Source organism: Anomaloglossus baeobatrachus, chromosome 9 (genome assembly GCF_048569485.1).
Source record: "Anomaloglossus baeobatrachus isolate aAnoBae1 chromosome 9, aAnoBae1.hap1, whole genome shotgun sequence".
In the NCBI taxonomy this organism is placed as follows: Eukaryota; Metazoa; Chordata; class Amphibia; order Anura; family Aromobatidae; genus Anomaloglossus; species Anomaloglossus baeobatrachus.
In genome coordinates, this window is record NC_134361.1 from 48,384,297 (window position 1) to 48,444,708 (window position 60,412).

General features: G+C 45.4%; 1 protein-coding gene and 1 pseudogene across 1 annotated transcript; both read left to right on the top strand.

Annotated features, from left to right (window-relative positions):
- The first annotated feature begins 4,843 nt into the window (after positions 1 to 4,843).
- On the top strand, positions 4,844 to 21,533 carry LOC142251812 (vomeronasal type-2 receptor 26-like). Its single transcript, XM_075324861.1, has 5 exons — positions 4,844 to 4,863; positions 5,982 to 6,230; positions 17,318 to 17,441; positions 19,184 to 19,283; positions 20,626 to 21,533. Exons 1-5 carry the CDS (start codon positions 4,844 to 4,846, stop codon positions 21,531 to 21,533), a joined length of 1,401 nt encoding a protein of 466 aa, XP_075180976.1.
- A 10,560-nt stretch (positions 21,534 to 32,093) lies between these two features.
- Positions 32,094 to 56,855, top strand: LOC142251813 (vomeronasal type-2 receptor 26-like; annotated as a pseudogene).
- Positions 56,856 to 60,412: the final 3,557 nt, after the last annotated feature.

A 60,412-nucleotide genomic window follows, 5' to 3' on the forward strand; every position in this document is an offset into this window, starting at 1 on the left:
ATAGGATTAGATCACGTAGTCGTTTAAAGACAGGAGAAGCAATCAAAAGTGAAAAAAACAGCTGAGAGAGAGAGAGAGAATTGAGCATGCAATGAGTAAGTATCTTGTAAGGAATGAGATTGGGACTGAGGAACTTATTGAGGGGAGTGAGTGTGAGAGAGAATATCTAGAACATGATTAAAGTGAGAGATAAGTAGAAGAATGTGGTGCGTTGTTGTTTCTTCCTGAAGACATTTCTCAGAAATTGACAATTGTTGCTAATTCTCAGTTGGGTGATCTGCTCAATGTACTATGTAGACTATTGACTTCTTCCCTGCAGACCATTGAAGTTGAGTAAGATTATTCTTATTGATTTTCTAGTTCATATTTTTACAAAAGGAACATAAATTACCGAATTCCCTACTATTTTAGTTATTGTGTTTGACTTTGTTGCTTCTTTTCTTTTAACACTTCTAATTATGATAATTGTATGCCAGAAATACCTTGGGATCTATCCGACTACAATTCTATTACCGTAATTATAATGTTAGATTATGATCAGTTCTTTGGACGGAGGCAATTTTTTCCTAATTGTATACAATCATTTTTTTTCCCCATAGAATAAATATCTTATTCCGGAGTTATGGTATAAATGTAGCAGCACTGAGACAATATTTTCTACAGCTTCACCATGATATCGTAGTCATTGCTGGTGGTTGTTTTTTTGGGGTAAATGTGGAAAATGAGATTGGAAGACTTTCTGATACAATTTGGTATCTTACATCATTTTTATTGTTCTCCCCCCTTTCTGTAAATGCCTTGTGTTTGTTATACTCTATGTATATAGTTTTAGAAGTACAATCCCTCCTTTGGAGCAAAAGAAAGTTAAGTATGGAAAATATTTTATGGAATGCGATTTTTCTGTTACTATTCTGTGAAGGCGTCTGTCAGACCCCAGTGTTTGGCTGCAGACCTCGGACACCAGATCCACAAAGACCCTTCTACATGAGCGGAGATGTTATTATAGGGGGGCTGTTTGATATACATACTTACTATAAAACAGTAACCTTTAATTTTTCAAGCCCTCCACATCCTCAACCACAGCATATAAGGTTAGCATTGACTGTGTTTTTTTAACTTTACAGTACATACTATATATACTGTATATATAAATATATATATACATACATAGAGTATATCTACTGTATATCTGTAGATATATATACAAAAATATAAGCCCAATACTTTTGTTTTTGCTTCCATTTTTCATGAGCTGAGCTCAAAGATCTAAGACTTTTTCAATGTACACAAATGGCCTTTGTCTCTCAAATATCGTTCTCAAACATGTTAGTGAACACTTTTTCTTTGCCGAGATAATCCATCCACATCACAGGTGTGGCATATCAAGATGCTGATTAGACAGCATAATTATTGCACAGGTGGGCCTTAGGTTGTCCAGAATGATTATTGCACAGGTGTTGTAATGCCTGCCTGGATCCACAGACTCAGATGGCTGTAATGGACAGGTTAGAGGGAAGCCACTCACCAAGCAGGACCCCCAGAACCCTGAAACCCTTTAACCCCTATACAGGGATTTGGAATTACACAGGGCCCTGGAGATCACTACGTGTGGAAGGCTGCAGTCTGAGAGAGTAGTCAGGCAGGGTCAAACCAGGAATTGCGGAACAGGGACAGAATCGGCAGGCAAGGACATAATCAGAAACAAGCAGAGGTCAAAACCGGATCGGTCAGCGAGGTACAAAAACAGCAGGCAGGAGGGTAGTCAAGAAACAAGTGGTAATCAGCACACGAAATCACAGAACAGGACGAAACAGGAGCCATAATTTTCAGAACTATCTTTGGCAGAGGTCAGAAGACAGGAGGGGCATTAAAAAGGGTGTGGTGTCTTCCCATAGGCTGTAGCTGAATGATAGTACTTCAGCTGTGAGACACCCGCCACCTACAGTCAGTCAGTGGCACTGGGTTTCCTGGGGATCTGCAGACCAGTGAATGAGTGGAGCCTGCGCCCACTGGTGCCGCTGGCATCAACTCCTCCCCCATCACCAGCACTATCCACGGCAGGAATACGACGTCGCCTGGCGAACAGAGTAGAAGTCGATGGAGCGGACTCCGGTGGTGACGTAACAGGTATGCCTTAGGTTGTCCAGCATGATTATTGCACAGGTGTGCCTTAGGCTTGCAACAATAAAAGGCCACTTTAAAATGTGCAGTTTTATTACGTAACACATTGCCACAAATGTCGCAAGTTTGAGGAAGCATGCAATTGTCATGCTGACTGCACGAATGTTCACCAGAGCTGTTTACTGTGAATTGAATGTTTATTTCTTTACCATAAGCCATCTCCAAAGGCGTTTCAGAGAATTTGTCAGTACATCCAACCGGCCTCACGACCGAAGACCATGTGTAACCGCACCGGCCTAGGACCTCCACATCCAGCATCTTCACCTCCAAGATCATATGAGACCGGCCACCTGGACAGCTGCTGCAACAATCGGTGCAAAACAAAAGAATTTATGCACGAACTGTCAGAAACCATCTGAGGGAAACTCATCTGCTGCTCGTCCTCCTCATTGGCGTCTCCACCTGACTGTAATTCGCCATCGTAACCAACTTGAGTGGGCTAATGCCCACATTTGCTGGTGTCTGGCAGGTTAGAGAGGTGTTCTCTTCATGGCTGAATCCCAGTTTACCTCTACAGGGCAAATGGCAGACTGGCAAATGGTGGTCACACCAGATACTGACTAGTTTTCTGACACCCCCCCCGCCCTCACCATCAAAGTGGCCTTTGATTGTGGGCATTCTAAGGCACACCTGTGCAATAATTATGTTGTCTAATCAGCATCTTGATCTGTGAGGTGGATGGATTATCTCCGTAAAGGAGAAGTGCTCACTAACACAGATTTAGACAAATTTGTGAACAATATTTTTTTGTACATAGGAAAATTCTCAGATGTTTGATTTCAGCTCCTGAAAAATAGGAGCAAAAAGAAATGTGTTGCATTTATATTTTCGTTCAGTATATATATATATATATACTTTGTGTATATATATATATATATATATATATATATTATATATATATATATATACACACACGCATACATATATATATATATATATATATATATATATATATACTCTTTATATATATATATATATATATATATATATATATATATATACTCTTTATATATATATATATATATATATATATATATAAAATCTGTGCTTCTGCATTTTTATATTTCCATCTTTATTTTTTTTATTTTTTATTTATTTAGAATTAACAATTGTAGTATATAAAAAAAAATGCAATGATAGTCTATAATCCAATATAGAAAGAAGAGACCAGTTCAGCTCACCAAAGTAGATAGGATATCTTAGAAGGTGTGGTGCACGGAAAAATATCAGGCTGGTTCCTGAACAGAAGCAGTCCAGATTAGAGGAAGACAATCATCTTCAGATAGTATTTTAAAAAAATTGCTTTATTCTTCCAAAAGTAAAAACATAGACACCGTCCGGTCTACGTGTTTAAAAAAAAAATGTTCTTAATCATGACCATGACCTTCTTCAGCGCTGCCTTCAATTGGTCCAAAAGTTCAATGTAATACCTTGCATTGATGGTGGCACCCTTTTGAAGGTAGTCCACTAGCAGGACGCCCTCCTTATCCCAGAACACAGACACCATCACCTTAGTGGCTGAGTTTTGCACCCTGAACGTCTTTGGACGAGAAGAACCACTGTGCCTCCACTCTTTGACTGCTTCTTGTTTTAGGGTCATACAAAAAAATCCAGGTCTCATCCAAATTGACCAGACGATTCAGGAAATTCTTATCAGTCTGGAAACACTGACAAATGGACCGGGAAGTTTTCACTCGCATGCTTGTCTGATCTGTTGGGAAACATTTTTGGATCCCCTTTGCAGAAAGCTTCTTCATGTCCAAATGTTCATGAATAATGATACAAACACGTTCACAGTAAATCCCCATGATGTCTTCTATTGCTTTAGCTGAAATTTGTCGATTCTCCGGTATGAGGTTGTGCACAGCATCGACGATCTCCGAAACAACAACCAACGTCCAGGACATTCCTCATCATTGGTGCTGAAGTGGCCTGTTTTAAATTTGGCAACCCTGTTCTTAACTGTAGAATATGAAGAGCATTGATCCCCAATGTCTGCGACATATCACCATGAATATCCTTCTCGGGCTTTCCTTACAGAAACAAAAATTTTATCTCTCCTCTGCTCTCAGTTGTTGTGAATATCGCATTAGACTCCGCCATTTTGTTTTCCCGCGTGCGTAGAACACTGTTGCCATAAGCAACAAACACAAAATTTTGAAAACATATATTAGACACACAAGGCTTTCATGTGATATAACATTCATTACCACAGAAACAAAAAAGATCACAAATCCAAAGACCTATCAGCAGCCCCTCGTATCAGAAGCAGGAGCTCTTAAGGAATTAGATGCGTTTTGCAGATCACAGTGCGATAGCTAAAGGAATTACAGACACTTTACAGTAAAATATTTTTAATTAAGACTGGAAAATTACTTGATTTTTCTTTTAGAAAAAGAAGCAACAATTAACAGAAAATTATGTGCGAAGGTGTGCATAATCTGTAACTACAAAATTTACATGAACCTTTTTTTAATTTAATGCATGTGTAAAGTAGTCATATAACAAGAGTTTTGTGTGGGGGGGTTCTTTTCTCTCCTTTTTGTGCACGGGGGTTAGCGTGGGATTAAAGGGAGAGAGAAAAATTGAACAGAAAGTAAAACAAAAATAACATTTTGTGTATAGGTTCCTAAAATACACTGAAGGGAAAAGGCTTAGCAAAATGCCGTACATTATTGATGGGTATGCAACCGCTTTGATAGAATAAGGAGACAACGCTTTCCGAGAATGATGTATGGTACTTTCCTGTTCGGTCTTCCATCATCTTATTTCACAGCCGGCTGTAGGTTATATCCTAACAATATGCCATCAATGTATTTTTTTATGAAACCTCTTCATCAATCTGTTCTGGGAGTGTGCTTGTTAACCAAGTTACTCGTTCAGCAAAGCAAGATTTCCCATAGGAAATCATTGGAATGCAGACAATGAGACAATTCGTTCCACAACTTGTTAAATGTCCCATCCTGGTGCCCTATTGTGCCAATCCACACACGTACAAACACGTACAAAGACACACAAAGACACACAAACACAACCAAACACAGATTATGCTCACCTTACCTTTCGTTCCCTCGCCGGTCTACTGGAACTTGCAGTTCGCCCATACAAGACGTATATCGGTTAACCAAGGCGACCGATGCTGGACTTTCCGCACTCAGCCTTTGAGTATCGCCTGACAGGGGAAATTCCTCCCTCGTTGTGATGGTTACCGGATACACAACCTGTGGAGGGAGGACCTTCCCCTGTCAGCCGCTACTCAAAGGCAGCGTGCTGGCCAATCAGACAATCAGAAGCAAGCGGCTCCTGCCTTTGACGTCAGCGCCCTCGAGCTGAAGGTCCGGCATCGGTCGCCTTGGTTACCCGATACATGCAAGTTCCAGGACGCCGGTGAGGGAACGGAAGGTAAAGTAAGCATAATATGTGTGTGTGCGTGCGTGCGTGTGTGTGTGTTTGTTTGTGTGTGTTTGTGCGTGCTTGTGTGTGTTTGTGTGGACTGCAAGAGCGGGTTAGAGCGTGGTGAAAGTACGGAACCGGAAGTGTGTGCGTTGAGTATTTTGCTCGTACAGCAAAGCATTGCTCGTAAACCGAGTTACAAATTTACAGAAAGGCTTGCTCGTTAGGCGAAATACTTGCTAACTGGGTTACTCATTAAGCGAGGTTCCACTGTAATTACAAATTGTTACCAAAGTATAAAAATATTGTTTTTGGTTCCACTTCATATTCTTCTCACACATCTTTGCACTAATATATTCTGTTTCATATTTTCAGCATGCTCTTTGAGATTTCTATAACTTCTTAAGCCTGGTATTTGCCGTGGATGAAATCAACAGTAACCCTAAAATATTGCCAAATGTGACCTTAGGTTTTAATGTGTATGACTCCTACGTCGACCTCTTCAGAACTATCCAGGAAGCCGTTATGATCTATTCAGATATCACAAAGCGATATCCAAATTACAATTGTTATAACTATGGAGTCCTCGCTGCCGTCATCGAAGGAATGTCCTCTACATTCACTACGGAGTACGCCAATATATTCGGAATGTATAGGTATCCGCAGGTAAACAAAAAAAACAAACCTTTCCCCAATTCCTTTAATAGAACGTCAAACAAATTCTTCCAACTGTTTTTTTTTTTAACCCTCTCACTACTTTCCAGTTGTATGATAGGATGATATGATAGGAAACCGTTGATATGTTACAACATTATAAACTATATATAATGTAATGACGTGGGCCCCGAGCGTATGGGGGGACCATGCGTTAGGTAGCGGGATTGAGACACACACGAGCAATTTGTCCCTTAAACAATCCCGGTGATTTATTCACATCCTCATAAACCGCACAGTGTAACGGGCCACAGCCACTCTCCCGCAGGACAACAATGTCTCACTGTCTGTTTAAACCGCCGATTGTTCATTCAGTTCATTCTCTGGCATCAGCCAGTATAGTCCCCCCTTTCTGGGGTGTTACCTGTGAAGCCCCACAGGTGTTGTGTCGGTGCATTACCTTCAGGGACTCCACGTAGCTGGATCTTGTCACAGGTAGGAGATCTTCTTCTTGATTGTCGTGACGCCACTCTCAGTATTGCGGTCAGTGGGGACCGCCACTGCAGGTTGAGGGACGCCTGGGGCTGATGGTGAGTGCAGTTAGTTGGAATAGCCTCCTGAGAGTGAGGCAAGCCCCAGGGCCCTGTGTAGGTGCGTAGTACCACAAGGCGCAGAATAACTCCACACAGGCAGAATGTCTTTCAGGGTTTTTACTCACTTCAGGTGGCAGGGTGAGTAACCCGGGCGTAGCTGGGATGAACCAGTGGGAACCAGGTATCCTTCAGGCTGACTTTATGAGGGTGACTACCAACTCGCCTTCCTTAGCCCTTGGTGGTTTGGGGTGACCCCGACTTTGAGTCCCTATGGGGGTCACCCAGGGAAGATGCTGCAGCCTCTCTCCCCTTCGTTCGCCGTGTGCTTGTCGCCTGGGCCAGATCACTCCAGCTTCTTGCCTCCTGTGAGCTATGGGCCCTAACTGTGGCTACATGGCTGCGGCTTTTGTAGTGTTGTGGCGTGGGCTTTGAGAGCCCCACACCGGCAGGTTTAGCAAAAGAAAGCTGGATCTATCTCCGCTTCGGGATCTGCCGCCCGGTTGGGCCTGGTACTCTCTAGCAGTCTCCTTACTTCCCACTCCGTTGCTCTCTCTCTAGCTGAAGATGGATTTCGGGTAGCACTCCTAGTTGACCGTTCTCCCCCGTCAGTAGCCACTGCGCGGGCGCTGTTAGACAGCAACAGCCCCACAGGTCTGCTCCTCACTGAGCCCTATGGAGTTCTGCTCTAACTGACTCACTGCCCCTCCTCTCCTGTTCTTGCCTACGCCACCTAGCAACCAGACTCTCTTACCACACCCCTTGAGAGAAGATGGAGGCTTTTGGCCCCCTCCACTATTCCAGTGAAGGTCAAGGCTTTTCCCCCTCCTGGGATCCCCAGGGGTCCTCTCATGGGTACATGTGTGAGAGCTGATCACTATGCGCCTGTGTACCACACCCCTGTCAGCCTTCTGGATTACCTGTGTTGTACTGTCCCCAGCATGGGTGCAGTACTCAGTGGTGCCTGACCAGGTCAGGGGCGCCACATTCCCCCTTAGTTATCACCAGCACGTCCTCGGGCTGCAAGACAACATTTTAAAATGCATAAAACATTAAAACATGTAAAACATTTTTAAAAGCACCAGGTACCATACATCACCACCCTCCACCCACAAGTCCGTTAACCCACCCAAAACCCTCTCACGTTGGCCGCGGCTTCAGCCACTTCTGGCAGGATGTAGAGGCGGCTTTCATGGGCTGGTGGTCTTCAGGGTATACCTGGCTTGGTGGATCCGCGCCTTCAGCCTCTTCTGGCAGGATGCAGAGGCGGCCTCCACAGTTGGTGCTGACCAGGTACCCTCTTTGTGGTGGAGAGCCAGGCCCCATAAACAGGCATGCTCTCTGGTCGCAGGTGAGCCAAGGCCCTATATACGGACGGGCTCCTCCTGGTTGCAGACGAGCCAAGCCCCTAAACAGGCTGACTCTGGTGGTGGTGGTGCCCTTTTGGTGTAACTATTTACACTGCGAGAGTTTGTGGCTATAGCCAGTTCATAGCCTTAAGGTTTATGGGTTTTCTCACATCAGTTTATGTGGGCACATTCTTGAACTTTAAAACGTTGCAAAACAAACTTTTCAAAACTTTAACTTTCTAACTGCTGAACTTCTTACTTTACTTTTCTCTACTCCTCCATTTCACCAGGGCTTGGGCCTGTAGGGCTGCGGCACCTGTTGCTTTCTTGACCTTTTTCCTCATCTGTAGTTGTCTCATCTGCAGGTTCCTTGTCTCTGCTTTCTCTATCTTCATCTGTTTCCTTTCCTGTATCTGTTTCTCTTTCCTGTAGCATGGGGTGGCTGTAAGGTTTGCTGGTACATAGTGCTACGTCAAGCGCGTACAGTCCTCTTTCGCCTTGATGCATGGTAAACTGTACTGAATCCCCCATCTTTAGGTTTCTGCCAGGGTGTCCTCTGGGCAGATGAGCGCTCACATCTCTTCGGTTGACAAATATCCCTTCCTTCACACCAGGTGCTACAATGAATCCATATCCACTTCTCAAATTGAAATCCTCCACTACTCCTCTGCAAAGGGGTCCTCTGACCTGGGCTTTGGCTCTTCTCAGGAACCTTTTCTCCTGTAGGTCTCTGGCTGTGACTTCTCTCTGCTCTGGAGACTGTGGTGCAGGGGACAGCGTTGTTCTGTTGCGACGCCTGGTCTTGCGGGCTGGGTTCTGCTGGGCTGTTACCTCAATGCCTGCAGGGCCCCAGGTGAGGTTTCTGGGCTGGTCTTCATCAGCAGACGGTGTCAAGTCTTCTTCATCCCAGCGGGAATACGGCAGCATCTCTGGCTCGGGGTATGGATCCACTGCTGGTGGCTCCTGAGTCAGCTCCTCAGTTTCCTGGCCTCCTCTCCCCCTTAGTTCTTCTTGGCACTCCTTTGGTGGCGGTGCTGGGGATGAACTTCCTTCAGCAGGCCCAGGCGGGGGACTCTTTGGCGTGGTTGCTGCAGGGGTTGCCGGAATCCTCTTGGGGGTGTGCGGAGGGAGCATGTACTGGTCCACCAACCATTGTGGAAACTTGACCTCCATGTCAGCCTTCAGCTTCCAGTATTCGGGGTCCTCTCCTATCAGGGACTTCCTAGCAGGGACCTCTTTGGACTGGGGAGCGGTGTCTGCTCTGGCCTTGCAGGCCGGGGTAAATGGTGATGCAATCTCTTTGCGGGCCGCGCCCTGTATGGCGGCGGCCTGGTCTTGGCGGGCCGCGCTCGGCATGGCGGCGGCCTGGTCTTGGCGGGCCGCGCCCTGTTTGGCGGCGGCCTGGTCTTGGCGGGCCGCGCCCTGTATGGCGGCGGCCTGGATCGGCGTCGCAGCCTGTGATGGGATCTGTGCAGGCTGGGCTGGGCGTCGCTGCAGGGACCGGGTCTTGGTGGGCCGAGCAGGGCATCGCTGCGGCGGCCGGGGCTTGGCGGGCCGAGCAGGGCATCGCTGCGGCGGCCGGGGCTTGGCGGGCCGAGCAGGGCATCGCTGCGGCGGCCGGGTCTTGGCGGGCCGAGCAGGGCATCGCTGCGGCGGCCGGGGCTTGGCGGGCCGAGCAGGGCATCGCTGCGGCGGCCGGGGCTTGGCGGGCCGAGCAGGGCATCGCTGCGGCGGCCTGGGCTTGGCGGGCCGCACCTGGCGTGGCTGCGGCCTGGCTCAGCGTCGCCGCGCCGGGCGCCTCTTCAGGGACCGCGGGCGTGGCAGCAGGGGTCGGGGCACTCGCGCCGGCAGGGGCATCACTGACTCACCCATCGGTGGCAGCATCGGGGTCTGAGTCGTCGCCGTCCGGTCTGGCACTCGTCGTGCGGTTCCCCTCTCATAGGCCTGAACCGCGGCAGCCATCTCCAGAAGTTCCATACGTTCTTATCGGATCTGCTCCACGACCCGGGTCTCCAGTCGGTCGCAGAACTGGGCCAGCTCCCGATACCACCAGGCAGCGGAGCCCGGTTCTGGATTTCTGCGGTCAGACGCCATTTCTTCTGCGCCCTCTTCTGCACGACTCTCCAGCTGTGGACTCGCCGTTGCCTCTAATAGCAAGCTGTTCAGTTTCCGCTCTGCCTCTTTCAGCAGCTCCTCTCCCAGCAGCAGGCTTCTGGCTCCCTTTCTGTCCCGACGTCTCTGGACGCTTCCACTCTCATAGCTGGCAAGGTCAGAACTCTGCAGGGGATCTCTGGGTAGCCACACCTCTTCGTGGGCGGTAACTTCTTCCAGCGCGGGCTGCTGTTGTTTTTCAGCGCGCTTTTCATGGTGGCAATATGGCGGCGCTTCCAATTTTTCAAGCGGACCGCCCAGGCACATGGTCACCTGTCTGAACAGGTCTAGTCCTTATCCTGTTCGTGACGCCAGATGTGAAGCCCCACAGGTGTTGTGTCGGTGCATTACCTTCAGGGACTCCACGTAGCTGGATCTTGTCACAGGTAGGAGATCTTCTTCTTGATTGTCGTGACGCCACTCTCAGTATTGCGGTCAGTGGGGACCGCCACTGCAGGTTGAGGGACGCCTGGGGCTGATGGTGAGTGCAGTAGGTCAGGGGCGCCACATTACCTGCCAGTAGGTTTGCAGGCTGTCAGTCCAGGGAGACTCTCACCTCATCCCGGCCCTTGGACACGCTCCAATTAATGGCCCCTGCCGTTGGTCCAGAGCTTCAGTGGATTCTGCAGCTCCCAGGCATTTCAGAGCCCTCACTAGCCCTGTATGCACAGGATCTCCTGCACATGTGCTCCAACCAAGATGGCTCCCACCAGCACACAGAGGTCATGTGACAAACGACAACTCCATTAAATCCCATGAGACACACCTACATATGAAGTATGTGGATGGTCAGTCCCACCCATCACTTCTGACCATGCCATGAACCCAGCCCTGAATGTGTGCAACAATCCTCATGGAACTACAAGTCCCAGAGCAACCTCCAACCTCTTCAGTTTAATATTGCAGGGAACTTCTACAATGCGACCAATTATATATTTTGCCACTAAATATATATATATATATATATATATATATATATATACAGTACAGACTAAAAGTTTGGACACACCTTCTCATTAAAAGAGTTTTCTTTATTTTCATGACTCTGAAATTGTAGATTCGCATTGAAGGCATCAAAACTATGAATTAACAAATGTGGTATGAAATACTTAAAAAAAAGTGTGAAACAACTGAAAATATGTCTTATATTCTAGGTTCTTCTTTTGCTTTGATTACTGCTTTGCACACTCTTGGCATTCTCTAGATGAGCTTCAAGAGGTAGTCACCGGAAGTGGCTTTCACTTCACAGGTGTGCCCTGTCAGGTTTAATAAGTGGGATTTCTTGCCATATAAATGGGGTTGGGACCATCAGTTGTGTTGTGCAGAAGTCTGGTGGATACACAGCTGATTGTCCTACTGAATAGACTGTTAGGCTCTGTGCCCACGTGTGCGTATTGCATGCAGTTATGCTGCGTTCTGCTCCGCAGCATAACTGCATGCGTCCTGCGTCCCCAGCACAATCTATGAAGATTGTGCATAATCCATGCGAACGTTGCGTTTTAGAACACAGCGATTTGCATGCTGCCAAATTGCTGCATTCTAAAAAGCAGCATGTCACTTATTCCGTGCGCTTTGGATGCAGCTCCCGCTCTGTCTATGGTGGGGGCTGCATCCAGAGTTCGTGAAATCGGCTTCACCACTGCATTCATTACGCAGTGTTTCTGCAGCGACTTGAAGCGCATATGTGCTGTCACATCGATGCAGAAATTTCTGCAGGGACACAATGCAACGTGGGCACATAGCCTTAGAATTTGTATTATGGCAAGAAAAAAGCAGCTAAGTAAAGAAAAATGAGTGGCCATCATTACTTTAAGAAATGAAGGTCAGTCAGTCCGAAAAATTGGGAAAACTTTGAAAGTGTCCCCAAGTGCAGTAGCAAAAACCATCAAATGCTACAAAGAAACTGGTTCACATGAGGACCGCCCAGGAAAGGAAGATCAAGAGTCATCTCTGCTGTGGAGGATAAGTTTATCCGAGTAACCAGCCTCAGAAATCGCAGGTTAACAGCAACTCAGACTAGAGACCAGGTCAATGCCACAAAGAGTTCTAGCATTCTAGCAGCAGACACATATCTAGAACAACTGTTAAGAGGAGACTTTGTGCAGCAGGCCTTCATGGTAAAATAGCTGCTAGGAAACCACTGCTAAGGACAGGCAACAAGCAGAAGAGACTTGTTTGGGCTAAAGAACACAAGGAATGGACATTAGACCAGTGTAATTCTGTTCTTGGTCTGATGAGTCCAAATTTGAGATCTTTGGATCCAACCACCATGTCTTTGTGCAACGCAGAAAAGGTGAACGGATGGACTCTACATGCCTGGTTCCCACCGTGAAGCATGGAGGAGGAGGTGTGATAGTGTGCATGCTTTGCTGGTGACACTGTTGGAGATTTATTAAAAATTGAAGGCATACGGAACCAGCATGGCCACCACAGCATCTTGCAGCGGCATGCTATTGCACCCGGTTTGCGTTTAGTTGGACCATCATTATTTTTCAACAGGACAATGACCCCAAACACACCTCCAGGCTGTGTAAGGGCTATTTGACTAAGAAGGAGAGTGATGGGTGCTACGCCAGATGACCTGGCCTCCACTGTCACCAGACCTGAACCCAATCGAGATGGTTTAGGGTGAGCATGACCGCAGAGTGAAGGCAAAAGGGGCAACAAGTGCTAAGCATCTCTGGGAACTCCTTCAAGACTGTTGGAAGACCATTTCCGGTGACTGCCTCTTGAAGCTAATCAAGAGAATGCCAAGAGTGTGCAAAGCAGTAATCAAAGCAAAAGGTGGCTACTTTAAAGAACCTAGAATATAAGTCATATTGTCAGTTGTTTCACACTTTTTTGTTAAGTATTTCATTCCACATGTGTTAACTCATAGTTTTGATTCCTTCAATGTGAATCTACAATTTTCAGAGTCCTGAAAATAATGAAAACTCTTTGAATGAGAAGGTGTGTCCAAACTTTTGGTCTGTACTGTATATATAAATATATATATATGTGAGTTTTTCATACAATGAGAGTTTCACCATTTTTATATTTTATTAGTTCAAACAATTGGAAATACCAAACATGCTCACTTTTTCACTTCTCCGAGTCTGCACCTCCTCTTTCGGCCATCTTTGTCCTCCTACTTCTGAAGCCTGGGTGCATGACGCGTCCTACGTCATGCACACAGGCCGGCAATGAGGTCCTGCGCAGGTGCGCTACAATACTTTGATCTGCCCTACTCAGGGCAGATCAAAGTGCGCCTGCATACCGAGCAAATCGTGAAAATGGAGGTGAGGGAAGAGGGAAACCCTGTATCTATAGGAGGGGAAGAGGGTGACCCTTGATAAAAGCTTCCGTTGTCCCCTGGCTCCGCTGACGTGCCTAGATAGGTTCCACACCTATGCGCCGAGGAGGATACCTGGCCCTGGGTATTCCTGAAATGGACCCTAGGTAATGAACGGAGGGGATGAGCGCTAGTCAACACCAATAAGTCTTAATGAAAACACAGTGGAAAGCAAATAAACAACGTATTCGCAAGATGACTTAGGAAGAGAATCAGCAACATACAGCAACATTCTTCTAGATGATTACAAGCAGACTGCTTACGTTCAGGACAGTATAGAATCTAAACTCTATCACCAGCAACAAAGTAAGGGAAAGGTATATAAAGGCACAGAGGGACAATGATTAGTAGCTGAAGGGAAAAGATCTCTGCAGGTTCTTAAAGGGGAAGGAGTAAACCCTAACATAGAAGACACACAAAATTCCATCCACACCACAGAGGGAAGGATGGAATATCAAAGAGCAGTTTGTGCAGCTAAACCCTGCATCCGGACACCACAGCTTTGTCTGTCAATCATGACACATTCGTAACACATGACCCATGAAGATTATCTTGGTCATCTAATACCCAGCTGTCTGCCCGCTTCGACATCTTATCCAGATTGTTTTGTAGTATTCTACTGTTAAGATCAGTTTTTAATATCCTACATAGTTTGGTGTCATCAACAAAAATCTTACTTTCCATCCCAGTTAAAAGGTCATTAATAAAGAGATTAAGAAAAATTGGTCCTAGCACAGATCCTTCCAGTCCCCACTGCTGACTATAGTCCAATTGCAGAATGAAGTCAGATTTTTAACATACTGAGATAGGAGATAGCAGTTGGTGCTTATAAAGTTCAATGTAGAAGGAAGGGGGTAGGAGAAGGGAGGAGCTATGGCTTTAGCTCCTCCTATTCATCGCTATCTTCTACATAGAATCTTGTCAGCACTAACTGCCATCTCCTATCTGATTAATGTAATAATTTGTCTTGAATACAGATTTGAACCGGGAATTGAAAATTTGGAATATAAACGATCAGTCCTGAGAAATAATCACATTTTTTTTATAAGATATATCACAAAGTTTCTTATTTTCATGAATGCTATTGATTTATGAAATAAAGATTAAAATGATGGTTAGTCTTTAAAATTGAGTAATTATATGATGCATTTGTGCAGGATTCTCTCCAATTTATGTTAGATGACATGAAATATCATGCAACTATGTTTGGATTAAAGGGGGCTTTACACGCAACGACATCGCTAATGAGATATCGTTGGGTCACGGAATTCGTGACGCACCACCGGCCTCGTTAGCGATGTCGTTGCGTGTGAAACGTACGAACGACCGCTAACGATCAAAATTACTCACCTAATCATTGATCGTTGACACGTCGTTCTAATCCCAAATATCGTTGCTGGTGCAGGACGCAGGTTGTTCGTCGTTCTTGAGGCAGCACACATCGCTACGCGTGACACCCCAGGAACGAGGAACATCACCGTACCTGCGTCCTCCGGCAACGAGGCGGGTGTCACTTTCTTTCGGCTGCTCTCTGCCCCTCCGCTTCTATTGGACGGCTGCCATGTGACGTTGCTGTAACGCCGCACAAACCGCCCCCCCTTAGAAACGAGGTCACAGCAACGTCGCTAGGCAGGTAAGTACGTGTGACGAGTCCTAGCGATGTTGTACGCCACGGGCAGAAATTTGCCCGTGACGCACAACCGACAGGGGCTGGTGCTTTCACCAGCGACATCGCTAGCGATGTCGCTGCGTGTAAAGCAGCCTTAAGGGATCCTCCATTTGGCTCAAGCTCTGATACCCTGATACAGTAATAGACCTAAAGGTTCAGTAAAGAATATCGATCTGCAGCTGATTTTGTAGGGAATTGCGCTTCTAATGGATATTTCTTGATTTTTTTTTTCTTAATTAATTGATTTATTCATATCTATAAGCACCCCAGCACTTCTTTTTACCGCCTCCGTGACCTGAAATACCAAACATCTTCAGGTTAGGCAAAGACTTCTGGCTACGACTAGGCCTGGGATGTCTCTGCGCATGTACAGAGACAACCTGGGCCTAGGTGCAGTGGAAGTCCTGGCCTAGATTTTTTCACAAATGTTACGGCGCATGTGTTAGGGATCAGAGGGATAATATTTAAGGAAAAAGTTTTAATCTAAATAATTTTTCTCAATTTTTGTATTTTCTGGTAGTTACATAGATTTCTGAAGAAGGTTAATTTCACAAACACATTGGGAGATGACATTTTCTTTCGTGATGACGACATATCAACTTGGTATTATATTTATAATCCTGTTTACATTCCAATCTACACTATATATTCACAAAAAGTTGGAAATTTGAATGTACACGAATCATTTGGAGAAGGGATTGATATGGATGTAATCATATGGGAGAGCAGCTTTACAGAGGTTGGTCACCATTAATAACTGATGGATATTTTCTGTATATGCTTTTTAGGGCTTAGAATACACAAAACATGTCTTCAGATAGAACACATTGTGACAGAAACAACCAAATCCCAAACCTGGCCAGGCATTCCTGAAAAAACGGATCTGACAAGTGGTTGATATGACTGTGTCATGGTGTGCCCGGATCTGATGGGACCTTTAACGAGTCTGTGACTAGAAAGGCCCAGCGCCTTTATTGTGCGCAGGTCTGTAGCTTGTGTTTAAATGTATTTGCTTTATTTTGGTTCTATAGGGGTTAAAGCCGCTTTCCTATCTGGCTATCCGTTGGAGCCTTAATTTTAGGTGAAGCTCTTTGTGACTATTCCCCTTTACTATAAATAGCCATGTGTCCTAGAATCACATCATTCTTATGCCCGCCGCTTTGGAAGGAGACCGTCTCTGGAAGAAGCTGTAGTATCGTGACAATTGCAGCTGTGGTATTAGCTGTATTTGAGTTACTTGGATTTTTCTCCTTCTTGTGACTATTTCCCCCTGTCTTTCTCACTGCCGTTGTGCTGTATTATTGCAGTGGGGAGACTAGTGCTCTCACCGGCCTACTCACTAGCCAGGGTGAGTTCAGGGCAAGTCAGGTCCAAGGCATGTGACCAGCGACGAGGGGAAGGACTCATATAGGGACGTTAAAAACATGCACAGAAAAAGAACAGGCTATTTGCTGATTTAATTTCAACAGGGAGCAATGCACAGTCTATAAGTCTCCCTGTGTTTTTTCTTTTTGTGACTATTTCCCCATCTTTCTCACTACGCTTGTGCTGTACTATTGCAGTGGGGAGACTAGTGCTCTCACTGGCCTACTCACTAGCCAGGGTGAGATCAGGGCAAGTCAGGTCCTAGGCACGTGACCAGCGACGAGAGGAAGGACTCGTATGGGGACGTTATTGATTGTAGGGATCAGCCTCAGTTGAGAAAGAGAAAGGGAAACCCCTTAAATTTCAAAAATGAACATGCACAGAATAAGAACAGCCTAATTGCATATTTAATTTCCACAGGGAGCAATGCACGGCCTATAAGTCTCGCTATGCCAACTTGGCACTCATCAGAAGGAGAAGCTTTACCCCTTAGACACTCTATATCAAGAGCAGACAAACTTTCATGTTGTGTATTGTTTTATGGGACAGATGCATCTTCCCTTATAAATATAGTTAAGCTGGTTCTCAAAATTTGCTTTTTAAAAATTAATAGTCACAAAATCTTTTTCTCTAGAATCCAAAATCTGTGTGTAGTGAGATCTCCAAGCCTGGAAACAGAAAATCAGCGAGGGAAGGGCAACCAGAATGCTGTTATGATTGTGTACCCTGCCCAGAAGGACAGTTTTCTAGCCAAACAGGTAACTATATATCTCCGCTATTAAAAAAATGTAAAAAATAAAGATGAGACTGTGCCTTGTGCCAATCTTTCCAAAGACATTCTACTAAAAGCTACTTTACACGCTGCGATATGAGTACCGATATCGCTAGCATGCGTTCCCGCCCCCAACGGTTGTTCGACACGGGCAAATCGCTGCCCGTGTCGCACAGCATCGGCCGGACCCGTCACACATACTTACCTTCCCTGCGACGTTGCTGTGACCGGCGAACCGCCTCCTTTCTAAGGGGGCGGTCCGTGCGGCGTCACAGCGACGTCACTGAGCGACCGCCCAATAGCAGCGGAGGGACGGAGATGAGCGGGACGTAACATCCCGCCCACCTTCTTCCTTCCGCATTGGGGCCGGCGGCAGGTAAGGAGAGCTTCCTCGTTCCTGCGGTGTCACACGGAGCAATGTGTGCTGCCGCAGGAGCAACGAACTACTTCGTACCTGCAGCTCCAACGATATTCGAGAATGGACCCCCATGTCACCGATGAGCGATTTTGCACGTTTTTGCGACGATGCAAAATTGCTCATAGGTGTCACACGCAACGGCATCGCTATTGTGGCCGGATGTGCGTCACAAAATCCGTGACCCCAACGACTTCACATTAGCGATGTAAAGCCCGCTTAAGCCCTGACCGATATTGCTATACTAATATTTTTGTTTAAAGGGGTTTTCTCACGAACAAAGTGATTTTTAAAGTGGATGTTAATCAATAGATCTTGGAATAATAATATTATTATATATGGATATGTTTTTTAAAAAAATGTTCCTGTGCTGAGATAATCTTATACTGTATATGTGCCCCTGCTATGTGCTGTGTAATAGCTGTGTCTGATAGTACAGGAATATGTCTGATCATCCCACATCTCTTGGGTAGGGGAGAACGCGAAAGAATATAAAGAGAGGACATGATGGGATCACAGCTGATTCTTATTGTGAGGTAAAACATTCCCCTGCCTGTTTGTAAAAAACATGTTTTACCTCAAAGAAAGAATCATTTGCGATCCCATGCTGTAATGTCTGAATACTCTTTTACGTCCCCTCCGGCCCAGGAGCTGTGGTATGATCAGACGATGTCCCTGTATGGTCAGACACAGCCATTACACAGTACATAGCAGGGACACATATATAAGATTATCTCAGCACAGGAATGTTTTTTTTAAACACAACCGATTGTGGAAATTATTATTATTCCAAGATCTATTGATTAAAATTAACTTTTTTTGTGGGAAACCCCCTTTAATTTTTTTAGATTGATGGATTAATTAACCTGATGATGGTTACCATTCACTCCATTTTTAACTGTCAAATAGTGTTTAAATAAAGGGGTTGTCCAGCCTTATGGTATAAGTCTGCAGTCACTCTATGTGACTGCTAACTTGTGAATCCTAACCGCATGCAGTGATGATTTTCCAGTGCCGGCGCTGTGAGCAGCGGGCACGTAACTGCAAGTATGCGATCAAGTGCAGTGTAGATGGGCGCAACCTCAATCAATGTAAGAGTATTGAGTAAGACCAGACGCATTTAGTCGAAATGTATCTGGAAGTATATAAGTACTTATACAATACTTGCAGTCACATGACCACCTGTTGCCGACACCGGAGAATGATCACAGTATACAGTGCAGTGAAGATTCACAAGACTTCGGACATATAGCGTGACTGCAGACTTGTACCCTAAGACGGGACAATCCCTTTAATCATTAGTGTGATCATAGCTGATCAAGTCTTCACAAGATTTTTTTCTACAAGATGGCAGCACTAGAGTTTCTGAATCCAAACTGGTGACGGAGGAAACTACATTACCACCATCACCGGGTAATGCAGATGTTGCGGAGCTAAGAATACTGGATTAGTTGTGACTTCTGATGGCACCCAAACAGGAAGATTGTGTGTGTCTATGTGCTGTTCATCTGCTCAGCAGGTCCATCTGTGCAATAACGTCAACTCGCCGAGACTCTGACACCCTGTGCATGTGCCGGTGCCTCAGCCAGTGCATTACCATTCTGTTCTATGGACCGCAGGCTTAAAGCGACCTCTGGTCTACAGAACTGAGGGTGGTAGTGCAGGGAGATCATATCTCCCTCCCCTACCACAGAGTATAACTGTATGTATATAGTTAAGAGTGACAGTAGCTCAGGTGGGCACCTCCGAGCGAGCTACGCTACTGCAAGATAATAGGGGAAAGAACATTTTTAACATGCTTGTTGACAATTATCTTCCAGCATAAATGCTCCTTTTCTCGAAGGAAGCAAGGGACCCCATTTTAAAGGGGTTGTCCATTACTAAGGCAACCTCTTTTGATTCCACATTTCCTCCAGGTAAAAATAATAAAACCTATACTCCCCTCCCATATTGGTGTCATTCCAGCAGTGTCCGGGATTGCAGTGTCGGGGCTCACATGGGGTTGTAACATCATGCAAACCCTGCATCCAGTCAGCACCGGCTTCCTTGTCCCCGCCATCTGTCCAAATGAACAATCAACAGGAAGTGACTGCAGCCGCTACGCTCACTTCCTGTTGATTAACTTTTTCGGTCCGAAGGCAGGGAGAAGGAAGCCGGCGCTGATTGGACACAGGGGCTCACATGACGTCACAATCCTATGTGAGCCCCGGCACCACTATCCCGTACACCGCTGGAAGGGCACCAGTAGAGGAGGTGAGTATAGTCTTTAATATTTTACCTGGGGAAAACATATGGAATCAAATGGGGTTTTCCTAGTAGTGGACAACCCCTTTAAGACCAGCTCCATGTATAAAGCTGAAAGGGTGAAAGACAGGATTTCACATATATCTGTGAGACAGCATGGCTGGCACTGAATCTGTCCGAAGTTGCCTTTTTGAATCGACAGCCACAGACAAACTTAAAATATAAACTGATTAACAAATGTCCATTGTCTTGAAGGGGACCAACTTTTCAATCGTTATGTCTCAGTCATTGAACTAATGATTTAGCTTTTTTCTCTTAAATTGGACTGAAAAAAAAAACCCCCAAGCAATTCTGAACCAAGCACAATGTAGTCAAACAAATCGGTTGTTTTAAAGTTTCCTCATTTTCATAATTTTGACAACATATTTTGATTTTACTTGAATCTTTATAGTCTAAATATAGTCTAGTGGAGTATTACATATCTTCTAAAATTTTCTCCCATACTTTCCAGATGCTGTTGTATGTTCCGATTGCCCTGAAGACCAATGGCCCAATGAACACAATACCGCTTGCATTCCAAAAATCGTAACGTTCTTGACTTATGAAGATCCAACTGGAGTAGCCCTGACTTTTATAGCCATCTTATTTTTTGTTATTATCGCTTTGGTTCTTGTGATATTTATTAAGTATCAAGACACTCCAATTGTTAGAGCCAACAATCGAGACCTTAGCTACGTTATTTTATTATCGCTCATGCTCTCCTGCCTTTGTTGTCTTATTTTTATTGAATGTCCCAATAGAGTAATGTGTTTTTTACGACAATCAATTTTTGGAATCACCTTCGCTATCTCTGTATCATCACTTCTAGCCAAAACATTGATTGTGGTGATCGCTTTCAATGCCACCAAACCACGGAAAAACCTACGGAAGGGGATAGGGGCCAAAGTTCCAAAATCTATCGTCTTCATCTGTTCAATATTACAGGTACTCATATGTATTATATGGGTATTTGCAACACCCCCTTCCATCTATTATAGCAAAAAGTCAGAAGTGATGAGAATCATAGTGGAGTGTGATAAGGAATCGGCCATTGCTTTCTATATCATTTTGGGTTATTTGTGCATTTTGTCCTCAGCTTGTTTTATTGTCGCCTTCTTTAGAAGAAAATTACCCGACACTTTTAATAATGCTAAACTAATTACTTTCAGTATGTTGGTTTTCTGTAGTGGTTGGGTTTTTTTCATTCCGATTCCGACTTATCGGAGTGGTAAAGGGAAGTCCACAGTGGCTGTTGAGGTATTTGCCATCTTGGCCTCATTTTCTGCGGTGTTATGTTCTGTATTTGCACCAAAGTGTTATATCATTTTAGTAAAACCTCATAAAAACAGGAAAAGCTTGGTTTTAAAAGGCAACAAGTAACTTTATTTTTTATTTTTTATTTTTAAATATAACATTGTACCATTGTTTTTCTAATTATTATGACATGAATTAGACATTTTGTAATACTGTGTTCAATAATAATAAATAAAATTATATTTAATTTCAAATAAGTGATTGTTTTTGATGTCTATTAAATTGTATGTTACCCACTTGGGGCTCATGAACACAAACATATAGCTCTGTAGAACCTCCACATTACGTTCCATAGCAGCACCATACTGCATGTTTTAGAGATGAGACAAGCTTTTGAAATTTGAATTCACAAACCACAGCAAATGTTTCTAAAATAATTGATTTTTGGCAAATCAATTCACCACTGATAGCAAATACCGTATTTTTCGTTTTATAAGACACAGCGGATTATAAGACGCACCCCAAATTTAGAGGAAGAAAATAAGTAAAAATAATTCTTAATGTTATAATGAGGGTCCGTCTTAATCCTAATGATCACCGGGGGGAGCGGCGGGGGAAGGTCACAGGAGGCAGCGTTAGCGATGCTGCTGGCTCAGAGGAGGGAGTGTTATGACTCAAGAGGGTCAGCAATACTGCGGGCTCGGGGGTGTCACGGCGGTGGCGGGCACCATTGATCTGCCGGAGGGCTGCGGGGCTGTCATGGTGGCGTGCGCCATTGATCTGTCGTTGTTCAAGTTAAACAACGCAATCTTCAGGATTTATTAGGAATGAAAAATGTATTTTTTTCTGTTGTACATGTTTCAGCCACGTAATGGCCTTCATCAGACAACTCACATAAATGTAAATATTGGAGCAAATACACAAGCAGCAACGTATGTTGGTACGGAAAATCAAAGCAGCGTCTGCAACTTATATAAAAGACCAAGGTCAGCAAGAAGACAGCAATATAGGCAGTTTAGCCAATACCATGTCAAATAAGAAATGCACCTAGTGACAGGAGCCAGTGTCAGCTTGGAATAGCGGTATAAAGCAGCGGTATCCACCGCTCTGCCCAGTGGCTGTGCCTTATCCTGCTACAATTGATCTGTTGGTGGTCTGTGGGGCTGACCCTGCAGTGGAGGGACTCAGGAGGGTCACAGGTTAGAGGGTCACAAGAAGGGGTATCTCAGCGGCGGGAGCCATTGATCTGACTGCGAGCTCTGTTGAATCGCCCGCAGTTGATGAGATGGACGGAGGCAGCGTGTACGCAGGTAGGACTCCGCGGCCTTTTTCTAGAAGTCTATCACGTCAATCTGCACACAGACTCCTTGAACATCCTTACTCTGAAGATAGCAGCCACAAGTGACAATGAACATCCACCATTCTTCAAGGTTGACTGCCAACACTCATTATTGGGCCGCTCTCCAGCACTTTGGTGAACAAACTGCCTTCTGCTACAGCCAAATATTTCCCATTTTGACTAATCTAGTCTGCGGTGGGCTGGGCTGGGATGCAAAGGGGCATATTTTCCCCAGCCTGGTCTCTAGCAGCTGTTTAGGGCCAGCTTTAAATATTGAAACTAGGCTGTATCAGATGCGCCTTCCTCTCCTTATACCGTGTGTGAAGAGCTTTGTTGATTTTCTTTGATCAACTGAGAAGTTTGTGGATGTGGATGATACCTTCATGACATACATGTACGACACAAGTCGGTGGTTGGTGTATGGAGGGAAAACTGAGGGCCACAATACAGTGAGGGGGAAATGGTGGAGGCCATGATAGAGTATGGGAAAAATACTGGGGGCCACATTACAGTGGAGGAAATAGTGGTGGCCATAATACAGTGTGGGGGAAATATTTCGGCCATATTACAGTATGGAGGAAATAGTGGGGGCCACGATACAGTGTGGGGGATATACTGGGAGCCTTATTACAGCAGGGGGGAATACTGAGGGCCATATTACACTGTGGGGGAAATGTAAGCCTCATACACATCCTGAAAAAATTATAAAGGAGGGCATCATACACAGCCTGGAAAAATTAAAAGCTAGGGCCACCTGATGACGCTCTAAAATTTTGACCAAGGTTTAGTTGAGTCATCAAAGTTTTGGAGACCTTCACAGATGTCAGACTTCAATGGCCACTCATAGTTTTTTATGTGCGGATGCTGACCAGAATACCGACGGGCATGGTGGAGCTGGTATAATACTCAACTACTTCCCTCTGCTGTTCACAAAGCCTTGCCAACATGTGTAATGTGGAGTTCCAGCATGTGGTCAAGTTGCACACCAGTCAGTGGGCCGACATTTGTAAGCACTGCTGCAGTATTGCCAGACCAATGACAGCTGAAGCTGGACTTTCGGAAATGTACATACATGGTGCATACCTTCACACAAGTAGCTTAGGCAAACCTGGGAAGGATTTCAGAAAACGCTGAACCATTAAGTTGAACATGTGGGCCAGGCCTGATACATGTGCAAGCTTGCCAAGCTTCAGAGCCACCACAAGTATATGGCCATTAGCACACACGATCATGCCTGATTATGGGTTCAGCAGCTAGAGCCATGGATCTGTCTGGTTTATTACAGCTTTCCACAACTCTGCAGCAGTATGCCGTTTGTCAACTAAGCAAATTTGTTTCAGCAGTGCTGCAGTGCTTATAGTTTGCGACTGATATAGACGTCATACTTTGAAATGACAAGTCGGAGATGGAAGAGGAGGGGGTGGAGGAACTGGTGCATGAGGAACTGGTGCATGAGGAGGAGGAAACTATGATGAAGCTAGGGCCCACAATCCGGGGCATTGGTAGCATGTGTGTGTAATGACTGAATGTCCGAAAGGAATCCAGCGAGTCACGGTACAGAGACGCAGGCAGAAAGTTAACCCCAGTGAGTTTAATGACAGGATTGGGGAGGGGAAGGAGACAAAGAGCAATACGCAAACTCTTCCCCCAGACTACTACACTAATACCACACAATGAGTTATACTAATCGCGTACAAGATTTCTCCCGTGCATCCCCCATACTCTGGAACGCTCTACCTCAGCACATCAGACTCTCCACTACCATGGAAAGCTTCAAGAGGAACCTCAAGACCCACCTCTTCCAACAAGCCTACAACCTACAATAGCCCTCAGTCCAGTAGACCACTGCGCAACCAGCTCTGTCCTCACCTATTGTACCATCACCCATTCCCTGTAGACTGTGAGCCCTCGCGGGCAGGGTCCTCTCTCCTCCTATACCAGTCTGTCTTGTACTGTTAATGATTGTTGTACGTATACCTTCTTTCACTTGTAAAGCGCCATGGAATAAATGGCGCTATAATAATAAATAATAATAATAATAATACTCGTGGGTCAGTGGGTCAGTCTCAGAGTTCCCCAATTTGTGTTTTACAGCAAAACCTGGAACAAATTCACCTAACAGTACACAAGCTGGATTATAGAGCAACAGGGGAGTGTAAATCATTTGAATGCAACTCCAGGGGGAGCTATGGGGCTTCACACCAATTAAGAACTTATCCACTTCTTTCTGCAACACACCACAGAAACAGAGACACAGTATATGCGTATATACTCTAAGCAATTGGTATACCCGAGTATGTCTGAACTGAAGATATCTGTTATGATCTGGAACCATGGAAGACCACCATAAATCATTGGTAAAAGGTGACAAGAGCATTGGCAACTAATCTGGCCCCCATCCCCTTACTAACCATCAACACTAGAAGTAGCCGAGGGGTGAACTAACATCCTATGCACCGCGGACCCAGCTGGAGAACTAGCTATCCTAAAGGAAGGAAAGATGAATAACTCTCTGCCTCAGAAGATAGATAAAGAATAGCAAGCCCCCCACATTTAGTAGATCTTCTCAGTAACTGCATTTGTAGTGGCATGGGTGATGTTATGGGACTTGTAGTGGTGTAAGGCGGGGAATGCACTCTGGGGAAAATAGTGGCTGCTTTGGAATAGTACTGAGGAACAGCATGAAGTTGCAGAAAGCCTCAGTGTCCACAAGCCTAAGGAGTAACATGTCTAGTGCAAGCAGTCTACAAATGTGCCTGTTTAGTATTTTGACCTGTGGATGGGTGGCTGGATCAAAGAATCAGAAGTGCTTGCTGATGGTTCTCGCAAATGTGCAATTGCCGGTGGGGGCGGAAGGAATCTGCACCTATAGCCTGGACAGGGGATTTCCAAGCATGTTGCACAGTCAAAGAGGCATTGGTGTCATCCGCAGACACTGATTGTGGATCCAAGAGTGCGGTTCACCTAGTCGGGTGCTTTGATTACATGTGTCTTAGCATGCTGGTGCTGGTTAGGCTGGGAGTGGTTAGGCCCCTGCTGATCTTGGTTCAGCACAGGCTGCAAATGATAATTCTTTTTATCATTCGCACTTTCCTTAAAAAAGCACCAGACTGGGGAACACCTACATTTTGGCCTGGGTACTTGCCGCAATTGGGGGTTAAGTGGAACTTTTGCCTTCCTTCACCCTCTGGCCATCCCACTGCCTCTTTCTGCCTGTTCTGGTGCCATGGATCCCTCCCACTGTCCCGTTGCTGTCCTCTGCATGATGTATTCCCAGGTTGGGTCAGTGATTTCATCGTCCACCACTTTGTCTTCCACTTCTTCACTCTGGTTCTCCTGACTTCCTGATTTAACAACATCACTTGTTGGCAACTGTGTCTCATCATGATCTACCTCTTGAGACACTAATTGCCATTCCTCACTGTCATCTTCTAATGACCATGGCTGCTCAAATATTTGGATATCACTACAAACAATCTACTCATGCCCCTCTTGAAACATGTATGGTGAGAGGCCAGAATCAATAAATGGAAATATAAAGAGCTCCTCGAAGTGTCCAAGTGTGGGATCACTTGTCTCCTGGGAACCATCATGCTGGGAGGAAGAAATATCAGGGTGAGGATTATGTGGTCCAGAATTTTGGCTATTGAAACTGGACTGTGTAGAAGGCAGAGTGGGGTGTAGCGCCCCTGAGTCTGGTCGCTACAGGGTATATCATTATATCCTTCCCTAGCAAGTCAAGACGTTAATCTGGTAAGTTTTACACACACTGCCATACAGCAGGGAGAAGCAGTCACTAGGAAAGAGTTAACAATGTTTCTACAGACACAGGAAGTGACTCAGCCAGTTCTTAGCAGACCCAGGTTACCATAGCAACTTGCAAAAGTGGTGGGGGCATGAGCAGTTAGGAGTAGAAAACAGTTTCACTTTACCTCAGAACAGCTTGGACACAAGACAGAGCGGACGCACAGTGGTGCAGCTCCCTGAAGGGGAGGCTGTCAGGCCTTCAGGGAGGCAGAACAGAGCTGTCTGGATGTAACACCGAACAGACAGCTCCACCAAACTGGGGGCCAGTAACATCTAGAGAGACGGGACCTGGTACCTATAATCGCGGACCAGAAGAGAGTAGTCGCCAGAGAATGGGACTGAGCACAAGAGAGAGGTACAGAACCCTAGTCACAGTGGCCGCGGCGCAACAGCAGAGAGGGAACCTGGGGAAAGTGTTTAGGAGTCCGACCCACGAGAGGCTCAGGCTGCCGACTGTTCGGGCCAGGACTGGGGGAGAGTACAGAGTTGAGCAAGGAGAAAGGTCACAGATTATCAAACCGGATCCAGCCTCTGACCTGCCCGGGAAGCGAACGGAGTCTCTGATGGTGAGGACCAGCACCCGGGGTGCGATACCACCTGAGCCAGTAAATAAAGTGGCAGGAACCCACACCTGGTGACGCTTTGAGTAACTGCCACTGGCTGCCCTGCGCTCCGGCGCTCCCGTAGACTGTCGCCCCCGTTCTCACCAACCTCCCAGGGAACCCCGCTCTGCCCGTGGGGAGCGATATTATCCTGGCTGCACATAACACCTGCCCCGGAGAGAGACTGTGCAGTGGCGGCTAGTTCCTGGCTGCATACCGCGGTTGGCACTGCGAAGCATCCCCATTCCCCATCCAGTACTGCCCCTGGGAGAGGACTAGTCGCAAGAAGGGTCAGCGGCGGAGGAGGCCGAGACCCCAGTCACCACTACTGGTGACACGCTTCCCAGGGGCCCGTCACCCTCCTTCCATCCCCATCTGTATTGGACACTTATCTGTTTGCTGTTTTTGTACTTATTTAACATGTAGCCGACGGAGTCATGAAACCGGGTGAGGCCAGTCAAAGCTACCCCAAGGAACCACTGGCCCGGTGACAAGTACCCCAAGGCCTCGTGGAAGCTACAGTTGCAGGAAAACATAATGGAAGCATTATCTGCTTTTCAAATGACCAACTGTTTGCACTGTTTTGGCTTCATGAATGTTGTGCTGCGCTCTCCTGCAAAGTGGCACAGGAAGCTAGGTCTCATTGATGAGCTTGTGTATTTTAAATTAAGTAAATAATATATTCCTGCAAACTTTGTGGTATTAATAGAGAAATTGAAATATGTAGCCCTGAAAAGGACTTTTGTGTTTAGGTTGCAGCAGCAGTATACCTATAGAAGGACTGTAAAGGCCCCGTCACACGCAGAGATAAATCTTTGGCAGATCTGTGGTTACAGTGAAATCATGGACATATTGTTCCATTTGTACACAGCCACAAACCTGGCACTGATTGTCCACAATTTCACTGCAACCACAGATCTGCCGCAGATTTATCTCTGTGTGTGACAGGGCCTTAAGGTAATAAATGCTGCCTATATGTTGCTAATCCAAAATTATGCCTCCTCCATCAGCTATCCCTAAACTGAATGGAGGTAACAGTGGTTTTACTGGAGTACAGACAATATGTAGCCCTGAAATGGACTTTTGTTTTAATGGTTCAGCAGCGATACAAACTAAAGCGGGCTTTACACGCTACGACATCGCTAATGCGGAGTCGTTGGGGTCACGGAATTCGTGACGCACATCCGGCCGCATTAGCGATGCCGTTGCGTGTGACATCGATAAGCGATTTTGCATCGTTGCAAAAACGTGCAAAATCGCTAATCGGCGACACGGGGGTCCATTCTCAAATCTCGTTACTGCAGCAGTAACGAGGTTGTTCCTCGTTCCTGCGGCAGCACACATCGCTGCGTGTGATGCCGCAGGAACGAGGAAGCTCTCCTTACCTGCCTCCCGGCCGCTATGCGGAAGGAAGGAGGTGGGCGGGATGTTACGTCCCGCTCATCTCCGCCCCTCCGCTGCTATTGGGCGGCGGTTCAGTGACGTTTCAGTGACGTCGCTGTGACGCCGCACGGACCGCCCCCTTAGAAAGGAGGCGGTTCGCCGGTCACAGCGACGTCGCCGGACAGGTAAGTATGTGTGACGGCTGTGGGCGATGTTGTGCGGCACGGGCAGCGATATGCCCGTGTCGCGCAACAGATGGGGGCGGGTACCCACACTAGCGATATCGGGACCAATATCGCAATGTGTAAAGTAGCCTTTACTGCACTAGCAATTGAACTGTCACAGTGGCTATGGAGAAAGTTGGGGACCAGGGCTCCTAGACTGTCCCTCAGGCTAGGGGGGCCTTAGCTATCCCTGATCTCAGAGTTACATCTCAAGTTGGCAATGTCTGAGCCTCCTTCCTGGCCCTGCTCCTGACCAGCCCTGATCTTATGCCCCCTACCACAGGGGAGGACCGGGACAGGGCTGTGATTCAACCAACTGAGATAGACAAACAGGGGAAACCAAAACTCTATCCCACAGCACGCTCACACAGAGGTATAAGACAATAAGAGGTAAGGGGGGAAAAATAAGAACAGGGAGGTAACAACAAGAACTCCCCAACAACTCCAAGCACCACACAATACAATCACCAGCAGTACTGAGACACAACAGCACACAGACTAACACAGTAATAAACTACTGTATAGTAGGCATGGGTAGACAGATTCCACCATCGTAAAAAGGCAGGAACCAAGTGTGATAGGTTTCCAACAAAATGTGATCCCATTGGCAACCAGTAGGATAGCAGAGGTTAACTCTTGTCAGCCTGACCATGAATGAGCACACAACTGGTCAACGGCTGTACCTGTATGTGTAACTCAGAAGCACAGGAGAAACCATAGAGTGGCGTGTCAGTAAGCTGTAGTGTGAACAGATGCTGCCATAGATGTGTCTGATGATGTCATGACAATCAGCGAGTTTTGAGAAAAACTCTGTGTGACATAAACACTGCCTATATGCCTTCTCTAATCTATGCTCTCCCATCTAGATCAACTCTCCCAGAAATGCTTCCAGAAGAGAGTGTGCCGAGCATCGCGTCATTGAGTCCTATATAAAATCCAATGAAGCGATGCGGCTGGCCAAAACAGTACTGCCAGTAGAAAAGATGACTATGACATTACCATGTACCATGTATGACAGGTAATCCTTGTTGATTGGCTGTCTAACAGCTGTAAAACGAGCCTGGACTTGAGCTGGGCGCTCGAACACCCGCGATACTCAGCTAAGTAACGAGTGTAACTGAGCACTCCAATGCTAGGTCATTAACATTATTGTATGTGGTGTTATTTTTGAGTCAGCTGTAACTTGATTTTACCGTGATCTGATAATCTGTTTCATATCTGCCTCATTAAAGAAGAATTTTATTCTAGTAGTTGAATAATCAATGAAAACTCTTGTTTACACGCAGTAGAGCAGAAGCTGCAGAGAAGGTATGGCCAGGTACCTTCAAGACCCTCTAAAATATATCAAGTTGGTAAAGGTAAACAATATAATATGTTGTTTCCCCTCCTAAAGAAATGATGTGTAGAGTGGGCTTCTATTGTGAATATTGAAATGGTGACTATCTTGGCTTAGTTGGGGAGAAACTTAAGGTACACAGTTCACACCAGCCAAAAAATAACAATAGAAGGGACCAAAGAAACGTTTGAAGTCTACTGAGGTCCTTTAAATTGTCTCACCGGCAAAAACATCATCTTAAGGTACTAGCTGCCTTAGCAATACAACACTAGAGTACAGCCATTGGTGTGAACCAGTTGTGCTCACCCGGTGTGATGGATCCAATATGCTGCCAGGTTAAAGTGAACACATGGGCTGAGGGTGATGGCACAATGGCAAAGACCAAGACAAAGGGTCATACTGGATGGTGAGCAAGCAAGCAGAGCAGCACACCCCTAAGCCACAAGAGATTGCAGTGTAATGTAAATAGTTTGTACATAACACCACGATATTTAGAGCAAATGATGCATTTACTGTCAGGTCTGAAGATCAGCAAATGCAAGTTGTAGAAATTATATAAGCTTCTAAAGAAGATTGCAGTTGCAGGAATATGGTAGTTACAAAATCCAAGACAAACAGCAGCTAAAGCCAACACTGACTTAACTCAGATACCACACGTGTGTCTAGGTGGACCTTAAAAGGCATTTTATGATGATGATGATGTCAGTTAAGTACACCAAGCAATTTGTGAAACCGGGTGCAGAGCACAGCAAAGGACGGCAGACATAGAGGAAAGGGGCAGTGCCCAACCCTGGAGTCAAGACAGGTGCGTACCATAGAAAGTGGACATGATCAGTGGAGAGAAGTAACTCTGAAGCCAGGAGAGATGCAGAAAGAAGAGGACACAGTAATTGCTGATGTAATTCAATACAGTATATATATATATATATTTTATTATGTGAGATAAGAATTGTATATTGCAAAGTGCTAAAACCTACTTATGACCATGTAATTTTTCCTCTTGAGTAAAGATGTTTGAACCCGCAGGATGTTCGGGTTCCCCAGGTTCAGCAGGACTTTACAAAAAAATCTGTCTCGAGACCAGACTTGACCCCAAGCATCTGCCTGAATGCCAAACCCCATGTAAGTCTTTGGCGGCCCGAACATTGTGCTGTAAAATGATTGTAGAAAGGGCTAGATGGATTTACGCAGGACAGTTACACTTACCAAGTTTCCCGCATGGTTGTAACACTACTTCTGGGTCCACTCATTAACCCTCATACATATTCAATGCTTCACCCACCCACCGTCAGTTCCAGCATTTGCGATTGGTTGCAGTCAGATAGCGCCAATACTCTGTATGACAGGATCTGTCATTGGTTGGAATCACACATGCTGTCTGCATCCCTATATTGGGGTAAAAATAAATAAATAAATTTGTGTAAGGTCCCCCCATATTGTGATAAAGAAGATGGCTACAGGCTGCAGCACCCAGTCATGTGCTTATCTTGGCTGTATATCAAAATAAGAGGGACACTATGTAGATTTTTTTAAATTATTTAAATTAATAATTCTTAAAAAGTGGTGTGCAGTCTCTCACAATTTTGATACCCAGCCATGATAAAGCCAGCAACTGACGGCTGGTATTCTCAGGCTGGGGAAGTTCATGGTTATTGAGCCACCCAAGTCTAAAAATAGCAGCCTGCAGTCGCCCAGAATTGTCACATCCATCAGATGGGTGGGGTCTCTCTTATTTTGATTCACAGCCAAGATAAGTACACGGCTGGGGGCTGCAGCCTGTAGCTGTATGCTTTATTTGCATTCGGTATCACAATATGGGGGGACACTACACCAATTTATTTATTTAATTTTACACCAATATGAAGACAGAGACAGCGTCTGTGATTCCAAACAATCACAGGCTGTCACACAGGGTGGGAGCACCGTTTCACTGCAACCAATCACAGATGCCGGGATTGATGGTTGGCGGGGGAAGTAGTCAATATGTGAATATGGATGAGCGTTAATGAGTGGACCCAGAAGCTGTGTTACAGCCACGTGGGAAACTCGGTAAGTATTACACTCCTGTTTTATTCCTTATTTACTTTCTTTTTCCTTTACTTTTTTTAACTATCCAGGTGGACAAAGACAAAGCCGAACAATTACACGGAGTTCCCTGTAAACTCAGTTTTCGAGGTCCATGTATGGACACTAGGTGTCCAGTACAGATCCCGAACTTTACAGTTTGGGTTCTTCCATCACCACTCTTGATGACGTCTTCAAAAAAGTATCATTCAAACTGTTAACTTTGAGATTATTGCCATTTTGTTAGACAAGATTATTTTTTACTAATCTTAAATTAACAGTCTATGAATCACTTTATTCCCTGGAAAGCTACCTCTTCCTGCTGACTAATAATACACTGGAATCATAATTATTTGTATTGGAAGGTGACAATTTCAGCTATACATTAACCCAGCGCTTTTTTCCTCTAGGGGAATAACATATATAAATGACATATTATAAAAACACATCTAAGAGCAACATTTTAAAGGTATAGAATTGAAAAAAGCCGGCATTGCCTCCTAACACGTTAAACTCAAAGACAAATCCTAATTTGGACAATTTATATGAGGAAACAAAAGTATGAAAATTATTCTTAAGACTATTTTGTCATTAGTACTATTCTGTGAAGGCGTCTGTCAGAACCCAGTGTTTGGCTGCAGACCTGGGACACCGTATCCACAAAGACCCTTCTACATGAGTGGAGATGTTATTATAGGGGGGCTTTTTGATATACATATTTACTATAAAACTGAAGCTTTTAACTTCTCAAGTCCTCCACACCTGCAACCCAGGAAGATAAGGTGAGAAGAATTGGAGGATTGGTCCATACTGTTTTCTTTTTTTAAGTTCACATCATGCGTAATTAAAAAGGAGGACAGTATGTGATCATATCCAATGCCTGCTAAATTCAGTAAAAGAAATGTAAAAAGAAATACAAGGAGGTATGTGCTCATTTATGTGGGAAGAAAACAAGTAGGTGATCTGAAGCTCACTATGATTTTGAAATTCTGCATGTGCATTAAACGTGTGCAGAATGAGTTTATATATATATATATATATATATATATATATATATATAGATATTATATGCTTTTATATACATAAAAATATTAATACATGTTATATTCTTTTTATATATATATATATATATATATATATATATATATATATATAATTATATATATACATATATAAAGAAAAAAATGGATATATATTTATATATACAGCAAATATATACGGGCATAACTATAATACATGGAGTAGAAGCAATTGCACCTGGGTCCTGGAGATTAGGGGCCGAAAAAGTCCCATTGGACTATATAAAAAGACTAATACTATTAAACACGTGCAATAATTGGACGTCCAGTTAGAACATTTGGGGGCCCATGAGCTTCAAATTACACCACTGTATATACAGCATATATATATATATATATATATATATATATATATATACTGTGTATATATATATAGATATATAGATATATATATATATATATATATACTGTGTATATATATATATATATATATATATATATATATATATATGCCACATATATATATATATATATATATATAAAAAAACATAACTAGATATACATTTTATATATGTATATATATATATATATATATATATATATATATATATATGAATATAAATAACACAAGAAGGCACCGGTACATAAAGAATACATTATAGGATGGAGTGTCTATTGAAGATTTTATATTGGGACCTATGAACCTCATTTTCTACTTTTGTACATACTGCATATTGTATATGTCGTAATACATGTATGAAAAATAGATATAAAGGAATACAAAAATAAAACAACAGAGGAGACTTTTATACGTTACCCTAGGTATAGTACATATAAAAAAGTACCTACTTTTTAACCCCTTGGCACCACAGAGTTTTAGCTTTCCATTTTTTTTCTTTGCTTTTTTTATTGTCGTGTTCAAGAAGCCATAACTTTTTCATTTTTAACCGACATAGCTTGTTTTGTCAAGATTGGTCATATTTTTCAGTGGCATCATTTTGGAGTATGTATAACTTATTAGGAAACTTTTATTATTCCTCGTGAAATATATACGATACAGCAATATTTTCAGTATTTCTGCGTTTTAAATTTTATACTGTTTACCCTGCTGTACAAGTAATTGTATTAACTTTATCAAATTTCTATTATTTTTTTTTATTATTATTTTTGCACAATTAATACAGTCAAAATCTAATTTATTATTGAGTCATCGTATTCTGAAAAGCCATAAGTTTAAACATTTTCTGTCAGTGGAGTTGTATGAAAGCTTCTCTTTTGCATGACACGCTATGATTTTCATTGGTCCCACTTTGGGGTACACGTGACTTATTGAACCCTTTTTATTAACTCTTTGGGAGGAAAAATTAACAAAAAAACATCATTTCTATATATTTTGTTTATTTTTTGTAAACACCATTCATTTTTAAAAATAATTGTCATGCTATCTTTAAGCCTGCTTTACACGTTGCAATTTCGCATACGATTTGCAATGCCCCCATCGTATGTGTGGCATGTTCAATTTGTTGAACGTGCCGTACATACAAGTAACCCCCCGTCACACGTACTTACCCGTCCATACGACCTCGATGTGGGCGGCGAACGTCCACTTCCTGGAGTGGGAGGGACGTTCGGCGTCACAGCGACGTCACACGACAGCCGGCCAATAGAAGCGGAGGGGCGGAGCTGAGCGGGACGTAAACATCCCGCCCACCTCCTTCCTTCCGCATTGTGGGCCGGGAGCCGCAGGACACAGGTAAGATCTGTTCATCGTTCCCGGGGTGTAACACACTGCGATGTGCGCTACCCCGGGTACGATGAACAACCTGACGTGCAATTCTAGAGACAGGTACGATGTGTATGCGATGAACGTTTTAACATTCAATCGCAATCGCACGTAGCTGTCACACACTACTTACGAAACTTACGATGCCGGATGTGCGTCACTTACGACGTGACCCCGCCGACACATTGTAAGATACATTGTAGCGTGTAAAGCGGGCTTTAGTCTTTGGATTGATACAATCAAGACAATACTAAATCATTTATATCTTTTTTTATGTCAGAAAAAAACAAAACATTTTTTGCCACCGTGGCTTGAGACTAAATCTAGATTTTTTTTTTGTTAATTTTAATTCTTACAGAGTTCATCTTGCAGAATGATTCACATTTTAATGATATCCTTTGCTTTTTCATGTCTCTGGTTATAGAAGTATATGAAGGTTTTTTCACAGAAATAAACTTTTTTGTATTAGAAAAAAGGAATTTGTCTTTTTTATTTCTACATACATTTCAGCAATTAAAAGAATTGAAAAAAAAAAAAGATTATTTATATATATATATATATATATATATATATACATATATATATTGTGTATATACAGTGCCTACAAGTAGTATTCATCCCCCTGCAGATTTAGCAGGTTTGATAAGATGCAAATAAGTTAGAGCCTGCAAACTTCAAACAAGAGCAGGATTTATTAACAGATGCATAAATCTTACAAACCAACAAGTTATGTTCCTCAGTTAAATTCTAATAAATTTTCAACATAAAAATGTGGGTCAATTATTATTCAACCCCTAGGTTTAATATTTTGTGGAATAACCCTTGTTTGCAATTACAGCTAATAATCGTCTTTTATAAGACCTGATCAGGCCGGCACAGGTCTCTGGAGTTATCTTGGCCCACTCCTCCATGCAGATCTTCTCCAAGTTATCTAGGTTCTTTGGGTGTCTCATGTGGACTTTAATCTTGAGATCCTTCCACAAGTTTTCAATTGGGTTAAGGTCAGGAGACTGACTAGGCCACTGCAACACCTTGATTTTTTCCATCTTGAACCAGGCCTTGGTTTTCTTGGCTGTGTGCTTTGGGTCGTTGTCTTGTTGGAAGATGAAATGACGACCCATCTTAAAGATCTTTGATGGAGGAGCGGAGGTTCTTGGCCAAAATCTCCAGGTAGGCCGTGCTATCCATCTTCCCATGGATGCGGACCAGATGGCCAGGCCCCTTGGCTGAGAAACAGCCGCACAGCATGATGCTGCCACCACCATGCTTGACTGTAGGGATGGTATTCTTGGGGTCGTATGCAGTGCCATCCAGTCTCCAAACGTCACGTGTGTGGTTGGCACCAAAGATCTCGATCTTGGTCTCATCAGACCAGAGAACCTTGAACCAGTCTGTCTCAGAGTCCTCCAAGTGATCATGAGCAAACTGTAGACGAGCCTTGACATGACGCTTTGAAAGTAAAGGTACCTTACGGGCTCGTCTGGAACGGAGACCATTGCGGTGGAGTACGTTACTTATGGTATTGACTGAAACCAATGTCCCCACTGCCATGAGATCTTCCCGGAGCTCCTTCCTTGTTGTCCTTGGGTTAGCCTTGACTCTTCGGACAAGCCTGGCCTCGGCACGGGTGGAAACTTTCAAAGACTGTCCAGGCCGTGGAAGGCTAACAGTAGTTCCATAAGCCTTCCACTTCCGGATGATGCTCCCAACAGTGGCGACAGGTAGGCCCAACTCCTTGGAAAGGGTTTTGTACCCCTTGCCAGCCTTGTGACCCTCCACGATCTTGTCTCTGATGGCCTTGGAATGCTCCTTTGTCTTTCCCATGTTGACCAAGTATGAGTGCTGTTCACAATTTTGGGGAGGGTCTTAATTAGTCAGAAAAGGCTGGAAAAAGATAATTAATCCAAACATGTGAAGCTCATTGTTCTTTGTGCCTGAAATACTTCTTAATACTTCAGGGGAACCAAACAGAATTCTGGTGGATTGAGGGGTTGAATAATAAATGACTCTCTGAATAAACTTTTCACAATTTAAAAAAAAAAAAAAAAAAAAAAAAAGAAATAACATTCTTTTTTGCTGCAGTGCATTTCACACTTCCAGGCTGATCTACAGTCCAAATGTCACAATGCCAAGTTAATTCCGAATGTGTAAACCTGCTAAATCTGCAGGGGGTTGAATACTACTTATAGGCACTGTATATATAAATATATATATACTGTATATATATATTTATTTTTATTTATTTATTTATTTATTTATTTATTTATATTAAACAATGCCTGCTACTCCCACAAGGGACTTAAACATGTGATCCTTTGATCATACTGATTATACACTTTACAATGCATTGTCTAATCTGTTAGGGGTACTTTACACGATGCGACATCGCTAGCAATTGCGCCCGCCCGATAGCACCCGCCCCCGTCGTTGTAACGATATGTAGTGATTGCTGCTGTAGCGAACATTATCGCTACGGCATCGTCACACGCACATACCTGTTTAGCGACGTCGCTGGGACTGCCGAACAATCCCTCCCTCAAGGCGGAGGTGCGTTTGGCATCACCGCGACGTCACAGCGACGTCACTAAGCGGCCATCCAATAGAAGCGGAGGGGCGGAAATGAGCGGGACGTAACATCCTGCCCACGTCCTTCCTTCCGCATTGCCGGTGGACGGAGGTAAGGAGATGTTCGTCGCTCCTGCGGTGTCACACATAGTGATGTGTGATGCCGCAGGAACGAGGAACAACATCGCTACTTACCAAACAAGGATTTTTTGTTATTAAACGACCTCTCCAAAAGAAATGATTTTTGCCTTTTTTGCGATCGTTTTAGGTTGCTCCAGCCTGTCACACGCTGCGACGTCACTTACGGCGCCGGATGTGCGTCACAAACACCCTGACCCCAACGACATTGCTTGAGTGATGTTGCAGTGTGTAAAGTATCCCTTAGTATCTGACTATGGCAGGTAATCTGACAGGCTGTGGTATATGGTAGACATGGAGCCACTGTCAGGCCTTACAAATGTATTGATGGATGCCAATTGGCTGACAGAGGGAGAGCTCTCCCTCTGTCAAATTCTTTACATCCCGCTGTCATTACTAGCAGTGGCATGTGAGAGGTTAAAGTTCGGAGATTGGACTTGGCTCTGTTTAAAACACATGCTTGTGTATTATGGTTGACTCCTGGCACTGGCACAACTTCTGTGCTTATCTTATTCCTGAAACATAACTTTGTACCCAGTGCTTTCAATCTGGATCTACAATTCTGTTTATTTGTGGGAAGGGGTTAATAACATTTGTCATGTTTGATTTTGTAACACTGAGAGTTTTTGAAAATAAAATTCCTTAGGTTTGACAATTTTTTTCAAAAATTGCTAATTTCATAAAATTCAAGACAAATTAATTTTGAACAGAATCAATTTGCTCATGTCTAAGGCGGGCTTTGCACACTACGACATCGCAGCCCGATGCTGCGATGCCGAGTGCGATAGTGCCCGCCCCCGTCGCAGCAGCGATATGTGGTGATAGCTGGCGTAGCGAAAATTATCGCTACGCCAGCTTCACACACACACTCACCTGCCGTGCGACGTCCCTGTGGCCGGCGGCCCGCCTCCTTGTTAAGTGGGCGGGTCGTGCGGCGTCACTGTGACGTCACACGGCAGGCGGCCAATCGGAGCGGAGGGGCGGAGATGAGCAGGATGTAAACATCCTGCCCATCTCTTTCCTTCCGCATATCCTACGGAAGCCGCAGTGAGGCCGGTAGGAGATGTTCCTCGCTCCTGCGGCTTCACACACAGCGATGTGTGCTGCCGCAGGAGCGAGGAACAACATCGGACCGTCGCGTCAGCGTAATCATGGATTACGCCGACGCTGCACCGATGATACGATAACGACGCTTTTGCGCTCGTTAATCGTATCATCTAGGCTTTACACACTGCGATGTCGCATGCGATGCCGGAAGTGCGTCATTTTCAATTTGACCCCACCGACATCGCACCTGCGATGTCGCAGTGTGCAAAGCCCGCCTAACACTTTGCATGCGATTTTTCTCTTCAGCAATTGCAGCTTTGTCAAAAGGTATAAAAGAGGCTTCAAAACTAAGTGTAGAAATTCCTCTAATCCGAACAACCTTTTACGCGACCAGAAAAACAGTACACCCACAGTAAACCATTTGAGTGCCGGTATCATCTTTTTAGTCTTATGGACATATTTTTACAGTTTCTGGTATGCCTGGATTCCAGTACGTTGATGACTAAATTAATTTACTTTTGTGGTACTTTCTATTTTCAGCATGCTCTTGGAAGACTTTTATAATTTCCTAAATTTGGTGTTCGCAGTGGATGAAATCAATCGTAACCCAAACATTTTACCTAACGTGAGTCTGGGCTACAACGTGTATGATTCTTATGTCGACCTCTTCAGAACTATACAAGGGGCTGTTCGCATCTACTCAGGAAACACCAAACAGTATCCAAATTACAACTGTGATAAATACGGCGTCCTTGCTGCCGTCATTGAGGGAATGGCATCCAGTTTCTCTATACAATACGCCAATATATTTGGGATCTATAAATACCCACAGGTAGGTAAATAATTACTCACCCTTTACCCCAAGCAGGACATTTTGACTCATGCCCTATTTAATCTAATTTAATTTTAAGATTGAATTGTTATATGCTTCTTAATCTATCAGGAAAAGAGAGATGGCAACACTTCTGGCGTTCTCAATCCATTCATTTCTAAGTGAGCTCTAAAAATCGCATACTCATTTTTGGAATTCCTATAGAAATAACTGTACAATGTTGCGCATGTGCAACCACTAATGATGAGTGAGCACTAAAATGCTCGAGTGCTCTTTACTCGAGTTGAGCAGGTCGGATGCCCGGACTGTCTCGACTCGATTAATGAGTATAATGAAAGGCAGTTGGGCTCTCTTCCCACATACAGCCAGCGATAAACAGAGCATTTCCGAGAGATGGTGGGATTTTGTTTTTGTTTTTAATAACACAGTGCATCAAAACATGCTGTTGTACTGCCCTGAGAGGGGCCCGGCCGCTTCCTCCGCTTGCTCGGGCCGAGCTGCTCGAGGTCCGGGCTCGGTTCTCGGTGGCACGAGCGCCTCCGGACCGGGGGCCACGTCGCTCTTGTTAAGGGGAGATGGTGGGGGGTGGTAGTTGTGTAATGGGTCGTGACGCCACCCACGGGTCGTGGTGATGGGGGATGCACCACCACTGCGGCTGAAGTGATGGCGGGCTCGTCCAGGATCGGTGTTGCGGACGTAGCTGAGATGTTAGCCCTTCCGTGGGTAGGGGCGGTGTGTCCTGGGGCCCCCGGTGGGGGGGTGGACTGTAAGGGGATGATGTTGTCGTCGGGGTGCAGGGCACCGTGCCGCGGTGTAGCGTCATGCCCGGATGGCACTGGTGTACTTATGATTAATTCACACTCAGAGTCACTGGTAAACCAAACTTCGGTAGTGGTAGGTCCCCGCGGCCGGCTGCTGATGTCCCCTGTGGGGTTGATGGTGGCCCCTTTTCCCGTGCACCTCTGGATGTTTGTGTTTCGGCCCCCCTGCCTAAGCAGTGGTAGCCCACTCCCCGGCGTTGAGCTGCCGGAGGAGCCCTCGGTTGCCCGCAGGCCCTGGCCTGTGTTGTCGGGTGTTTGGCCCTTGGTGGTGGCGCTCACCCGGTCTCGGTGGGCTTTTGCCTTCTTTCGGGACTTTGGGTGTGGATGAACCCGTGAGGTCCGGCCAGCAATCAGTCAATTTGCCTATACTCAGTGGCTTCTAAGCTAGGACGGGGTCTGATTACCCTCCTGTTGGTGCTCCGGTACACGGTTGACTCCCAGGTTCGGGACCGGCGAGCTCCAACCCAGGCCCGGTCCATATGGTTCTGCCGGTTGCTGTACCGGTACTCCTGCAGACGGCCACCACCGTCTGCCTGCCTGACGTTCTCTAAGGAGCCCAGGCTCCTACCCGGGTCCCTGACAGCTACTCCTCTACCACTCACTATCAACTCCAAAACTCATCTGTTTGAACTTCCTGCCCCAGGACAGTAGTCTCCTCGGTGGGCGTGTCTTTCTGCCTGACTCCGCCCACCTGGTGGGCTCTACTCGCCCTGAGGGAGGCATCAGGTCTCCCTTTCGGGTGACATGTGTGTGTGTATGTGGTAGATGTTATTACCTGTGACCCCTGGGGTCCAGGGCGTCACATACCCCCTTGGTTTAATGCAGACCGTCCGTGGGCTGCTCGATCCACTCCGGTTTATTTTCCTTTTTCAACTGCAAGAACGGGAAAACACTTACAAACATAATAACTTTAATACAAACTATGGTTACTGAATGTCTTCCCTTAACGGGAGTCATTTTTCTTTAACGTTTCAAATTTTATTAAACAGGAACGGGTTCATGTCCTTCCGCCTTTCCCACCCAAACAACCTAGCCTTGATGCTGCCCCTAAGAAATGGGCAGCACCCCTTTTCCTCAGTCCGGAAACAGGAACACGGCAGGTCACCCAGGCGGGAACGGGTACAGTGCAGCGCACCCGGCAGTTGTCAAGGGCTCCCCGGAGGATGGTCACCGGTCCCGGTGGTGACCAGACCCCAGCCTGCTCTGCTGCGGGTCCCTCCTCCAATCTGCCTCTCCAGAGGCCAACAGAACGGGAAACGTGAAGGCATGTCAAAGGGGGCAGATAGGGCAATATTTACAAGCCCAAAAGTTTTTGGGTGGCCGGCAAGTCCACGGCCTTGTCCATGAGCAGTCACTCACGCAACAGGGCTTTTCAACAACACACAAGTCCCAACGGGGACGGGTCCTTTTTATGACAACGGCTACCGGCTTTACTCATCAACGGGGAACTCCTCTTCCACCTCTACTTCAGGGCTGTACGGTGGAGGAGAGGGCTGTCTGCCACTCCAGACATCTAGGGCAAACCAGCCCCTCTCCCCTCGGTGCCGGGTGTAGTGCACCAAATCGCTGGGCAGGAGGTCACGGTCAGGGTGCCCGAACGGGAGATGGCTATTTACATCCCGCTGGGGAAAAGAACACTTCTGTTTCCAGACCGGGGTCGTATAAGAATCCCCAGCCCTTGTCCTTGTTAAATCGTCGGACCTGGCCCTGGTGGGTGGGGCCCCGTACCCAGTAGCCAGCGTTCCTTAGGTGCTCCTTCCCCTCAATGGCACGGGCCAGCACCTCCTCTCTCTTTCTTTCTCTGGCCGCAATCTCCCGGCTCAACTGGCTGCCGCTCCCAATATGGTGGGTTTACATGCCTGAGGTCTGCATCAGTGGGGATCTGGCCCAGCTGGCACTCTCCAGTGTCGACCACTATCGACACCCTCGGAGGGGAGCGCCGCTGTGTCACGGCCGGCTCTGCTGCCCTGCAGCTGCCTCCACGCGGAACCTCAGCCAAGGCCCGTGACCCTGGAGCGGCTTGTTTTGCCTTCGGAGCCTTCTTGGCCGAGTGGGTAGCTGGAGCCTGGGTACCTCTGGGCGTTGCCACTTCCGGGGCCTTTGGCATCGCCTCTGGTTCAGGTGCCGTCCGGTAACGGTTCCCCTCCGGCAACGGGCTCTGCGCGGCCGGGTTCAATTGCAGGTCCAGGCCTGCCTCCTCCAGTAACTTCCCATGAGTGCTCGGGACGTACTCCGCCACCGATGTTGGGGGTGGGGATATGGGTGGAGGAGCAGCAACCACTGTTGCGGGCAATGGAGGAGGCGGTATGGCGGGCAACAGCAGACCGAGCCCCTCAGCCGCGATGGCCGACCCCTCAAGAGCATAGGGACATGGGTCGCCTCCCCACCCTGCCAACACCGTCATTTTCTCACGGGCCCGCACAGCAGCCACTATCTCCCCCATCTCTGCCGCCCAGTGCTCCACCAGGAAGCTTACCTGGTGCTGGAGGCGGCGACACATCTCCTCCATCCGGGTCTTCACCCACACCGCTGTTCCTTGCGCGGGCTCCGGGGTATCGGGACACGGGACGGGAGTCGCCATGCTGCACAGTGTGGGTCCAGGAACCGAACGGATGCAGGGTCCTGGAGTCCCTACCTTTATATCTTCTCGGTTACATCAGGCAGCCTTTTCGCCGCCTTCCCCCTTGGTTTTCTCTTAACACTCCTCCTTCGGGGCAGGGCTTTACTTTTCGCACCTTCACTGCTTGGGGAAGACGACTCGAGCGGGAAACTTTCGCGCCAAGATGGCAGGACTTCAACTTTTTCGGCAGGGTGCCGCTGATGGAAACTTCTAAGGCGCACTTTCCACAGGTAAGTGGACTGTCCGAATCCTGTTCGTGAAGCCAGAAAGAGTATACAAGTACCACCCTGAGAGGGGCCCGGCCGCTTCCTCTGCTTGCTCGGGCCGAGCCGCTCGAGGTCCGGGCTCGGGTTCTCGGTGGCACGAGCGCCTTCGGACCGGGGGCCACGTTGCTCTTGTTAAGGGGAGGCGGTGGGGGCTGATAGTTGTGTAACGGGTCGTGACGCCACCCACGGGTCGTGGTGACTGGGGATGCACCACCGCAATGGCTGAAGTGATGGCGGGCTCGTCCGGGATCGGTGTTGCGGACGCAGCTGAGATGTTAGCCCCTCTGTGGGTAGGGGCGGTGTGTCCCGGGGCCCCCGGTGGGGGGGTGGACTGTAAGGGGATGATGTTGTCGTCGGGGTGCAGGGCGCCGTGCTGCGGTGTAGCGTCGTGCCCGGATGGCACTGGTGTACTCACGATTGATTCACACTCAGAGTCACTGGTAAACCAAAGTTCGGTAGTGGTCGGTCCCCGCGGCCGGCTGCTGATGTCCCCTGTGGGGTTGATGGTGGCCCCTTTTCCCGTGCACCTCTGGATGTTTGTGTTTCAGCTCCCCTGCCTAAGCAGTGGTAGCCCGCTCCCCGGCGTTGAGCTGCCGGAGGAGCCCTCGGTTGCCCGCAGGCGCTGGCCCGTCGGGTGTTTGGCCCTTGGCAGTGGCACTCACCCGGTCTCGGTGGGCTTTTGCCTTCTTTCGGGACTTTGGGTGTGGATGAACCTGTGAGGTCCGGCCAGCAATCAGTCAATTTGCCTATACTCAGTGGCTTCTAAGCTAGGATGGGGTCTGAGTACCCTCCTGTTGGTGCTCCGGTACACGGTTGACTTCCCGGTTCGGGACCGGCGGGCTCCAACCCAGGCCCGGTCCGTACGGTTCCACCGGTTGCTGTACCGGTATTCCTGCAGACGGCCACCACCGTCTGCCTGCCTGACGTTCTCTAAAAGGCCCAGGCTCCTACCCGGGTCCCTGACAGCTACTCCTCTATCACTCACTGTCAACTCCAAAACTCATCTGTTTGAACTTGTGCCCCAGGACAGTAGTCTCCTCGGTGGGCGTGTCTTTCTGCCTGACTCCGCCCACCTGGTGTGCTCTACTCGCCCTGAGGGAGGCATCAGGTCTCCCTTTCGGGTGACATGTGTGTGACCTCACAGGGGATGGGGGTGTGTGTGTATGTGGTAGATGTTATTACCAGTGACCCCTGGGGTCCAGGGTGTCACACTGTTACCCCCAATGAGAACCATTGAAACACTGAAACAGTCTCACACTGGTGTGCCAGCTCCCATCATTCCCTAAAGGGAACTGGTTCTTTGTGTTGAATCGTTCATGAATGACACATCCAAGCACCCACAATATTCAGCCAAGCATCGAGCGAATCCAAGCATACCGATGCTCAATCAACTATCGAGCAGTGGCGAAAACACTCACTCATCATTAGCAGCCACCTCTCCTATGATAGAGCCAAGCAAAAGGTCCCCATTTTTTAGATAGATTCGGGTGGGATACACATCCATCTTATATTCATAAAATGACAAGAAGAGAATAATCATTTAACCAACCATGAGTTAAGTGTTTCATACCTTACTAATTCTATTAGAATTACACAATGTAGCACTCAAATATGGGAGGGTGTAAATGAATATTTTTGTACCATTATCCCAACTCAGAAAGTTTTGTGCTTAGAGTATATAGACTTAGAGAATTTGATGCCAAGCCCAACACTTGAATATATCGATACATGTTGGACAAATGTTTTTCAAGGTTTTATGCTATGGCAGTATCTTCTCCCTGCCCTGCTTCCCTATGTGCATGCATAGGAACAGACCTGTCAGTTTAGGGGATCAGGGTGGGAACCTGCCTTGGACAAGGCATCCGAAGCTCAAAGTTAAAGGTCAGATTTTCATAATCTGATTTCTCTGAAATGCTCATTATTGCAAGAATGCAGTCAGTTTCTTCTGATTTGGGCAAAATAAATGGTTTCGGCAGCATGAATCTCATGTCAGGTTCTCTTTGAGGCTCCCATACACATTGGGCTAAAATTGGCCAAACTGGCCAATATCGTTGAGGTCTTCCGACAGTCTAATGCAGGGTTCCCCAACTCCAGTCCTCGAGGGCCGCCAACAGTACATGTTTTCAGGATTTCCTTAGCATTGCATGGGTGTTGGAATCATCAACTATGCAGGTGATTAAATTATCACCTGTGCAATACTAAGGAAATCCTGAAAACATGCTCTGTTGGCGGCCCTCGAGGACTGGAGTTGGGGACCCATGGTCTAATGTGTATGAGGGCCTCGGTACTCTTCAATGATGTCAGGGGAGAGAAGAATTTGCCATGTTGAATTTCAATGGCTGATAATTTTGTTCTCTGGGGGATAAGCCACCATCAGAGGAGTTTAGGGCCTCGATACTCTTCAGTGATGTCAGGGGAAAGAAGAATTTGGCATGTTGAATTTCAATGGCTGATAATTTTGTTTTCCAGGGGATAAGCCACCATCAGAGGAGTCTAGCAGCGGCTCTCTCATAGAGAACACATGAGTGCTAGGCATATACCAACATTCCTGTGTACAGGGAATTTGGGAGAGATTCTGTAGGTCAAAAGATCTTTCAGCCGACATCTATCCATGTGTATGGGGGACTTTAGGCTTTTTGCCACACCTAAGACCTGTTCCTCTGCAGTTTGCAGACTTATTTGCTGTAAAATACAAATATACGTGTTCATTTTTATGCATTTTTTTACAGATCAGCTTTATGTCACAAGAGCCTTTGCAGAGTAACAAGCTGTATTTCCCGTCCTTCTACCGGACAGTACCGAGTGAAAAGACGTTATATTCTGCGGTAATAGCATTACTGAAGCACTTTGGGTGGATGTGGGTCGGTATCATATATCCAGATGATGACGGTAGCATAAATGCTATAAAGAATATTAAAAACCTGATAGTGGAAAATGGAGGCTGCATTGACTTTATTAAGCTTGTACCCTCCATTAACGACTTTACTCCAGAAAGAATCGAAGACATTAAAAAAACCATTGTGAAATCAACAGCAAATGTCATACTTGTCTATGGGTCTAAAAATTATGTGTATTACTTGGAGCTAAACATCCATATAACGAACATTCCTGGGAAAGTGTGGATCCATACGGCAGAGTCCAGTTTCAGAATGTTTAATTCTATAAATGACACCCAAGTCAATGGTTCCTTAACTTTTATCATGCAGAAAAATGAGAACCCAGCATTTATTAAATTTATCAAAGAAGTTAATCCAAGTAGATTCCCACCAGGAAGGACATTTACAACATGGTGGGACGAATTGTGTGAAAATCGTTGTCCGTTCAACCCAAGGAGAAGAAATTGCACAGGAGTGGAAAGTGGAAGGCCAATTTTGTACTCACATTGCAATCTCCGATTCACAGGCATGAGTTATAATGTGTATAATTCTGTCTACGCAGTGGCTTATGCTTTACGTGAAATGTATCAACAGATACCAATGAGCGAACGATTGAATGATACAAATAAACTCAAATTTCAAGATTTAAAAGGTTGGAAGGTAATAATAATGATACGTCTCCAAAAAACTGGTTTGTTATTTGTGGAGGCAGAAACATTGAGCAGGATCATATAGCATACGAGACAAAAAATGAGCCTGGCTGTCACACGATGTGTGGCTCAAAACTCGCCGAGTGTCAGGACTACTTCTGACGCTGTTCACACAGGAGAGTCAGACACTCCATAAAATGGTGCTTTTGAGTTGCACAGACAGGCTCGGGCATCGAGAAGCTGTGCTATTGTTATTGATTGGGCCTGCAGGAGTTAAGTTCTGCTAGCCTGTGGAGGCTTGAGTCACATGTTGCAGGAGACTTATCACAGTCGCCTAATTCCTTTTTAAGATTCTGGTGCCTGTTCTCCTATGCAGACTATAGCTTTATGCGATCCTGGTGCTTAGCTTTGTTATCCAGTTGCTGTGAACTTTTGTGTGCTGTTTGGAGTGTTGTGGAAATCCTCTTGCTGTCTAATTATTTCCTTCCTTCCTTTAGTGTCCTCCTGATCATGTATTGTTTATACCTCTGTGAGTTATTGTTGTGAGTTTAACTTTTGGGTTTTAGCAGTCTATTTATTTGTGTGGGATTAATCCCTCCTGTCCTGACCATCTCCTATGTGGAGGGAGGGGGGCCACTAGCCAGGGTTGTTAAGGAGCTAGGGTAAAGAAGGAGGCCCAAACATCGACACCTTCAGATGTATCTTTGAGATTAGGGTCAGCTAGTGTTCCTCAGGCCAGTTTAGACTCCACTGTTCCTAGTGATCCCATCACATGCCATGACACTGCCCCAATGTTTGTTCCGCCTTGAAAACCGCTATGGAAATTGTATATTTTGTGTGCAGTTTATAAAGTTTTGAATTGACTTTTAAAAAATATATTAATAAAGAACTTTTATGGTTTTTTCCACTTCTTTTCTCTTCTTTTACAGTTGCATAGGTTTCTCAAGAAAGTTAATTTCACGAACTCCCTGGGGAAAGACATCTTTTTTAGTGATGGAGAAATATCAGTTGGATATGATATTTATAATGTTATTTACTATCCAAATTTGAGCATACATCCTCAAAAAGTTGGAAGCTTTAATTTCCTTGCTCCGCCAGGGAAGCAAATGTTTTTAAATAAATCCACTATTATTTGGGAAAATAAGTTCCCAAAGGTTAGTATCATTATAAAAAAGAATACGGTATATACAGTGACTTGAAAAAGTATTCATGGTTACTGAACTTTTTCACATTGTTTATGTTACACCTACAAACTTAAACGTATGTATTTTTTGTGATAAATCAACACTAAATAGCAAGTATTTGTGAATTGTAAAATAAATTATACACGGTTTTCCTAATATTTAAAAATATAAATCTAAAAATTATGCTGAGCATTTGTATTCAACCCCCTTTAATTTGAAAAGCCTAAAAAAAATTCTGAGTGACCAATTGCATCCAGAACTTGTTGCCTAAATAGTACATTGAGTCCAACTGTGTAATTTATTCTCAGAAAAACTACAGTTGTTAAGAGAAGGCCTTAGAGGTTTGCTTGAGAATGTTAGGGATCAAACATCAAAAGCATCATGAAAACCAAGGAACACACCAGACAGGTCAGGGATCAAGAGTTGTGGAGAGAGTAAAGCAGGGTTACATTATAAAAAAGATTGCCGAGCTTTGAACATCTCATGGAGCGCTGTTCAATCCATCATCCAAAAAATAGAAGGAGTATGGCAAAACTGCAAACCTACCAAGACACTGATACTCCAAGCATTGAGAGCATTAATTAGAGAAGCAGCCAAGAAGCCCATGGTCTCTCTGGAGGAGCTGCAGACATCCACAGGACAACTATTAAGACCCTGTCACACGCAGCGATATCGCTAGCGAGCGTACCCGGCTCCTTCGTTTGTGCGTCATGGGCAAATCACTGCCCGTGGCGCACAATATCGTTCAGAGCCGTCACATGGACTTACCTGCCTAGCGACGTCGCTCTGGCTGGCGAACCACCTCCTTTCTAAGGGGGCGGTTCGTGCGGCGTCACAGCGGCGTCACTAAGCGGCCGCCCAATAGAAGGGGAGGGGCGGAGATGAGCGGTCGTAACATCCCCCCACCTCCTTCCTTTCTCATTGCCGGCGGCCGCAGGTAAGCTGTAGTTCGTCGTTCCCGGGGTGTCAAACGTAGCGATGTGTGCTGCCTCGGGAACGACGAACAACCTGTGACCTCAACAATCAACGATTTTTTTAAAATGAACGACGTGTCAACGATGGACAATTTGGTGAGTATTTGCCATCGTTAACGGTCGCTCGTTGGTGTCACACGCAACAACGTCACTAACTATGCCGGATGTATAGAAGAGGAAAAGAAGTAGGCAAGAAGCACTCAACTAACTAGATAAATATACAAAATATAACATAGAATTTATTGAAGGAAAATACAGTGCAAACACCATAAAAACATATAAAAGAAGCAAGACACTCGTGCCATGGACCACAAATGAAGTGCTGATGCAGTATATATCACAATGCAGGTATATCAATACAGGAACCAAACATAGAAACTGACTAAGACAATGTATGTCAGTATGAAAACCAAAATTGTCAGTCTAAATAGAACCAACAATTGTAATGGCCCCAATAATAAAGTACTAATACACCAATGCAGATACAACAGTGCAAGGGAAAGAATGAGCACTGATAACAGCAAGATAAGCCTGCAAGGAACCCAGAGAGGTTAATCTAGGTAACCTAGAGATAAAATAATACAGGCACGATACCAATAAGGGAATAGTCACCCAGAGGGTCCAGGGAGATAACACCCAAGTCAGGGAACCATGTGTGAGTGTCAGGGAGTAGACACCGACCCGACGCGTGTCGCTCAAAGGAGCTTCATCAGGGGAGGGTCGTAACACCCCCCCCACCTCCTTCCTTTCTCATTGCCGGCGGCCGCAGGTAAGTTGTAGTTCGTTGTTCCCGTTGTGTCACACGTAGCGATGTGTGCTGCCTCGGGAACGACGAACAACCTGTGACCTCAACAATCAACGATTTTTTTTAAAATGAACGACGTGTCAACGATGGACAATTTGGTGAGTATTTTCCATCGTTAACGGTCGCTCGTTGGTGTCACACGCAACAACGTCACTAACTATGCCGGATGTGCGTCACGGAATCCGTGACCCCGGCGATATATCATTATACGTCATTGCGTGTGACGGGGCCTTATGTCATATATTCCACAAATCTGCCTTTATGGAAGATTGGAAACAAGAAAGTCATTTTTGAAAACAAGCCACAAGAAGTGCAGTTTGCAAAAAGCCATGTATGGGACTCAGTGAGCATGTGGAAGAAGGTGTTTTGGTTAGATGAGATCAAAATTAGAACTTTTTGGTTAAATGCAATACACAATGTGTGGCAGAAAACTAACATTGCATATCACACTGAAAACATCATCCCCATCGTTACACATTGTGGAGGCAGCATCATGCTGCGGGGAGGCTTTTCTTCAGCAGGGGCAGGGAAGCTGGTAAGAGTTGATGGGAAGATGCATGACGCTAAATACAGGGCAATTGTCACGCTGTAGTCTAAGATGTACAATAGCAGTACAGCGCAGTAATGTGGGACTGAGAGGATTCCTGAAACTATCTGAGAAGATAGTTAGCTGGTAAACCACTAGGGGGCGTAAAAGTGGAGGAAACGTATGAGCAGGGAATTCCCTAGCAGAGGTAATACTAGTCAAGCCCACCAGATGGCAGTAGAATCGTCAGAAAGCCGTGTCACAACATGAGGTCTTGTAAGTACACAAAGGCAAAGTCTAAATGTAGTCAGAGGGAAGCAAATAGTCAGTAGCCGGGAAATCAGAGCCTAGAAGCGAGGGGGAGTGGGAACACAAGACAGAATTAAGGTAAACAGATAAGTAACAAACAGGGAGACAGCGGGAGAGACACTGATGGAAACAGACAACAGAGGAGGTTACCAGGTCAGGTGAACACGGAGGTCAGGAGGGGGCAGGGCAGACAACAGGTCACTCAAGAGCAGAACACAGCAGAGCCAGAAGTATCACTGGCGAAGTCCAAGAGAAACAGTGCCCTAATAAAGCAGCCTGACCTCCAGAACGAGGCAGAAAGGATTAACCCCTAACGTGACCTGCATCAGAAGTGAAACTAAAAAAAAGGCTCAGCTCCAGCTGAGCCAGGAGTCAATCATGACAGCAATCCTGGAAGATAACCTGTTAGAGGTTGTTAAAGACTAAGGGGTACTTTGCACACTACGACATCGAGTCCCCGCCCCCGTCGCAGCTGCGATATCATGGTGATAGCTGCCGTAGAGAACATTATCGCTACGCCAACTTCACATGCACTCACCTGCCCTGCGACGTCACTCTGGCTGGTAACTCGCCTCTTTATTAAGGGGGCGGGTTGTGCGGCGTCATAGCGACGTCACACAGCAGGCGGCCAATAGAAGCGGAGGGGTGGAGATAAGCAGGACGTAAACATCCCGCCCACCTCCTTCCGTCCGCATAGCTGGCGTGAGCCGCAGGACGCAGGTAGGAGATGTTCCTTGCTACTGCGGCTTCACACACAGCGATGTGTGATGCCGCTGGAACGAGGAACAACATCGTAACATCGGTCATTTCCAAATCATGGAAATGACCGATGCTACACCGATGATACGATTACGATGATTTTGCGCTCGTTAATCGTATCAAAAAGGCTTTACACACTACGATATCGCCTGCGACGCTGGATGTGCATCACTTTCAATTTGACCCCACCGACATCGCACCTGCGATGTCGTAGTGTGCAAAGTGCCCCTGAGACTGGGGCATAGGTTCACCTTGCAGGTGGACAATAACCCTATACATATTTTCAGAGCTACAATAGATGGTTTAGATTAAATCAATTTCATTGTGTGAATTGCACAGTCACAATCCAGACCTAAAGGCCACTTTACATGCAGCGACATCGCTAGTGATGTCGCTGCCGATCGCAACCGCCCCCTTCGTTAGTGCGTCACGGGCAAATCGCTGCCCGTGGCACACTATATCGTAAGGCCCCATCACACGGACTTACCTTCCCTGCGACGTCGCTGTGGCCGGCGAATCGCCTCCTTTATAAGGGGACGGTTCGTGTGGTGTCACAGTCACGTCATACGGCAGGCGGCCAATAGAAGCGGAGGGGCGGAGAGCAGCCGAAGGAAAGACACGCCCACCTCGTTGTCGGAGGATGCAGGTAAGCAGTTGTTCGTCGTTCCTGGGGTGTCACACGTAGCGATTTGTGCTGACTCAGGAATGACAAACAACCTGCATGCAAAAGCAGCAACGATAATCGGGATTAGAACGACCAGACAACGATCAACGATAAGGTGAGTATTTTTGATCATTAGCAGTCGTTCGTACGTTTCACACGTAACGACGTCGCTAACGAGGCCGGATGTGCGTCACGAATTCCGTGACCCCAACGACATCTCGTTAGCTATGTCGCTGTGTGTAAAGCCCGCTTAACTCTCATTGACAATCTGTGACAAGATTTTGAAAATTGATGATCACAAATGCTTCCATCCAATCTCATTCAAGCTAGGGCGATTTTGAAAAGAATGGGCAAATATTTCAGCTTCTCTATGTGCAAAACTGGTACAGACATCCCCCAAAAGACTTGCAGCAATAATTGCAGAAAAAAAGTTGGTAGTACAAAGTATTGAATCAGGGCACTGAATACAAATGCATGTCACAATTTTCAGATTTATATTTTTAACCTTTGTCCGGCTGATTAGTTACAATTGTAACTATTCCGTTTTAAAATTGCAATACATTTTTTTTTTTACAAAAGCCGTAGAGGGCTGAAATTTGGTGACATCTCTGCAGTTTTGGTCCAGAATGTATTGGCCAAATTTCAATAAAATATCTCAACCCCCTTCCGAGATAAGGGGTCGCGGTAACGTTGTAAAATTATGCAGCTTAACGAAGGTTAAAACATTTAAGCGGGCTTTACACGCTACGAGATCGCTACAGCGATCTCGTTGGGGTCACGGATTTTGTGACGCACATCCGGTCGCTTTAGCGATGCCGTTGCGTGTGACACCTTTGAGCGATTTTGCATCGTTGAAAAAACATGCAAAATCGCTCATCGATCACATGGGGGTCCATTCTCAAATATCGTTGCTGCAGCAGTAATGAAGTTGTTCCTCGTTTCTGCGGCAGCACACATCGCTCCGTGTGACACCGCAGGAACGAGGAACCTTCCTCCCGGTCGCAATGTGGAAGGAAAAAGGTGGGCGGGATGTTACGTCCCGCTCATATCCGCCCCTCCGCTTCTATTGGGCGGCGGTTCAGTGACGCAGTTGTGACGTCGCTGTGACGCTGAACGAACCGCCCCCTTAGAAAGGAGGCAGTTTGCCGGTCACAGCGACGTCGCAGGGCAGGTAAGTAGTGTGACGGGTCTGGGTGATGTGCGCCACGGGCAGCGATTTGCCCGTGTCGCACAACCGATGGGGGCGGGTACCCACGCTAGCGATATCGGTCACGATATCGCAGCGTGTAAAGCGGCCTTTAGAAGACCATGTTTCATTTTCTTTACACTTTACAATTACATGCTACTTAATGTTGGTATATCACATAAAATTCCAATAAAATAAATTTACGTACCTGGATGTAACGTGAAAAAATGTGAAAAAATGAACAGGGTATGAATACTTTTTCAAGGCACTGTACGTGTAATTATTTTACAATTTAGAAGTTATTAAACTTAAAAAAACAAACAATAATTAGCTTGCAAACACATCTGACTTCTGAGATCAATTGACAATCTATCCTATCGAGTCCTACTAACTGTCCCAAGATAGCAAATGTTTAGGAAAATGATAATTGGACAGATTGCTTTCTTAAGGAGCACTATTTATCTTTATAGAGGCAGCCAGCTGAAGTAGGGAGTCTTAAGATGCCCATACATATTACATTAGAAAAAAACATACTTACCAAAATTGGGACACATTGCTAGTGCACTACAGGATATTACAGGCATCCATGATGGCGGAGGTAGTACAGATGCGCAATACTGATAAACAACTACTAACACACCTATCATCTATGCATCATAAATGTGCACGGATAAGACTTCTATAGGACATGTCTGCTTTTGGACCGATGATCCTTTTTGTCTCCAAAAGAGATAAGCTGTTGCTAGAGACGTCTGGCGGTGACTCTTTCATAGAGAAAACAGGAGTAAACACTCTCCTATATGGGAAGTGGGGGCAAATTAGCTGCCGGCCGAACAATTGGCCAAACCATCATTCAGCTGAGAGCTACCTAATGTGTATTGGGGTGATAGGGTACCGTCACACTAAACGTCGTACCAGCGATTCCGACCACGATACGACCTGGTCAGGATCACTGGTACGTCGCTACAGGGACGCTAGTGAGCTGTCAAACAGTCAGATCTCACCATCGACCAGCGACCAGCCATCAGCCACCAGTGACTCGTGTAACGATGCTGCGCTTGGTAACCAGGGTAAATATCAGGTAACTAAGCAAAGCACTTTGCTTGGTTACCCGATATTTACTCTGGTTACCAGTGTACACCACTTACAGGCTGCCCGCGCTGGCTCCCTGTATACGTAGCTAGGGTGCACATCAGGTTACTAAGCAAAGTGCTTTGCTTAATTACCCGATATTTACCCTGGCTATGTGTGCTGGGAGCCAGCGCTGGCAACCTGTAAGCAGTGTACGCTGGTAACCAGGGTAAATATCGGGTAACCAAGCAAAGCGCTTTGCTTAATTACCCGATATCTACCCTGGTTACCAGCGTACGTTGCTTACACAGAGTCAGTGCTCGTTGGTCTCCCGCCGTCCAACACGCTGATGTGTGTTGCACAGCGGGAGACCAGCGAGCAAAAAATGAACCAGAACAGTGTGTAACGTTCAGCGATTTCACAGCAGGGGCCAGGTCGCTGCTTAGTGTCACACACAGCGAGATTGCTGATGAGGTCACTGGTACGTCACAAAACCTGTGACTCAGCAGCGATCTTGCTAGCAATCTCGCTATGTGAGAAGTACCCCTTAGAAGCCAGGCAATCTTCTCTGGGAAAAGATTATACAAAATAGCTTTGACCCGTACGCAAAAGAAGTCTCTGTAGTAATGCCAACTACCTTATTAGAAGTAGCTACCCAACCCTGGAAGTCTACATGCAAATCTTTGCCAATACAATGAGAGACTACCAAGTCAGAAATCTTAAGGGAAGAGAAGAAAAGAATGCAACAATTTTATAATATTGCCATACGTAGTCTATTTTTCAAGTCATGTAGTTTGATAACGTGTATCACTGTATATATATTCTATGCTTTAGATACCACAATCGTTGTGCAGTGATACCTGCAACCCGGGAAACAGAACATCTATGAGGGAAGGACAGCCTATTTGCTGTTATGATTTTGTGTCTTGTCCAGATGGACATATTTCCAACCAAACAGGTTAGTTTTTACACTTTTTTGTCCTCCAAGCAACAATAAAATTGATTTCCTAAATTGGATCCTAAGTTGGATTTCAATACATGCTTGAATAAACACAACAATGAACAAATACTGCATGGACACATAAGACTGATGATAATGGTTAAGTGTTGTCTGTTCTACAAGACGTCCGAGTCTCCAAGTAGAAAGGTTGAGGTTCAATCCTTGTGGCTTAAACATTGCCCAAATGGATTACCAAGGAGCCAGTGGACAAATTACCTCAACTTTAGTGTGTCTTTTTCCCTCTTTGGCCACTACTTTTTATTTACGGCATTTTGTTAGGAAAGGTCATCAATATCTTCTTGGTGGGGGTGCAATACCCGTCACCTCCACTGATCAGCTGTTACCAGTGCCGGAATTTGTTAGATGCTGCCGGACACAGCAGCTTTGTTATTTTTACAATGGCCATGGCGGTGTATTACAGATCCCCTCCTATTCAAATGAATGGAGGGTGTATCTGTAGTACCTAGTCACAGCCAATATAGAAATTACAGAGCTGCTGTGCGCCGGTAGAATCCGAGAACTTCCATCAGTTGATGCCAATAGTAGCTGATTGGTGAAGGTCTTGGGTTTCACACCACCCACAGATCAGACATTGATGGCCCAACTCAAGAATAGGCCACCAATAAGAAAGCAGTGGCCACTCTCTTTAAGCTTTTTATCTTTCAAAGGTCTTAATTATATTAAATATATGATTTCAGACGTAGGTGTGTGTACCAAGTGCCCTGAGGACAAATGGCCCAATAAGCAGAAGACAATTTGTATCAAGAAAGATCTAACATTCTTATCTTACGAAGATCCAATCGGAGTTGTCTTGACTGTCATAGCCCTTCTATTCTCGGTGGCCTCTGCGGCAGTTCTTGGGACATTTATTAAGAATCAGCACACGCCAATTGTTAAAGCCAACAATCGGGACCTCAGCTACGTCATTTTATTATCGCTCATGCTCTCCTGCCTCTGTTGTTTAATTTTTATTCAACGTCCAGAAAGAGTAACGTGTTTTCTACGACAAGCAATTTTTGGAATCACCTTTGCTATCTCTGTATCATCACTTCTGGCTAAAACATTGATTGTGGTGATCGCTTTCAATGCCACCAAACCAGGGAAAAACTTACGAAAGTGGGTGGGGGCCAAAGTTCCAAAATCTATTGTCTTGACCTGTTCAGTCATACAGGTGCTTATATGTATTACATGGTTTTGTGTAACACCCCCTTCCATCTATTATAACAGACAGTCAGAAGTGGACAGAATCATAGTGGAGTGTGATAAGGAATCGGCCATTGCATTCTATATTATTTTGGGTTATTTGTGTATTTTGGCCTCAGTTTGTTTATTGTCGCCTTTTTCGCAGAAAATTACCTGACACTTTTAATGATGCTAAACTAATTACTTTCAGTATGTTGGTTTTCTTTAGCGTTTGGGTTTTCTTCATTCCGACTTATCTGAGTGCTAAAGGGACGTCCACAGTGGCTGTTGAGGTATTTGCCATCTTGGCCTCCAGTTCTGGGATGTTAGTTTCCATATTTGCACCAAAATGTTATATAATTTTGGTAAAGCCTCATAAAAATAAGAAAAACTTTGTATTGAAAGGAACCACATAACTTGGTTTTATATAAAAAAAAAAGTGAACAGAGTTTTCCAATTAAAATAGCAAAATGGTAAATTGAAACTGTAGGCTAGATAATATCGCTTCAATCTTTTGGGAAAATGATGCTTTCAAGTAAAAATGAAGATAACACAAGAACAATTATTAAAGCCGAGAAGCATAAAGTGAAGTTTCTGGGCCATAACCTACTACCGATCCAATTGAAAACCTTTAGTTTTTGGGTCTATTCCTAGTTTTGCCAACAAATATTGAACACCAGAGGCCTGAGCTTAAAGGGAACCTGTCAGCAGATTTGGCGACCATAACCTGCGGCCACCACCAGTAAGCTCTTCCAGGTATTCCAGAATGCTGTATATAAGAGCCCAGGCCGCTCTGTAAAATGTAAAAATCACTTTTATTATACTCACGTAGGGGGAGGTCCGGTCCGATGGGTGTCGTTGCTCTCTGGTCCGGCGCCTCCTCTGTGCTGTGATAGCAGTCCTCCTTCTACCCAACCCAGTTTGGATGCCGTGTCCTACGTCATCCACACAGGCAGGCATTGCGGTTCTGCGCAGGCGCAGTTTGATCTGCCCTGCTGAGGGCAGATCAAAGTATTGTAGTGCGCATGCATGGGCAGTCTTTCACCTTTTCTCATGCCTGTGCATTACTGTGTTTTGATCTGCCCTGGCGGCAGGTTATGGTTGTCCAATCTGGTGACAGGTTCCCTATAAGCTCCCTTTATAGTGCTTAGTAATGTTCGATTCTGTTCACCGATCTTAAGAAGTTTATTAATCAAGCATTGTCTCAGTATCACATTTTCTGGATGTTCGTTTAGTAAATGATATCAACTATGCAAAAGTTTTCAAACTTTCAACATACACACATGAAAACATGTTACACTGATCCATATTTTGGTTTTAGAAGTCTACAATAAATTTTCAAAAACTGTGTTCAACTTTGTAATCAATCTAAATAAAAATAAAATAAAAAATAAATTTGATGGCAAACTTTTTGGTCAAAGTGGTATTGGAATTAAGTAATAAACTTTAGGATGTGTATTGGAAGAACCCCTTCCTTTTTTGTTAGCTGTGCTACTATATAAGTGTGAATTAATACAGGACTAGTAGCAGTAATTAAAATAAGGTAAAGGAACACAATCACTAATACAGAATATAGAGTGATTTAATTTATCACCTGGTTTCACAATATAAGCTGCATACATTATGGAATAGATCTCTAAAGAACTTATGTAGATACTTTCATGAAGGAATGACTGTATAATCCTTTCTGAATGTTTTCCAGCCTAATATTAAAATACCGTTAACCAAACTCATAAATTGCCGATGCTATTATCAGGGTAAGGGCTCGGTTCCACCTATGCATAGCTTCAGATGAAAGATCAACAGAAGCGATATGCTACTGACCCTCTCTGCGAGCGTCAGCCGAGGGTCATGTGTCTGTGATGCAATCTTGCGAGAAGAGGGAGGGAGCACTTTCTCCTCATCTCCTCCGCTGTCTGTCTCTACGTACATCGCACTGCAGTCGGATGACATGCGAGTGCAGTGTGATGTTTCACACTCTTCCATAGACTTGTATGAGTGCATGTGAGCCGAGACTCGCTGCCAAATGCAGCATGCTGCAATTTATTCCGCATGCCGATACGGCATGAGAAATCAATCGCAGATGGACACTGCCCCATAGTTCTGCACTAGAATGAGAGCAATCCGATGTTTTATCAGATTGCACTCGTCTGTGCAAAACTCAAGTGGATCCGAACCCTTGTACCGTAATTCTGACATAAATTTATGCAGTAAAATCCCCAGGTAAGTATCATTTGGTCTAAGAGATCTGTTAAAGAAGAAGTCTCATCAAAATGTTTATTTCAAAATCCTCCTAATTTATGTAATGTGGATAAATGTATTAAAATACTCATGACTGCCATCTTTCTCACTTCTAGTATCGCTCTGGTCCAACATGACTGCTCTACAGCTTTACCGAGTCTTACAGAGTGCCTACTATTTGGGCGGTGCAGCCTTCCCAGTGTAAAGGGGGCTTTACTCGTGAAAGCACCCGCCCTCGTCGTTTGTGAGTCACGGGCAAATCGCTGCCCATGACGCACAATATCGCTGGGAGCCTTTACACATACTTACCTTCCTAGCGACGTCCCTGTGACGCCGCACTAACCACCCCCTTAGAAAAGAGGCTGTTCGCTGGCTGGCAACCAGCCACTTTTCTAAGGGGGCGGTTCGTGCGGCGTCACAGCGATGTAACACGGCACCCGTCCAATTGAAGCGGAGGGGCAGAGAGCAGCCGCAGAAAGTCACGCCCACCTTGTTGCATGCAGGTAAGAGGTTGTTCATTGTTCCTGTGGTGTCACACGTAGCGATGTGTGCTGCATCAGGAACGATGAACATCCTGTGTCCTGCACGAGCAACGACATTTGGAAAATGGACGACGTGTCAACAATCAACGATTTGGTGAGTATTTTACATCGTTAGTGGATGCTCGTAGGTGTCAGACGCAACAATGTCGCTAACAAGCCGGATGTGCGTCACGAATTCCGTGACCCCATCGACATCTCGTTAGCGATGTCGTTGCGTGTAACTGGGCCATTTGTCTAATAGACTCAAAACTAGGCTCTATAGACTTACATTGAGCACTTCTGTGCACACCACTTAGTCAGTCACATGGACCAGAAGAGGTCCCGAGAACTGCCAAAAACTGATTAAGAGAGCAATCGGTAAGTTTCATAAAGTACCAGTACACAGTTAATTGGAACAGATTGTTGAATTAAACATTTGACGAGACTTCTTTAACTACTTTCAGATTTCACATAGACTTTACAGTAGAGGGAACCTGTCACATCTCCAAATGCTATTAGCCTTCAAATATAGGGTTAATCTGCAGAGTAATAGCTGCCCAGCTATGGCACTGAAAGCCTGGCTACCATGAGAAAATTAACTTTATTTCTCCCTGCAGCCTCCAGCTTTCAGTCATAGAGGTGTGCCGGTGCAGCTTCAGTTACTGCTCAGTGTACAGTGTACTGTAACTATGCCCCAGTATATTGACTGACAGCCGGGTCAGCAGTGAATCAGAGCAGAACCGGCTGTCGGTCAGTCAGTGTGCCAGAGGACGTGCTTACAACCACTGCTCACTTTGTACTGAGCGGTGACCAAAGTTGCATCAGCAGACCTCCATAACTGAAGGCCAGAGGTCATATTATCTTGGTAGCCAGGCTTTCATTTCAGTGGTCAGGCAGCTAAAGAACCCGATTAACACAGGGATTAACCCTATATCTGTGACGGTCTTTCCCAAAGCAGGGAGTGACTCTCTTGCTTCCTTAGACCTCAAGCCCAGAGAACAGCTTTCTCTTCTGGTCTGCTCTGTTGAGAGGGTGATGCAAACATCATGCTGCCTGACAATAAGTCCCCTGTTAGGCAGCGGGGTGCCAGCTGTCAATGAGTATGATTTTGGAAGTGATACCCTGTCAACAGAGCAGAACTACATGAATATTCCCTGCTTCCACCATCCACTCTCTATGCCAGCGTCTCTGATTGGTTGCAGTCATATTGC

Coding starts and splice junctions, on each gene's coding strand:
- LOC142251812 (XM_075324861.1), top strand. CDS start 4,844: ATGCCGTACATTATTGATGG. Junction 4,864..5,981: donor ATGCCGTACATTATTGATGG/GTATGCAACCGC, acceptor TAACTTCTTAAG/CCTGGTATTTGCCGTGGATG. Junction 19,284..20,625: donor TACATTACCACCATCACCGG/GTAATGCAGATG, acceptor CATACTTTCCAG/ATGCTGTTGTATGTTCCGAT.